Source organism: Opisthocomus hoazin, chromosome 2 (assembly GCF_030867145.1).
Source record: "Opisthocomus hoazin isolate bOpiHoa1 chromosome 2, bOpiHoa1.hap1, whole genome shotgun sequence".
In the NCBI taxonomy this organism is placed as follows: Eukaryota; Metazoa; Chordata; class Aves; order Opisthocomiformes; family Opisthocomidae; genus Opisthocomus; species Opisthocomus hoazin.
Window position 1 is genome coordinate 94,388,923 of NC_134415.1, and position 72,089 is coordinate 94,461,011.

The following is a 72,089-nucleotide window of genomic DNA, read 5'->3' on the forward strand; positions in this document are numbered from 1 at the left end:
CAGAAAAGTGCTGCTGTAATGTGGGAAAGTATTCTTATATAATAATGCTTATCAAAGTTCATATGCCTGTGAGTGAAAATGAACATGTCAATCACCCTAGAAAGAAAATGGAGAATTGCTCATCCTTTCTAAAATCAGTAGTTTTAAAAAAGGTATGAGTGTGTTAGAGGCACCTGACTCTTGTGTGCTCTGAAGAAGTTCTGAAAACATATTGTCTTCCCTCACAGTATAGAGTAACAGGAGGGCTATAAAAGATGATGCTTGAATGTAGAGGGCAGCAGAACATAATAAAGGCTGTTCAACATCACTCAAACTGGTATGTGGCTGATAGTGCTAAGGTCAACATGTTTTTTATAACACCCTGAATTAAACATCCAAAATTTTTGGAACACTGTTTGAACCTAGAAAAAAATACACTGGAAGAGCTAAATAATCTCTTAAATTCTTGAGGTCAAGGTGTGTTTTCTGTAGTGTTTTGAAACCTGGATGTACTGAGAAGGCTTAGCAAAGAAAGCTCCACGTGTTTTGTGCATCTTAAGTATGAGTTTCTATAGGTATTGACTTCCTTCATGGTCTACAAGGATGATGGTGAGGGAATTTTGAGAGTGTAGTACTCTCCTCAGACACTGTGCACACTCACACCCTTGTCACTTCTCGGCACCAGCAGCCTGATAAGCTCAAACAGGCAGAAATGGTAAGGTATCTGACACCCTGCCCTACCTTATTACACAACAGCAGAGATGCAAGTGCATGGCTACTATGATAGCCATTTAAAATGTGTGTTACTAGAAGTACAGGGAAAATATTATGAACATTAATTAGAATTTTGAATGGCTGCTCACAGAAAATATTTCTTTACTAAGCGTTTCAGTGAAAATATGTTTGCAAAATGAAGTGTTTTCTATGTCTGAATACTTTTATTCATGTAAAAAAATGTGGTAGCTGCAGAGGAACAAGGATGCTGGCTGTTTTTAGGTGGTTACTGTTTGTCTACTGTTGTTATGCTTGAATCTCTAAAAAGATCTGTCTGGAGAGAAGCAGCAGTATCACATGAAACCTAACCAGTCACATGCCAAACAGATTAGCTGCCTGTTTATGGATTACCTGAAACAGACATTTCATTATGTATTCTTCTCTTATTCTCAGGAATAACTGAGACTTTCATACAAGACAAGATCATATGCAAAGAGGTTAATGGTTAAATTTATCAGATTTATTCACAGTGAATCATTCAAAACAACCTTACTGAGAAATTTTTTTCTCTTGGAATAAAGAGCTGCTAATAGATGAAAAGGAAGCATTGAATGTCAGCTGCCTGCCTTGCTATCCTGTGTATAGAAATAATATTATCTGTGAACCTCGATTGTGGCCTGTGTATTCTTAACAAAATAGGTACTTTTTCATAGCTTCAGTAAAATGTGGCAAGTATTCCACACCAGAAAGCGAGCTGATGACTTACTGGGTAGTGGCAAGCAAATCTTCTTTGGTGTTAATTCTTTTAAGTCCAAACATTAGGTAAAATCAGAAGCTAAGCTAGAAACAGAGTGCTGTCACTTACTGAGTCAGCTGGTAGCTGGTGACAGAATGATCTCTATATGGAATGAGCAAATTCTTTCTCCCAGGCTTCAGTCTGAATCGTTAGGTTGGATATCACAAACAGCACAGCATCCACAGGCTCACACTCATCCTGTCAATGACGGAAGAATAAGAGATTTGAGACTCACAGAGAACAGAAAACTTTCTGGCCGATTCTTCCTTCCCTTGAAGCTCACAAGGTAGTTGCTGAATGGGCTCCTGCAGTCGGGCACTCGACTTTAAATAAGTATGAACATCCCACCAGTTTTTCCACACCTATGACATATTCACAGCAAAACTCCCTGGTGAGAATCACTGGTAACTTCAGCTTGGCTTCCATTTTCCCCTGAGGAGTGTTTAAAAATTCCAAATTGCCTGGGGTTTTCTGGGAGCCCTATTTGCAGAAAGAGAGCAGAGTCACTATTAACCCTTTGACATCAATTCTCTCTTCCTTCTCTCCACCCCTGGCACTCTGCTCATTTAATTACTTTGCTCCTCAGCTAGGAATAGTGAGCATTTGGCACCAGAATGGCGAAGTGCTCCCAAAGTGCCGTCTGTCAGCTCTGAGGCTGATGGACAATGGAAGACTGAAGGCCTTGGGGAAAGAGGTCTTTCTGCTCTGTAGCTCTGATCTGAGGCTGGCTCAGTTCTGTAGAGACAGAAGCTGACACAGCAACGTGCAGACTGTTGTCTCTGGCAGTGTTGCCCCTGAAGTATTAAGTGCAATCAAACATAACTCAGCAGGGCTCTATAGCTGTGATATTCTACTCAATCACATGCTTAATTTTTTGACATGTATCAGAAGCATGGTAATAAAGACATATATCTGTATAACACCATCTTCCACTTCTTTGAATACAGCCCCTCTAAGCAAATTCAGCAGCATATGTCCAAAATAAAACATAAAGCAAAAGCAAACACCTCAAAACCAGAAAGATAAATCATTTAAACACTAAGTGAGGCATAATTCTGAGTTTGGGCTGATAAATCCACATACTTTGCCCATTAGTTACTTCAATATGTGATCCAAAGATGAAGAAGGCCATGACCTGAGGCTGTTTAAAAATAGTGAATTAGTTTCACAAGCATGCTATTAACTGCTTGGGCTTTCATATAATCAATGATTAATTAAAAATATATATGTAGTTGTCCTAGTTTCAGCTGGGATAGAGTTAATTTTCCTCCCAGTAGCTGCTGTGTTTTGGATTTAGTATGAGAAGAATGCTGATGACACCAATGTTTTTAGTTGTTGCTAAGGAATCAAGGACTTTTTTTCCAGTCTCCTGTGTTCAGCTAATGAGCAGGTGTGCAGGAGCTGGGAGGGAGCACAGCCAGGTAGCTAGCCCAAGCTGGGCCGTGGAAATATTCCATACCACACGTTTTATACTGAGTTTATAAATGGGAGTTCAGCACGGGGCAGAAATATAATTTTTTTATCTTCTGTTTTCTATGAGTTCAAATCCTCTCTTGTCCAGGAGTTCAAACTTTTCCAGGAGGTCAGTCTTTTTTTGGAATTTCATGAAATTAACAAAATCTGTGAGATCTGGTTCTGTGAATGCTGCTTGGGGAGTGGCTGTGAATTGGGCATTGGGTGATAAGAAAATTGTATTGTATGTAGCTAGTTTTGCATATTAATTATTATTATTACTGTTAGTATTAGTATTTATTTTGTTGTCTTATTAAACTGTCTTTATCTCAACCCATGAGTTTTACCTTTTGTCCATTTCTCCTCCTCATCCCACTGGGGAGGAAAGCCAGGAGTGAGTGAGTGGTGGTCTGGTGCTTAGTTGCCAGCTGCTGGGTTAAACCACAACAATAGTAAAAAATCAATGATTTAAAACTATATTTTCTTAATGACTGATCTGTATTTTTTTCATCTTCTAAGATTGTTTATTGGCCTGACTTGATTTTTGTTTGCTGAGGTTTGAAAATGTCCTCTTTATATTGGCTCTGGTAAGAATTTTCTGTGTGGTGAAATCTAAAATTTCCCCCATTAAATATAGTGCTGAAACTCGTAGGTATTTCAGTAATCAGGGCTTTGGGGTAACAGTCAATGTGGTGACAATAGTCTCAAGTGCCTGGTGCTAATGTGCATCTGTGTCCGTAGATTCAGGCCCTGGAGGAACACAAATGGCTATACCATAGAGTTATCAAAACAAGAACAACATGCATTATTTATCTACTAGAGTGGAACTGGAAGGAGTTACAGTAAGGCTGGATATGCCTGAAAAACGTGCTTAGTACCTAAGCTTAATCTAAATTGTACTTGCATCTGTCCCATCTGAGGAGCCAGATTTGAACCACAATTCAACAGCAGAAACATGTTCCTAAATAAGCGTGTTTTTCTTTCCTGTAGACTGCATATCAAGGACTCTTGCCGTAGTGATTTTACAAACATACTGGCTTAACACAAACATTGTGGGGATGTCCCGTATCTTTGCTGTGACTCCTTCCATGCAAAAAATCTTGGTCAAAATTTTGGGCCTTATTTTTAAAATGTCCCTCAGAAGTTTGGACTTGAGCTGATTGGAAAGATGGTGTGAACAAGAAAGATGAAATGTGGTTGGGAACACAGGTCCTTTAGCATATTGGTATCTGTGGAGCGGGCAGCTCCTTTGCTGGGTTTTTCCATGTCTTAATGTAAGGTCCATTATGTGCCTTGAGTGCACAGCTAATTGTTGTCTTAGGCACACAGTTTTGTCTTCTGCCTGGAGTGAGGTTGAACAAACACCAACTGGTGTGTTGCTTAATGCAGTAGCAGAAGGGACTTTGACATTCTGGGAATGAGAAATCTGCAAGGATTTCTGTGGAAGAGAATGAGTGGCTGAGCACTGCTCCCAAATCCCTCCGAGCTTTGTGCATCCAGCTGCTGAGGTTATGATGATGAGGCTGGTCCATTAAGAAAGGTTTTCAGAAATGTCAGTCAGCTTTGTTTAACAAACAGAGCCTACTGGCAAGTCTCGTGGCATAATAGAATGGGAGGAGGCTGAATATGACCCACGTGAAAGGCTTTTGGTCTGAAATCTGGGATAAACAACAGCAAGACAGAGAGCATTTGTGTGATTGGGAACTCGCTCCACTCCAAACCATACAACCAACTTACTTGGCACTACTCTCTCGACAGCAAATGGCCAGGCTAGCAGTGACAGCCCAGCTGGTGCTTGGAGTTCAGATGCCCCTTAAGACTGATCCCAGAAGCAACAGCCAAGAGGTCTGACCTAGCTGAAAGCGCTAGCAAGCACTTGGGCTTGGCTGGCTTCACCCAGAGTTTGTTTCAGCTGGAGACAGGCAGGACTTATGATTTTACTCTGCAGATTTTATGCACTAATGTTGCCATTTAGTGTCCTGGGATTTTGGATGCAGACCCACAGCTGAACTGAGCTTTTTCTGCAACTTTTCAAGCAATAGCTGTTTCACATTTGTGACTCTTCTTTCACCAAAAAGGGAGTGAGATCTGCCATCTGTTACTTTAGCACCAGCAGCACAGAGACCTGTTCTCATCGCTTGTCACTCTGTGTTGCAAGCTCTCTGGTGAGAGCTGCCTGGCTGGTGTTTGTCTAGCTGACTAGAGATGTGATAAAAGATTAGTCTTCACCCCTGCTGAAGGGTAAATACAGGACCCTGGTGGAAATCAGAAAGAGAAAGCAAGCCCCTCTTTGTTCTCCTTTCTGCTTGGATGCAATAAGGAGAAAAAGTGATAGGTAAAAGCACATATCATGGAGATGAGGAGCAGCTTGTGTCATTACTGACCTTCTGCTCTGGTGCAGTGCAAGTTTCCTTCCTGTTACTCAGTGCTAGGGTGGAGAAATAAAATGCCAATTTATAATGGCTAGGGAGAGGTCAGGCCAAAACTCGTAACCTCATTGCGAGGTCTGGGCTGAGACTGCATGGGGGTCCCCAAGCCTGCTCAGTTAGTGCTTATACACACTTCATACATCACTTTATAGACAGTAGTACAGAGGAGGGTTGAGTGTTACCGGTGTTTTTTAAGACCCTCTCTGGGAGGTGGCAGAGCTGTACCCCAGTATTTGCTATGAACTAGGCGGAGCAGATGGTGGAAGCTCTATTTCCCACAACTGGAATGCTTTTGCTATCCGGCTGCTGATGTTGACAGGGAGGCAAACGCCCACTGCTGTTTGAGTGGTCCCCATGTATGCTGCTGCAGCCATCTGCAGCCTGGTGTGGACTTAGCCTGCATAGCTTGTCCTAAGGGACCTAAATACTTAAAGCAGGTATGTGGTGGCAGGGCATGTGTCACTGTGGTCACCTTCTTCTGGGGAGAGTGAACCGACTACTCCAGAGCTCCGCGTTGTTGAAACCAGGCTGGTTCAAGCCTGAGGCTCTCTCTGTAGTCTCTGCACTACCTGGCAGCTTGCATGAAAGTGCTCCTTTTTAGTTTACTGTGATTACTTCAGAGAAATTAATTCCTAATTAGATAACTGACTAGTTCCCAAACTTGGCTTATGCCCACACACAGGTGCATACCTTTGGGGTTGGATTTTCTTTTTATAAACACTGCTAAAAACACGCTGAAATACTTTTCCCTCTTATTCATGCTAGCAATATGGTATTGCTATTTTCTCTTTTATTCCCTGGCCGTCCATTACCGCTCTGTTGTTTGACACTCCCAATATACACAGTAAGCAAAAACAGTGGGACCAGTTTAAGCACAGGCAGAGAGGCAGCTGTCTGTGTTAACAGGCTGTAAGTGGTGCTAAAACAGTGGTGGTAAAACCATGGTGGCAAAGGAATGCCAGCATCCTGCTGCTGACTTTGCCAGAGCTGGAGCCTGGGAGAACCTGGCTTGCTCTTGAACGAGACAGGAGGGCTATGGAGGCAAAGGCATCTGCTAGGAAAAAGGAGTCTATACCCTAGACAAGACTTTTCAGTTGGTGAGAGGAGAGACATCCCTGCCCTCTAACCATCTTACTTACCCCAAAATGCACTAAGCCCTGTCACAAAATCATAGATTGGGTTGTCCTCCAGCCTGGCCCTGCTCTGCCGCTCTGTTGTTCTGTCCCAATTAATTTTGTCCTGAGAAGCCAAGGGCCAGCTTTGAGAAATAACAAGATCATCTAACTATATTCCTTGTTATGTTCTTTGATCTTCAATAAAAATACCTCAACATTAAAAGCTCAGTCCTGTTCTTCCTGAGTCTGTGGTGAGAGGAGCCTGGCACTGCTCTCAGGACGTGGTCTGCATCTCAGATGACTGAGAGCATATCTATTAAGAGCAGGAGAAAGAAAATACAACTCATCACTGCACTGTACTAACAAGCTATTAAAGACTGTATTTTCCTTGATTTTCATCGGTAACATTAATGTGATGCAAGTATGAGCTAACGGAAAGAAGATCAAAAGTATGGATTCTCAAAGTCATTGTGGATGCTGGCTTTGCTAGTGAAGAGTTACTTCTGTCTCTGGCTTCATAGTAATTTTTCTGGCTCCTGCAGTACAGGATGCTTTTTAAATATCTACCACAAATCCATACAGAAAAATATTTATAGCGCTTGTGGTAGGTAATAATTTCAGATATTTATTAAAAAACAAAAGCCCGTGCAATTCTTCTTCTTCTAAAAAAATAAATTTCAGCCCTATATTTTTAAAGACTAAGCAGCATCACAGGGAATTTTGGTGTTTAATATTCTGTGTTCATAGTACTCTAAAATCATCTAACATTTAAAAAAGTGGCACTGCACAATGAGGCACCAATGCACATTTTTAAGGCTTGTCAGGTTTTTGAGGAAATACATCAGTCTGATTTTGAGAGCTTTTTATAGTGATAGGGCAGTTTTCACAGAGTTTACAGAGTTTGTTCCACCTTGGAGTTTAGCTGGAACTTAATCTCGAAACATAATTTTACAAATTTTTTCCTGGGTCTGGAGGTTTTCAGAAAGTTTTTAAAGAAGAATGGGGACATCCACAAGTTTATCTGAGAAAAACACAGCCAATTTGAAAATCAGAAGAAATATGTACAGTTGTACTCTCTGGATAGTTTTAAGAGATCTGAAACATTATATTTTCTGTGGGTTATTTTTGCACCTCTGATTACCAACATGGGAACATTTCCTGAAGTTTACCCATCGTGGCACAAGCTTATGTGGAATGACAGAACGTAAAGACATTGTTGAATTAGCGTTATAATTGCTATACAGATTTTTATAGGCTTGGTACATCTGTAGTCTGAAGGAAATGGATTTAAAAGACAATTTTTGTTGCTTAATGCATAACTCCACTTTGAAAGAATGTAGATAACAAGTTCTGGTTCAGATTAATTTTACCTAGTCCAAAACTGGAGTTAGAAGACCTAAAACTACGTAAAATGGCTGGACTGGCCTATAGTAGAGTGTGTGTGCCCCAGTCCCTGTGCAGAAGATGGGTACTTGCCTGGAGATGCTATGAATAAGCAGTGTTTTCCTTTGTGGCAGCAGAATTGCCATTTTTTAATCCTGCTGTTCTCTCTGAGAGGACCAAGTGTGAGTGCTGGACTGATCACGGACCTGCTGCGCCTTGCATTGTCATTAACATTGCCACCCTCAGGTGGTGCCAGTTTGGTGTTACAACCTCCAGACCTTGCTCTCACAGTTGGTCCATCACTACAGGGTTATCACAGCAGAAATGTAATCCCTAAAATTTTTTGGGACTGTATAGCTCACTGCATTTGGACCTTAGCATGTAACTGAGATGCCATTGCTAATTACTTATTTTGATCTTGATGGGAAAAATGTTGCCACATGGTCAATCAAACTCTGACTCTTAAGGGGAAAAAAGCAAAACTTTGGCTTCTACAGGTAAGTGGGCTTTCATTTCAAGAAAGAGAGCATTTATAAATTCTCATTTCATTACCGATTTCTTCCCTTTGCAAATACCTGCTAACAGATTAAAAAAAAAAATCTACCAAAAGCCACTGGCAGAAAGTACACATAAGAAATTCTGACCTTTGTTATGACTGTGGCAACTCCATCTGGGTAGTTGAATTAATCAGAAAATACACCCTTCTCAAACCCCCACACTTACCTGTCTTGCCACTGAGCATTTTTGAGTTCATATGCTTAACCTTGGATGATGGTGACTCCTTGAGCAGAAGATGGTGCAGGAATGCCTCAGGGTACTGAAGTGGCTAGGGAAGGACACGGGACGTGGGTGGAAGAGCCCAAACACCTGCTCAGCCGTACCTACATTTTTTCTGATAAAAAAGTATCACAAAGGGGTTTGCTGAGATATGAAATGTTTTGGGGAAGCAGAGGCAGTGTGAGATCCTTCACATCTGGAAATCGTCGCATAAACAGTATCTTCTACATAGGTATTTCACTCTTAACAAACAAGTAATATTCATGTAGATGAATAATAAAAACTACCTTTCTAGTTCTTTAATATTTCCTTTCTGCTTTGCGATTTTTCATCAAAGCAAGTGAATCTGTGAAGATGCTGCTGGTGTTGTGGGGTGACTAGGTTGACAACAACAGCTACCAACGTACTTTATTTTTCTCTGAGACCTTCTGAGGCTCAGCTGGGCAACAAGAATGGGATTTGGTACAAGCTGTACCTGCTTATGTTATTTTGTCAGTTTTTATAGTTATTTTTGAAAGTGTGACCTGCAAAAGAATATGATGCGCCAAGGCAACTCTGGAACATACATAGATCTGAGTATCTCCCTCTCCATATGCCTGTCTGGACCCACATTGTACCTCTGACTTAGTTTTAATGAAAAGGGAGTTTAAGTTCTACAGAATTTAAATTATTTTTGTAATTAAATTTAATTTCTTCTATACAAATTTGATTTGTATACAAATGTGTGGTCTGTGATACTGAGACTTGTGGCCAAATAAGTAATGCTGAAGAATGAATCCATTTTCTGTGCCTGCACAAAGCAGGGATGTGCACAAAGCAGCAGAAGAGAAGGAAGGCGATGAGGTGTGGACAGTGGCCATAAGGTCTATGAGAGCCGTCACAACCCCTCCTCAGACCCTCAGAAGTTTTGTTGAGATGAGCTCCAAGAGCACGGAAACAGAGTTTGCATGATACACAGGACACCCTTTCTTTCAAAAGCTGCTGCAAAACCAAGCCCTGATACTTCAGCATATTTTGAATGTCAGATATGATTTATGAAATGAGACTTCAAGCCTTATTTCCTTTTATTACCGAATAAAAGTTTTTGAAATGCTTATTAAGATAACCTGAGAATCAAGGAGGAAAACAATGAATCACTCGCAAAGAAGAAATGAATTTTCAAGAGAATACTAAAAAAGAAGCATTTATCATTCATGCTTCTTCATTTATCTCCCCAGGCTGAGTTACAGTCCCATCTGTGTGACTGATGCTGCCTCTGGACAACCTTCTTCCCCACCTCCTGCCTTGCCTTTCCCAGGTTAGTCGCGCCACCTGCCCAGAGAAGTCGAGGAGCTGGAGCTCCTTTGAGGTGATGTGACAGAATTTCTCTCTCTTCCCCCTTTGCCATCATATTGCAGCCCGTTCAAAGAGTGAACGCAAATCAGTACGCTCATCTGCTGAAATCAAGCAAATCTTACAGGCTGTTCTGCACTGTCGTTCATGATGAAGTCATTTTCTGACTGTGGATTCTTAGACTGCCGTTACAACATGAAAAAGAGCAATTTCTCCAAGTGAGGAGCTGGAAGACTAAAGCCAGAGATGTTCAGTGTGATCCTGGTCTTCACCCAGAAACACTTGACTGTAGCAGCTGCAAGCTAAAAAATATTCAGCCCTTCTTAGGCAGTGTTGTTTGCATGCTAGGCCAGGGGACATGTAGGGTACCTATTCCCGTCACCCAGGTACCGCCTGGTCAATGATCATCATCTGCTCAATCTGTTTAATCTCCTCTCTAGTTTAGAACTATTTTGTTCCTGTGAATCTTCTGTCTGTCATTACAAAAGCACTATAGAAAAATAAATTGCTTGCTGTGCTCATCTGTATGTTAGCTCAGAGATTGATTTTTCCAGCTCACAGCATCAGTAACAAACTGAAAAGTTTGGAAGTGGTTCTGCAATGCACTAACAGATAAGCTTCTGCTCTTCATCCCACTCAGTGCAGGACTGGACTAGCTGGTAATTAATATAGGGCTGTGTTCGAAAAAGTCAAAAAGAGAAGTGAGGCTCTAAAAAGTTGGCTCCTCACCTTCAAAAGTGTTACCTTCAGTTTCTGTAAGTAATAGCGGCTCCAGCACTGGACTCCCTCCATTCAGTAAGGCACTTGGAAAAGAGCTATCAAAGGCAACTGGAGCTCCTCCTCTGCACTAAAAGTCCAAGGCATTTGTGAGACTCCATGTTTATTCCCAGTCTTCATTAATAATGGAAACCTGCAGAAAAGAGGAAGGACACCTATAACCTGTCACAGGTGTGACGCAGGCTGGCTGTTTATTTACTGCTGATGTTGGACACAGGGATGTGTACGGTCAGGGAGGCATTGGGACCCTGGGGTTGCTGTGAATGCTCTTTGGAGAGGAGAGGCCTCCCAAGTATTCTGCTCAGTTTGGAAAATATAATCAGCAATTAAATTGCATTAAATCTGAAAATAAGGATTAAACTCCAAGTTCAGGAGGTCTTAGTTCGGGGAAGAGCAGTTCAGCACTTGTCTGAGTGTCCGTGTAAGAGTTAGAGCTTAGATGTCTAAACATGGCCTGGTGGAGTTTTTGGGATTAATCATCTACCAGACTGCACTGGTTACTCTTTTTTCTTCAAGAGCTTTGATATCGCACATTGGCATCTACTTCCTGTACAGTGCACGTGCACAAACACACACAGAGGCACATCTCTTTTGTCTCCATAATATAATGAAGATGTCTCCCTGTTTTTGACAAAGGTTGCTCTGAACTTCTTGTTCGACCTGTTGAGCCGTCTATCTTGAATACCTCCCGTATCGTGGCCTGGCTTCTGCTGTCAATATGTGATTACCCATTGAAAAGTGTTTCTTTTTAGAGTTGTCAGAGAGAACAACAGGGCCAACATCCACATCTTTGCCCAAGACCGTAGGTGAAATACTGATGAGAAGCAAAATTTACCATGAGAATTCATGAAAACTGAAGAAATATTCCTTTGAAAAAGCCCAACAACTGACTTTATTGCTGAGATCAAAACTAATTCTTTACTATCTATACTCCTTATTTAAACCTTAGTCTTGAAGTAAGCGTATGCCAAACTTACCACTGAAACTAGTGGTGACTTAGACATGTAAAACTGCAACGCTGTAGCAGCTAGCAAGACTCCAGTGCAGCAGCATACATTCTTCCTCTTGTGATTTTAGATATTATTGACAGTGCTGCTGTGAATTAAAATCTCCTGAGGCTGGTTCCGGGCTATGGACCTATTCTATGGCCCATTTCACAATGACTTTAGAGATCCCACGTACAGAGACAGAGGGACAGAAACTCCTGTGAAGTATGCAAATTATCTAGAGATATGTTCTATTGTCATTAAGTTAGCAATAACACTACTGGTGATTTACTGGTACAGGAGTGAGACCTTAGGAATTCCTGGTTTTAAGGTTATATACAAATAAGAGATATTTTTATTATATCACTATAAATTCGGTTGAAAAGGCAGACTAAATGGCATGTGACCACAATTATTAATAAAAGACCCCGAACAGTAAGTAAATAGCCAAATAGTAAATAATATTTAAAAGCATATCGATTATATTGATTGGACAGAAATGGAGAGGACGGCAGAAACTCCATGTCTTCAAATAGAAGAAAACCAAATTATGACAGTTTTCACTGCATACTCTGCAAAGGACCAGCTGTACTTCAATTTAATTAGTTTTTGCCATATTTTTATCGTACTGAGACACGTATAAAGACCTGGGGAGATGATCTAAGTTCAGATTATGTCCATATAGATTTTATACCTATACTGTTGCCATCATACAGTACAATATGATACAATACAACACAATACAATGATAGTACAATATTGTTCCCCAGACTATCACAGATTAGATCCTCTTCCTTATAGCACCATTTTTCCCCCTAAAATGAAAGGACAGAAAAAAGCAGTTGATTTCTTCGAATCAATGAAGCTGTCTCATCTACTTGCCGAGCACTACCATGTGCATTTGTATCTATGTGCGTTTATGTGACGTATTACTGGAAAGGGACTGTCAGAAGGCAATGTTTGCAGGGGCGAAGAAGAGAGGTTTTAGGGGTATGAAATCACAGCAGACATTCCAGTTATCCCATTAAAACTAGTTGTGACCTTTAAATAGAAGAGTGATACTTTGGAGGTTGACGTTTGATTTCCCAGTGTGCTCCCAGCGTGTTTTAATTTGCTACAAAACGATGAGTAGCATTCGTCTGAGGCTAAAAGTTTCTTCTGGAAGAGCACAATATGCTGTGAAAACTGCAATTGCATTTTATGACTTGCCAGGAAGTCTTTCAACGTGCTAGTCAAATTATCAGAAAAGGAATGGGAATGGGTTTATAAATATTGCATGAGAGGAGCTGTATAAACAAACAAAAAAAACCCCTATGGTCACGGACATATTACTCCTTTTATTAAAACAGTATTTATTCATACATTAAAAAATCAGATTGAAATATTAAAGAGTTTGGTCTAAGCTCAGAAAACTGAAACAATAGCTGTTTCGGTCTCTGTTTTCAGTGTCCTTTCCCTCATCATCATACAGTTCATACACTGCTGTGAGCATAACTCTCCCTCTGGACATGGCTTTTCGTGTTGTGGGAAATCTTTATAAACACTCTGCCTTGCCTCAGCTCAGGCAAGGAGCTGTTACTTGCAGGATACGTCAATTCCTACAAATGATGGATGCTCAAAGCTCAAGAGAAAGGTGGGAAAAGCCCCAGGGCCAAGAGCTTGGTTGCTCTTGGAGGTGAGCAAACGTGAGGTTTTTGCCTTGCAGAGCCGTTTCCCACTCAGCGGACTTTGTTCTTACGCTTCCACTGCCTCTTCTGTTGTGCTTTTGGGGAAGAAAATGGAATTTCCCTGCAGCGATGCTGCTGTGGTTGGATGCGTGCATCGCCATTGCATTTTGGTTTTTTCACCTGATTTCAGCGAGGCTCTGTGGGCAGATGACCACCATATTCTACCTGCAGCCTCACCAGGGAGCAGCCCATCCCCAGCAAGTCCCGCAGTGCCAGCACCCTACGAGCATGGCAGCCCTCTCCCTGGGTTCACAGCCTCCAGGGTCACACCTTCACAAGCTTCTCCTTCACCATTCTGAGACAATGGTGCTGCTATGAGGTATTCTTGATTCCACCACCAGTAGCTCGTTTTCAGAAATTTGAAACAGAGGATTGAAGGTTTTACCCCATTTACTATTTGTTTTTTTTATGGAGCAAGCTCTGGAAGAGTCAGGTCGTCTGACCTGTGAGAAACAGAACAGGCTGTGTTTTAACCCCACGTTCCTGTGATTGTCACTGCGGACTGCAAGGCGATGCTCCTCTGCTTGGAGTTTGTTTCCTGAGCTTCTCTCCCAAAATTAGCCATTTGCACTAGCTCTCCTCCCCAGAAGGTGCAGCTGATGTTCTGCCCAGTAATTCCTTTACCTGGTATCTGAGTTACTAGGAACTGGCAAAATGCTCAGTGATGAACAGAAGGTGTTTGGTAGAGGCTATCTCATTTGGGGTTCAGCACTGTTTGTGCCCCCCCAGAGCAGCTGCAGAGCCCGCAGGCTCTGGGGTGTCCCCTGGCCTTGAACAGGAGCTAGGGGAACAAAAGTAACAGCATATGGCTGCTGAGGGCAGGTAAATGGAAAGAGAGCAGGATGGAGGTGCTCTGTGCACACTCCATGCTGGAAGTGCTGCAGGTGGACCCAGGGAGAAATGTAGGTTACTGGGACCACAGCTAAATCCACACTGGGGCTGTAAAGGAGCTGGTGACTATTTGTGTTGGTGACAGCTGTAGGGACCACAGGAAAATAGAAAGGGTTTCACTGAATTCTACACCGAGTTTCGGTTTTTGTATCTTTTCCTTTTTTTGGGCTTGTTTCAGGAACTTTTGGGGAAGTCAGAAAACTGTCAGATTTCAGCTATGACATGTAAGTGTTCATCACTAGTGTTTTACATCTTTGTCTTGCAGGGTGCTAAACGGGCGGTGAAAGTGTCAGCTCCAGAACAGTGGGTTTGTTGTTTGCAGTTGCTGGCTTGGGCAGGTTTTTCCAGCTTTATCCACTGAGACCTTGAAAATATAGCAGGTCTACGGATATGAAGTGAACTAGCATGTCGTACCTTCTCAGGCCATTAGTACCTCTGGGCTTTCGACAGCCAGGATTGTTGTGTAATTGTTTTCCTTCTCTATGTGGTTGTTAAATGCTGTTATTCAATACAAAATGTTTCTGGACTGTTTCATTAGTAATAATAGATTATTTTCCCAAACAAGCAAAGCAGAAGTGAGCTTCAGTGTCTCTGAAATTATTACAAAGGTAATTATATTAGTTCCACTACTGCCAAATAGCATTTATAGTTATTTTTTTGTGTTCAATCCAGTTATTCATTTTCTTTAATAATTTACAATTTGACTGTCGCCATGGCACCGCTTTGCTTTGTACCTAGCAATAATGGTACTGTAGGCAGGAAGCCGGCCAGGGAGTGAACAATAACACCTAATATCTGAAGTCATGACTGAGAAGAGAATTTTGAATGAAGAAAAACAAACTTTGCCAGGCCAGACTGCCAGGAGGTTGAGACCAAATGCTGGAGGCAGGGCTTCCCTTCACTGCACTGTTTTGCTGGCTCCAAAACCACTGTATTTAGGGGATGCAAAAATGACTAGATCATCTAAGCCTTAAACATGCTAAGTAGAAAAAAGTAGTGTTGTCCTTTGTAATATTGTTTAGTCTTTAACAACACATTTTAGATAGAAGATTGACAACTCATAGTGAATCTCCTCTATTCTGTTTGTACTACTGAGACTAGGAAAGAAGTTGAAGTTACTTTCAAACCCCTACCCTCACATGTTTTTTAAGTGAATTGTTCAGTTATCTTCTCAGTAGACAGTGTTGAATGATCTGTTATTAACTACTTGCTCTTCTCTTCATTATTATTATATCCTGTCTTAAATCTTTGGCGTCAGTATATTTTTTTTCTTTGGTTTTAATAATTAAAAGGAGAATGATTACAGACTCAATCTGTTAAAGTGTCTTCTCTGTAGAAGTGAAACACTGTGCATTATTTGCACTACAATGAAAAAAAGGATCAGAGAAAAAGAAAAAAGGAAAAGGAATAGAAAAAGAAAGTTTTGAATTTTCAATCTAGACAAACTTACATGGTGCCCAAACCATTTCCTGATTATGATTTTACTGATGGGAAGGGAAAACTCTTTAAGCTTTCTTTAAATTGTTTATCAATGCCGACTGCACATCTTATACAATGTCAGTAGAGAATGAGTAAGCTACCCGTGGGAAAGACGTGATGCAGGACACAGATTTTTTTTCCAGTAGAGGGCACTGAAGAAATATAACCAGATCACTGCTTATTACCATGGTGCTCTGAATTGGAAGCACGAAGGGCTGGTTATTTCAGAGCAATGCCTATTCTCTGAGGCTTTATAATCTGAATGCATATCAAAGAAGTCTGTACGGGCTGTTAATAAACATCTGAACGTTGTTATCTAGATGCTTTGTTAAATTTCTCTTTTGAAAGGGTTTAACTAAACTCTGTAGGCTTGCTACTGTTGAGCACCCTTTCTGTATTCTGAGTGCTAAACTACCTCTTTCTTATTGTTTCTCAGTCCCAGCTTTAATGAATACGCTTATTATGGAGGGATGCTGCACAGGAAGGCACTAGTTCTGATGTGCCTGGTTCACAGGGGACTTTAGCTTGTCTCTGTTAAAAGGGCCAATTTACATTGCTTTTCTGTACATACAATGGCAATAAAATTTTATATGAAATTATTAGGGGGAAATGTTGTGTTACCTAAAATAATCTAAATATTAATTTTACTTTGGGACTGATTAAAACATATGCATTACACAAAGTTTAGCAGTTTTCTTTGAAACAAAAGAACAGTCAGAGAGAAAGGGAGATAGAAAAGTGCAGTGAAAATTATCCAGCCTATCACTTATAAGAAGCCCGAATTTTATTTACTAGGTGTGTGACTGTCTTGCTTACCTTCTGCCTTTTGGCAGCTGTATCGAGGATAGTTTTTGACACCAAATTTCAAGTTCTGGTCAGATTTGAATGATATTTCAGTTTAATCCCCAATCATTTATTTTCTGGTGGCATATGTGTATTAATTTGTTATTAGACAGCACCAAAACCAAGGGTTTTTTTTAATTTTGAATGCTTCTTTTCTTAATTGTTGGTGATGTGTCCCTTACATTGTTAACTTTGAACGCAACTTTTGGTGAACTCCTTCCTATTTGTGAGACATGTTTTGCAAGTTGATTTTAGGCTAGACCTTCATTCCCCATCCCCTACTCCATGGAGGGTTGAGTCTAACCTTGTACCTGGAGTCTAATGTGAGATGTTGCTTAGCCCACATGGCTACAGGGCAAGAGAATAACAGCTACTGAGATGTATGTTTGAACTCATTTTACAAACTGAATATTGATCTGGTTAAGCACAAACAAGTCCCTCTTGCTGAGCTAACACAGAAGGTGATCATTCAAGGTAAGCACTATTTCTCCTCTATCCATTTCCTTTTGCAGGAGATAGGTAACAAACATAATTAATTAGGCATTTCTTTCCTTGCTTTGCAAAAGCAGCCAATGCTGCAGGCACAAACAAACAGCTTCTCTTTCGAAAGAGCTGACTAGTTTGGAAACATTATCTATAGTTAGTGTGAAGAATGTCACACGGACCAGTAATGTGGGTTGCTTTTAATGGAGACCAGTGTTTATATTTAACGGATTAATTCATAACTTAATAAAAGAGGGGTTTGGGTTTCAAATGAAAATGGATCTAAAGGAATACCGTAATGCATCTTCCTCCTACCTTCCCTCCGCCTGTGGAAATACCCTCAGTTCTCCATGTTCCCTCTCAGGGTACTCTTTGCCCCTCAGTGTTTTTTGACCTCCATACTCTTGTTCCTTCCATGTAGCCTATTGCCACCACTATAATTTCAGCGCTGCCATGTCCTAAGCAGCCTTCACCATCATGCCTCTAGATCTGTCAGTGAGGGTCCTTCTCATAGTTGATCCAATCCCGCTTATAACTTCTTCCAGTAAAATTGCCAAATTGCTGTAGTTTCCCCTGCCATCTCAGCCTACCCCGTGGTCCTTCCCATTCCCCACCGCCAGCCCCTGGCTTTTCCATGTTCTCACTACAGGGTGACAAATTTCCCTGTTCCTCATTGACCGCTGTTGGCTGCTGGTCAAGAAGAGCTAGCTCTTTGTAATTAGTGACTCTCCGGAGAACCTACATACGTTCTTTGACCTGCCAGCCAGCTGGCTGCCAATACAGAAGCGATGCACATTTTTATCAGCCCACTGGCCAGGAAACCCTGCCTTCTGGCTGGGAATTACCGGTGCTCTGCCTGACACCCCAGCAGAGCAGATGCACACGCAAGCTTTTCCTCAGGGCTTGCTTGGCAGCAACAAGGACGAATTCAGGTTGAAGGGGTTCACCACAGAAGTATCATCTAAATGCTCACCGAAAGTGTGGGAAGATTACACGAATACTCTGATGATGAGTGAACTAATTTTATTCACTTGCAAATGCAAGTCAAATGCATTAACAAGCAATATTTTTATTACTGGATGGAAAACTTTAATCTAATTCACAGATAAGCAGGGTGACAGTGAGTATTACGGTGTTAGATTAACAGCCATTTACACTCTTTCCTCCATGGGGCAGGCCAGCAGGCGGTCTTCCCCCATCTGCAGCAACTTTTTTACAATTTCAAGTCTTGCTGCGTAGGAAGACTTGATATTAAGGAGAGCTAATATGGCAGTGTTCCTGCTCGCTGCTCCTCCTCCTGTGGGCTGCCCGGGTGTGACCCCCTTTGCTCTCTTTTGGCCTGTGAACTTTGCTGCCTTTCTCTATCCCCTAGTTTCTCCCAGTAGCCATGTTCATTCCATGCCATGCTCTCCTCTGATGCCCTCTCCCATAGCTTTAATATCCATCCTTTACATCCCATGCAAGAAACACTTACAGTGAACTTTCCCACCGTCCTCCTGTTTCTCAGGTTATAACCTATGTGTCCCAGTTTTGGGAGCTATTGCTTTAGGTTAGCAGGGCTACAAAAATCAGGGCTGTTCAGACACCAGCAATAGGCCTGGGGGGTCAATATGTTATTACACCTGACATTTTCTGTGCTCTCGTTTGGGAGGAAAACCAGCTCCTCAGTAAAAAAGGGGAGAGAAATAAAGATGTGCCTGGTCTGAGCTCAATATGCTCAAAAAACTTGCCAGTACTGAGGACTGCAAAGCAGATCGGTGTATGGAAGGCAGCTTATTTAGGGCTAAAATCTTCTCCCTCTGTATCTTTTGGGAAGGCAGCTGGGACAGTTTGGTATTTTTGGCCATTCAGACCCAACAAGGTCATGTAACCTTTGGTCTGGTTTTCCTATGTGATCTGCCTTTGCATCAGGATGTTTTGTTACAGCTGGCTAGCATGCTCTGGCTGGTGTCGGTCATGTAGGACCTTACTGTTGCACACTTGCATTAATACAGTAAAACAAGCCCCAAACAGCAAAAAAATCATGCGCATTCACTAATAAGACTTTAAGGGAGAAAACAGGCCCTTTATTCCTTTTGGGGTTTTTTTGTTTTTTTTTTTTTCTTAATTGAGGCTGCACTGTCGCAGAAAAAAATTGTTTAAACTGAGACATAACTAAAGTTGCAAAAGGACAAGCATTTTGAATTAACTCTGTTGATCAGCCTCATTTCAATGAAACACTAACCTGCATTATTCTTCTCTCTCCAGTCCTATAAGCTCTCCCTGGCATTTAAATAACAGATCAATCACTTCAGCTCCAGGCTAAGAAATCCTTCCTGCAATATTACGGGGCAGGTAGGCTTTCAGCTCGGCATACTTTTCAGCACAATGATCGCAACTTGCAATTAGAAATTTCATCTTGCCTTATGAAACTGTAAGAGCCTGTTCTGATGTGAAGACTACATGCTACAGATTTGCACTTTCTTGTGAAATACCTGAATTCCTAAGCAATGCAGCTCTTTACTGATAAGCAAAACTGTCCTGGTGAGACGTGATTAATTTCATAGCTGGAATAGGGTGACTTCTCTGTAAAAAAGAACATGCGACATGTCTTCCCTTTATGTTCATGGAATACAATTTTGAGCATATCCTAATTTCTTTGCCTTGACTCGTTATTCCAAAAAGTTCAACCTTAGATTTAGTTCTGTTGATCTGCCTGGGATCTATGCCTAGATCTGGGAGGTCTAGGAGCGATGCTGCTGCTGGGGATACGCTAATGACTTACGACTGCTCAGTGAACTGAAAGGAGCTTTCTTTGCTTCTTGTGAGATCCATACCAGTACTTCCAGCAGTAGGACTCACAATTGCCAGTCTCTACCCTTGTTTGCTTGACTGGTCGTGAAATTCTTTGCTTTGGATTGCGCTGCTAGGAACATTTGTGGTTTTAAGTTCTGTTACACTGGTTCTCCCTGTGACTCTTGCAGGTAGCCAGTGTCTCGGGCTTGTGGGCAGCTACCACTGGAAGGAGGAAAGGCTTAGACCTCTTTCTTGAGAAAGAGGATTCAAAAAACCTCACCTGAACAGGGAAGAAATAAAAGTGAAATAAAAAAAATTTTTTTGAAAGCCTTTCTGTTGCTGTTTCTGTTTGCAGATGCACACAGCGCTCTCTAACAGGGCCCAGCTCATGCAGCTCAGTTTCTGAGCAGCTGTGTGCAGGTTTGTTTTGGATTGCTGTCCCCTGCTGCGAGCGAAATCGTAGCTTCTACCTAAACCTGCATTAAGGAGAGGTGTCCAGCAGTTATCTCTCGCTCCCCAAGGGAATAAAGCAAACAAATATTTTTGACAAACTAAAAGAAAATGGTTCAGACCATGACCAAAACAAATTAATTCAGTCTTTGCCAGCAAATTCATTCAGTATTCAGATGGTGCTATTAATTGCTACTGTAGGAGAACATAATTTTCGTGTTATTTGTGTGATGCTGAATAGAAGAATAAAAATGAAAAACAAATCAGAACAGTAAAAAGAAAATATTCAGAAAATGTAATGGTACTGAATAAAAAAATTAAAAAGCAAATAAAAACAATGAAAAGCAAATATTCAGAAAATGTAAAGCATGTTCATCTGCTTAGGAATCCTACAGTCCAGCCCAATCCAGTGCAATCCAAACTATTCACATAGTGAGGCTGTGCTCTGTAGCAGGTAGTTCTGCACTCCTTGTAGACCAATGTTTCCATGTTGATTACAGACAACAGTGAATTGCTTAGGAAACTCAGAAAGTCCTGCTTAGAGCATTTTATCTTAACATATCCAATTTAGGAGAAAATTTGTATTTTTACAGGAGGGAATTAAAGAAAAAAGTAAAAGAAAAATGCAAGGAGTCAAGTTAAATTGATTGTTTTTCTTCAGCTATCATCAATCAGCTCCAGTAGGAATCAAAAGAGACATTTTGGTGTTAAATTAAACACTTCTATAAGTTTACTTTTGTACATATTTATGAACCTGCTTTTAATAATGAAATCTTACAGATTTTTTTTGAATAATACACAGAGTAGCACCTATATCCTCAAAGTCGCAGTATTTTACAGACTAAAGCTGACAGGAATTCCACAGACTGACTGTGGAGCAATACGGCTGAATTTTCTTTTGCATGGATAGACCAGTGTTTGTTTATGCAAACTTCACATGGGCTACTCTGGCATCATGGCAGAGTGTCTTGTCTTAGATTTGAGAAAGGCTATTCAAGAAGAAATATAATCCCAACTACCCCAGGTGTGTGTGCAGGTACCTCCCATCAAGGGATCCTTCTACAGTCAATGCCAATAAAAATAATTTGCCCTATACAATAGAGAGGCTTGAGCTGTAAAAAATGAAATCACGGATTTTATAAGAAAAATGACTAAATACTAAAGTCCCAGTTCAACATTAGGTTTCATGTCTGAAGTGATTTTTCAAGGCAATTTCCAAGGTTGACTTAAGCAGGTATTCAAGCAGATAAGGGGAGAGGATGGAACTGTGGTTTGGGTTGTAGTCCAAAGGTCCTAATGTGATATACTTTCCATGTAAGATTTGCAAGCCACTTGCTTTCTTTGTGTCTCAATTACCATTTGAGTAACTTGCTGCCCTGTCTAGTGTGGTGATAAAGATTTGATACATAGAAAGACACTGTAAGCATCTGCTCCATGATAAATGTTACATAGATGGAATTACATAATAACTCTCCCAGCTAGCAGCTGGTCTACTATAAAAATCGAGACTTTTTCTGAGGATGGACAGCAAACTGCTGTGAAGGTAGAGCTCTTCCAACTTTTTTTTTTCTTTTGTCAGAATAAAGCATTGGCTTCCCATCCACTTACAAAGACAGGGAGGAGTTTCTATGGGATCTATCTTTTTTGTCTTTAATTATTGTTACTGGAGGTCTTAGGCTGGGAATTTAAATTTGAAGCTGAATTCTCACAGCAATGGCTTTGTCTCTGTTTTTTTACTTGCATTTCTTGTTTTGTTGTTTTTTGTCTGTGAAGATTTTTAGCGACGAAGACATCAGATCCTTAGCTATAAGAGAGGGCTTAAACTAGTCCATATAGAATGGGACATCAGTAATGCCAGGATGTAATCTATACTAATTAAAGATTACTGCAGATGATGCATTCATGAAGCAGCACAGACTTAATTTAAGGAGCAGCAGGGCTAAGTGGTATGTCCACACGGATGGTCCCAGCAGCAGGTAATGAGATGGAATCCCCAGCAAGTACACATGCACATCCGTGTGAGAAGGAAAAGGTCAGGAAAGTCTTAAGAGGACACTGTAATTTTTTTAAGTCAGAAGCCTTTAATCTGAACATTTAAATTTTAGAGGCTGATAATGCTGGGACAAAACAGGCTTATGGTACAGTTTCCCCTAGAGACCTCTTCCTCTCTCCTCATGCAAGCTGAGTATTGTCCTACTTAGAAGAAAAGACTGCTGTGCGGTAAAAGGCAGATTGCAATTGATGGTTCCTGCAACTTTACCGGTGGCTTGATGCTGGTTAAGGACCACCAGAAACTTATTTTAGCAAAGTCCCGAACAATTTTGAATTGGCTGAGCCCACAACTGGCTGTGGCCATATGACGGACAAGGAGTCAAGAGACAAGGATGGCACACCGGGGTTTCTCAGGGGCCACAATAATTTTGAAGTTAAGCATGCTGCACATGTGAGAGAGAACCAGTGGGAATTACATAAGCAGCATTGCTTGAGGGCCGTTTCAGGACTAGTTGCATCTACAGTAGAAGTGGTTGGAAAGGAAAGACAGCAGCATGGCCATTCCGCGTTTGTGACCCAAGGTGTTTGTCGGGCTGCATTAGCAAGTTACCCTTCATATCTCCTGTAAATCTGCCATTAATTTTCACTGTCCTTATCTTTTAAAACAAAGTTCCTTATAGCTGGTATGAACCTAACTATAGGGTTTTGAAAGTAAACCATAAAAATCTCTAGGAGTAACCTCAAGTAACTCTTCTGGACGTAAAATTTTTCACTTTTTAGTCTGATATCTCAAGGGATTTTAAGTCCAACATTCTCGCCATGAAATAAAATTTCTGCTTGTGGGACCAGCTTTGATGGGATGTAAAGCAAAGTCTGAAGTTTTATTTATGTTACTGAGATTTACAACAAACCCGAAAAACATGGGTCAGGGCTAGAAGGAGGTGAGGAATCTGGGTGATAATTACACTGGTTATTACAAGGTACTGCAGTTCAGTCCGGCAGGGATGGAAAGTTATTAGCAGATGTCTCTGGAAAGGCCAATGTGTTTGTTGCCCTTTTTTCCCCAGGCTTCACTGAAAATGGCAGCTGAGGTCAGGCAGCTAACACAATTACCACTAAAAGCACAGCGTAAATTTTCAGGTTAGGAAAAGACAGAAAGTGTGTGGACAAATTTGAAGTTTGCTGTTCACCTTGGCCTGATGATCTGTACACTGTAGCTTTCTGAGGCTGGATGAGATGCATCTGACCAACCCCAAGTGTCGGTTACAATCAAACTGGCATTGTTTATGCCCATATGTGCATGTACACTTACACACGTGTTTGGTGCTGATGAAGGACCAGAATAAGCTATATAGATGAAGGAAAACTGCTGAAAACTAGGAAACAGTGGCAGATTGAATAGGGTATGGTGGTGGTGGTAGTTAAAAACCAATGTGGAAGAAAAACATATATTCTGGGTGTTCAAAATCAAACATCCCATATTAATATTGACTTGATTGCTCTTTACAGAAATGGAACATTTGAAGCGATTCTAGTTTTGATCATTATTTCTGTCTTCTGAGGGCAGTAATATGGTGCAACTACCTTTACCAAAGGATTACTGGACAAAGACAGACCACAACACAAAGTATTTTTAAAAAATTTATAAACTAATGAGAAGATAGTTAAGTCAAGAAGTTGCCACTGAAAAGCCAACATTTGCCAACATCTTCTGTTCCCCATATTTTGGATGCTGCAGGAAGAGAACTGTCAGTAAGTACAGACTTATAAAAATAATGACCACTGTAAAATGATTTTCTGTTTCACTTGATTCTATAAGGCCAGTAATGTGTTGCTAATGAAGCAACCAGGGTGCATAGTGTTGCCTTTTCTGGGACTGTGAGAAACAACCAGCCATATGTACAGCAAATGTCTTTGGCAACACTGTGTGGCCTTAAATGGAATTTCTGTGCTGTTGTAGTTTTATGACTCAATCCTAATGTTATTTAAACATCATTTTTCTGTGTTTAATTTATTTATTGTCTCTAGTGGTAGACACAGAGACTGGTGAGCTAGATTATATTAACATTTCAGGGTAATAATAGAAGAAAGCAATTATCTTTGGGCATAAAAATCATTTTAATTAGGCAGTCAGTAAAGTGGGAATGGACAGACAATGATGAATCATTATACTGTGGTTTAATCAGACAGTCAGAGAGCTGGTTTGCAAGAGGAGCTCGAGAAAGTGTTTTGGCTGATTGAATGAAACGTGGACAGTAAGTAGAAATGGTCTACTTCCTTGAGCATCTTTGCATCACCAATGAAATAAATATGTTATCCCATCATGTCTTTGAAGTCACTGGAAGACTTGGAGTTTCCTAAAAGCTAATGGAAATATTTTCTTTACTCTGTCTTAAGATCCTATCAAACCAACAGTAATGTAATACCTGTGGACCATTCCTCTGAGCCTTCACTGTCATTTCCATCTTCCTCAAGCCACCGTATATCGGCCTTTCTCTGTCACATGAGAAAATTTGAATGAAAGTCACCCAGTAAGGAGGTGTCATATGACATTTCTTCCAGATAAACCTGTGCATGATGTTAGATGGTGGCAGTGGCCTTCTTGGTACTTCCTGTTTTCCAGACCTGAAGATGGGAAAAGAGATTTATGTCTGAGACCCAGTTGTCTCACGTGAACGAGCAGAGCTTTTCACCACTGCGAACTGCATCCATGGCCCTGCTTTATTCCTGTGCCAATTTTCAGGTCAAATATAACAAAATGATCCCCTAACGTAATGAAAAATGAAACCAGATGGTATTGTTAACTCAGTGTAATTTAGGTGCTGCGTTATACAGTATTTATCATATGATAAACAAGACCCATTTGCGTACTGAGACTCTTGATAGCTCTGCACAGAGCCAAAATGGACTGGATAATCCATCATGATTTTTTATCAGCATGCAGAGAGGTGCAGGCTAATGCAGTTCCAGTGTATACGTGCTGCTCAGTCCAACAAAGGCAAAACCACAGCTCAAAGGCAGCTCTTGGATGCCGGCACTTTGAGGCTGTATGCCAGGGTGCAGCGAGGCTGGGGGCTCCCCAGGGGCTGGGAGAGGCAGGGGGGTCCCCGGGGCTGGCAGGACAGGGCAATTCCTGATTTTTAGATGTGCTGACACCTACTGGGATGCTTTTTCTCCCCTGCATGAGGTGCCTGGGCACCTTGCCATAACACATGATGAAGCCAGGTACCTGAAAATGGGATTCAGAAAAATGCGCATGCTGAGTTGAAGCTCTCCTTGGTTAGTCAATAAGAAGACCTGACCGGAGTAGTTGGGGAATATCTGCATCTCACTGTGGTTTGCAATGTGAAACTCCTGCCAAAGCTGGTCACCTGAAAGACACCTTTCCAAAAATTGGTGGTTCTTTCTCCAAGTTCCTTTCCAGAGAAAATCTAGACATCTGTCCTGAAAGCCGGGCTTAGGATTTGCTAGTTGATGCTGGTAGCCACCAGACCAGTAAGTATTTTTGGACTCGTATTCTCCATCTCTGCTGGATGATGCCATTTCATTTTCCAGTCAATTTTCAGTGGGCTAAAGAGATCGCAAGAGCAGCTGGAGTGGAGATGTCAGCCCTATCTGAGGGGAATGGTGGCTTCCTTACAGTGTGACATGCAGGGTGAAAGTGTTAGGAGTCAAAGGGGGATAAAAATGACCATCAGGAGATGCCCACTGGTCTCTGTACTTGATGGCACCACTAGTCATTTGGATGGAGTAGAGCAATCCTGTGAGAAAAATGTAATTAAATCCCAGTCAAAAAACACATGGTTTTTGGCTTTCCATACCTGGTGTTTGAAGATCCATGTTAAGTACATGGGTACCCTCTCTGGAGCTTATCCGCAGGTACCAAAGTCCTGTAGAGATCAAGACTCTCCTACCAGTACCATGGTGGCAGTTTTCCCCTCTCCTTATGTTTTGCAAATTAAATCCCCAGGAGAAACTCTCAGAGGCAGAGAAGGGCAGGGTGGCAGCTGACAGAGCAGGCGTCTGAAGGCATATGGTGAGTTCCACAAAGGGCTGATCTGAGAGATAAAAATTGTCTCCCAAAGCAGAGGAGACATGAAGCATGGAAAAGAGTGTAATTATGCAGCTTTGAAAGAGAGCAATTGGCATATTAGTCATTAACTCCTAGGGGAGGTACTGGAGTTTGGAGGAAAACTGAACTCCCTTTTCAGTGGCATAAAGTGGTATAGATATAATCAATATTATTAAGGACACCAAAACAGGTTAAGCAATGGCTGACTTTGAGACAAAGTGGATAGCTTCATTCAATGTTGAGACTATTCTGGCCAAATACAGTTCTTCTCATGTGACTCCAAGCAGGGCAGTTAGTAGCCCCCAAAGTCTAACTCACCTGGGTATACGAAGCAGATCACGCCAGCCAAGTCTCCAGCTGATCTAAGAAGAACAAATGAATTCCAGCTGTGTTTCTCAATGAGTTTGTGAGAAATCTACAAATCAATAGCTTACATCCTGTGGCTGATGACCATGTGGTGGCCCTGGGGTTTGGGCTAACTCTGTTGCCACTCCAGTCTGGCCCTGATAGTCTCCTGGGGCTTCTGGGGATGGGTCTTGCTGGTGAAGCCCTGTGGGTCCCACTGTTGTCACCATTCTCTACAGGGCAGCTGGCTTGCATTGCCTGTCCACAGTGACTATTGGGGTCTGATGGCTGTTGAAGAGCTCCTCAGGGACACAACAGTAGCTGTGACAAGGTCTCTGGAGACGGTGGGAGACTCAGTTACTGTATTTGAAACAGACACCAACTCTTCTGAGGTCACAACTGCTAGGGATAGCTGATGGCTAATGAGTCATTGGATTCTGTTTTCTCTTTGTTAATTATCTAATTTCTTTTAATTTATTCCTTATGCATTGAATAATTTCTACACGTTCTTAGTCTATATCTTGCCTGAGCATTTGCTGTTTCAGCAAATGCTCCTGCATAAACTGCTGCCTGGACAGACACAGAAAATGAAGGCAAAATGAGTGTGAAAATACCAGCAGAGGAGAAAAATTATTTTCTCAGATGGCATTTGTGTTTGTTACACCCTCCCAGGCCAATCTGTCAGGAAGCAAGACAAGGGCTGGGACAGTGGGAGTGCAGCACTGAGCTGCTGCAGGGCTGCCATGTAGACTTTGCTGCTGCTAGAGTTTCCTAGAACACCAAAAAAACTGCCTTGCTCATGGACCTGGACAAATGGCTGCTGAGTACTGGCAAATACTGGCCCCTCAATTACTTCCGGTCCCACTTTATTCTGGATTCCTCTCCAATATGGTCAAGTTTGAGCGACCTGTTAGTTCTGGCAGCACCTGAAATTCCTCACTAGCGTTCAGTGCCGGTGAGGGTCTCTCATTCCGAGCAGCTCAAGCTGGGCATGCCAACCTCCCCCTGCTCTGCAGGACTCAGCATGGAGGCTGCACAAACTTGGCTGTATCGCCAGTCACTATTTTCTTTCTCTCTCTGCCGTTGCTCTCCCTGTTACCGAGCTTCACTGACCAGGCACTAAACAAACACAGAGTATTCAGCACCAGCCTTTGGTTTCTGCACTAGCAGCACATAACTGCCTGTGGGATCAAGCCCTAATTGAAAGAGTAATCAGGCATGTCTTCTTGGTGATTGCTTTTAATGACCTCATCCTAAGCCCCTCCAGAAGACAAAGGCAGCTGAGGGCATTAAGCGTCAAGGATGATGCTTGGTGTCTCACAGATTTGGATCTTACGTGACTAGGCTTTCTGACAGTAGGTGTTTAAACCAAGTGACAAAAGCAGCCTGGAAGTTGAACAGTGATTAACTCTCTGCTCCCATATCTGAGGAGGCTAAAGAACTCTATTAATAAGTACTTTGAAATTAATTTTAACTTTCGCTTCTACACACAGGGGGAGACGAGAAGCAGGGAATGCATTTTGGAGAGGTTATTTACTGTACTTTCACACTTATAGCTACTAGGATAGCTGGGAGAAAAAATACCTTTTTATTAATCCATTCAAGTTATAAATGAGTGTGGGCAATACAAAGAGAATGACTGAAGCATCCTCTCTTCTCCCTTAGCCCCTCAGGGCTGCTCTCTACCATGCTGCCCTTCTTCCCTCTTATTTGCCTCTGTCTCTTATTCTGATCTTTGTTAGTCCCTGCCTTATTCCCTTCTACCCCCAATTTTGTGTGCATGTCATCTAAGCTCTAACTTGTATGTATAACTATCAATTTACAGTTCTCAGATGTTGTAAGTTACGTGCAAGGCAAAGCGGTAAGGAAGGTGGACAGTGCTGGGTACTTAATGTACGGGACCAGACTGGTGCATGCAGATTGGAGGTTAATATTACTTGTCACAGCTGACTATAAACTACTGGTATTTATTATAGCTACAGGATTTAGAAAACATAAATAAAGAATAATAAACCTTAACGAGATCTCTGCCTGACAGAGCTTTGTTAACAGAAATGAAAAATTCTGCGTGGGCATGTAGCTTAGACAACCCTACCGCAGTTAAGAAAACTGAAATGTTTGACGTACTAAGGACTGTGGCACATCACTGACTTTACTGCCAGAAGTTAGTCAGCGCCGTACCTGCTGTTTGTGCTTCTCAGATCACTTAGGTGTAAATAGTTTTGGACAGAACCGAATGGTAATATTTATTGTGTCACGTCTACTTGCTTCTAAGAACAGTTTAACTGGACGTATGCAATGATGTATGCACACTCCAAAGCCAAAACAATAATAACTGGTGCTTTGCCCGGTCAGACTCAGCTAATGAATCTCATGAAGATGCTTTTCTCCCAGCCCCTAACTACTCCTCAACAGCATATCTGTAGGAATCACAGCAGAGATGGAAACAGATTTCAGTGATAGTCACAGAAAATATGTTAAAAGTGAAATTCTGTTATAGGCAGGTGATAACATATTGTTGAGAACAGCCAAAAGAACCCATGCTTCATTTTATGCTTCATTTAATGCATGTTATCAAACCATTCTGCACAACTTTATGAGCTAACTTTACAAATCAACAGAAGTTTGTGATTGAATTTTATGCTAGGCTTTGAGGATTCATTTTCCTGAAGTGTGCAGATACCTCTGTCTCTAAAAACATACCTTTTCCATAATGTCTAGTGGTGAAAGTATGTGCTTGAGGAGTGGGAGCCAGGGATTTTCTTCTTCAGCGGAGGCTTTTTTGACCAATTCCCATACATTTTGTGAGACTGACTCTTTTGAAGAGCACCTTGACTCCCTCACTCCCAAACTGACAGCTGTGTAAGGTAGCAAGAAGGAGGAAGCAGAGAGATAAGCAAAAGAAGGGAAAAGAGGAGACCTGTGTTCTCCTGAAGCATATGAACTAAATGGGCTCGTTTTCTCCTTTTCCTGACCAGTGAAAAATCTTATCAATTCTACCCACTGTCCCCCTCTTCCCTGCTGTCTTAAGAAGAAAGTGGCTCTGATTGGCAATTCTTTCCCCATGATTTGCCATGGGATGAATCTGACAGTTTTTAAACAATCGGAATACGCCTGGATTTCTTTTCACTGTAGTTGTCTTATCGTCTTATCATGACTCTTCAGCTTTTTCTGTCCCAATTTTCTCTTCCTATAGTGGTGAAGTGTATGGAAAAGTCAGATTTATTGCTCATTAAATAGAATCCCCCTGTTTCTGTTGGATACTTGGCAGGGAGAAGTCCTGGTGAAACAGATTTGGGGAGCATATGGGGCTGTCTGTAATTCTGGACATAATTAGCTGCTGTACAACTGACCCGTATAATCAGAATTAGTGGCCAGTGCTGTCTTGGAAGGTAAAATCCCCAGAAACATCATTTTATAGAGGCCTTCAGCGGCCTTCAGAGGCCTACTTTCAGCAGCAATGAGTCTGGCAGTTGTCCCTCATTATAAATACGCTATCCAGAGGGTGTCATTGTTTCACCAAGGGCGAGGGAAGAGCTGCCATCTACAGCTGATCTGAAATGCTGGAGTTAAGCTAGGTCCTAGGAGAAGAGCTGTGGGCATCCAGCTGGTATCCTTTATTAACCAACTGATAAAATATAAGGTATTATTTCTATTACCACCACACCTGGGATGTCCAGTCTAGCATGCTTAACTCAGAGCATGTACAGTGGTTGCGCTGAAGTGCAGGGCTAATAAGGGGAGTAGGAGTGCTCGCTGTGAATGGCTGCTGAAGACCTTGCAGTCAGCAAGGCAGGCTTTACTCTGCTATGGTGTCAGCCTAAATGTTGCTCAAGATGCCCTTGGCGTTGTGGCAGAGGAGGACTTGCTGGAGGGGATCTGTGCAGCGATAAGAGATGGCTGACTTGGGCACCTCTGCTGAGTGGATCAAGCTCTGGGAGTTCGTGTCCCATTCCCTCTTCCTCCCATCCCAGTGCTGGGGCACTGCCAGGCTGTGGGCTCTGGTGCACCAACACTGCCTTCCCACCCACTGTGGTAGTCCCAGCCTTGGGGGAAAAAATATCAGTTTGCAGTTGCTGATGGGAGGGTGCTGCTGTTTATATTCTTTGCCTTTCACTCTTCCTGCCCCGGCTAGAATATAATTTTCCATCTTTTGCCTTCCATGCACATGAAAACCATTTTCTTTTCACTCATTCAGAGCAGAACAGAGATAACAATTTAGCTTTACCTGAGATATGTGCTCCTCAAGTGTGCGTATCCTGAAATGTGTCCTTTGGGTATCATGATTTTAAATGATGGCCAAACAATGGCACTTTTCATTTTATACTATAGCCATCGTGCATAGAACATCTGTGCTCTCCCATTAAAAAGCCGTTCCTCATAGCTGCACTTCATTATGCCAATCTGTGGGGTTTTTTTTTCACAGCCTGAGCATTTCAAAGGGGCATTTGCAACTTAAACAGCTGGCTGGTACTGAAAGTAAAGGAGCAAGGCCAGCTTTCTAGGTATGTCCAGATGCTGATACACAGACTGAATTTGCCAGGCTGGCACAGTCTGGAGCTCTTTGTCAGAAGGACATATACCTCCTACACAATTCATGTGTAACTGGATCACATCTTTTCATTTATAGATTACAATGTTTTCCTGATTTTTCTACTTGTCTTAGAAAATTTCGGTATCCTCATTCATTCTAACTCTACTCTCAGCTCAACTCAGTGTTGTCAGCTTGTAGATAGTTTTTTGAGAGAGTATATCTGGTCTTTGACCCACTTCTTAGGTAAAATTAATTGCCTCCAATACTATTTACAGCTTCCCCTCTTGTGAGTTATGTCATCCTTAGGTTTAGGTTGGAGACTTTTCAATAGCTGTTCCTGAAAGAAGAACATTGTACGGGTGAAAATGTCTAAGCAGCAAAGAGTGGGATGTTCCTGGGTCAAATTTTGATGGTTCTTTTTTCACACTGGAATCCACCCCTCTTTTTGGCTTTATTAAAATGACAATAATCCCAAAAGAATACAGATTCAGTTTCTTAGGGTGTTCTTGCAGCAGCTTGTCTTCACCCAGACTTGTAAAGCTAGAAGGATTGGAAAGCTCTGAGGAGGCAAAGGAAAGAGGGAGTTTGTTTCTGCTGTAGTAGGTCTGATTGTTTGATCTTTGTCTTTTAGAACTGCTAAAAGAAAAAAATTTGTGTCTACCAAATCTCTGTGTAGAATGAAATCCCCATGCATAAAATATCTGCTACCAAAGGGTGCCATTACTCTGCACCTAGACCTCATATGTAGTCAGTGTGTATTTGAAGGTCTGTACAGTTCTTGGGTTTATTGGTGAATGATCTTGACAAGGAATCTCACTGCTCAGAGCTCCCTATTTTTCCCTCGGTGGTTTCAACTGCAACATGCTGAAGAGCAACCTTGCAAAGCTTTGTTAAATGGATTCAGTTTGCAGAAAGAAATGGTGAAAAGAATACTTTCCCAGAAAGCCCAAAGATAAAATTCAGTAAGAGTTTCTAGCGTTACAGGACAAAACTTTTTAAAAGGACTTAATTCAGTGCATTAGACTGAAAAATATTGAATAATGCAGTGAAGTTCTGCATGAATAACTGAAGAAGAATTGAAATGATTAACATAATACATTTTTCTCATTCAAAAAGCCTGTGTTCTTGATGAGGTTGTACCAACTGGAGGACCAAACACAGTCTGTGATGCTCTGCAGTTACTTGTTTGTGTAGGTAACAGACACCCTCACACGTCCTTCTTCCCACCTTTTCTCTCCCAGAACAAAAGCAGGTTGCTTCTACCTAGTGAAGCATGAGTGTGCTTATGAAGGCTCTTCTGCCAGAAGGGAGGAGGCTATCATGAATCCAAGTGCTGAATGTGGCAGAAATCGGGGTGGAGTGACTAACACTTCCCTCTTCAGTATTGTCTGAACTCTGGGTTTTGCTTGAATGATAAATGAAGAATCATTGATTGAATGAAGGTCTTCGGGAAAGGTCCCAGAAAAGAGAGTAAGCTGCTCTTAGCTGTTCTTTTAATGTGGGATTTCAAAAGATGACTTCAAACCTATTAAAATTTTGATCTCTAATAAGCTTAATATGAAATACTGGAGCTTAATCTTCTCAGCTTCTGTGCTGGATAAAGTACGAAAGAAATGCATCCTACAGATGGGATGCAACATTTTTTACTCTGAAGGAATGTTAACGTTATTGGAACTGTTATGAGCATGCCAAATCAAGAAGAAAGGACCACTACCACCAATACAATTGCTTCTTTTAAAGGATATTTTTGCAAATAGATTAGTGTCTTCTAGGTAACACAGAAGAACAGTTAAAGGAAACACCTCAGCCATCGAATATCTACAAATATTGACACAGAACTTCCTACTAGTGATTTTTATTTAGCCTTTCCCTGACAATTAACCATATGTTCTACGGGATTTTTATCAGCTGATTGTGTGTTGCAGAAGTGTCCCTAGATGCAGGATGTACAGGAACTCTTGGGTAAAATTCACTAGTGGTAGAATTTAGTCTTTAAGATCTCTGTGCATTTTGTAGTAATTAATCATGATTTTAAATCTCTACAGGCAATTCACAGTAATTAATCATGGTGAGACAAACATCTCATCGACAGCAAGCAGCCCCTCTGCTTCTGAGAAGCCAGTTATCCACAGTCAGTATACGATCTGTCTCATGCGTAGGTGGTGTAAAATGGATCTATGGCTGTGAAATAGACTTGGGCAGCAGGGAGCAGTAGTGTGACGTGTAGCAAAGAAGAGTGTACTGCAGTGTTTGGAGACTAAAACAAGTAAATGTCAGAGACCTTACATACTGCTGGAAATATATGGTACCTAGAACGTGTCTGAAGTGAGACAAGATGGAGTGCTAATTCCTTGGCTGACTCTGAAGACACTCCAAGTTTTGTAGCTGAGACTGCTGCAGCTGATCTCTTGGGCTACAGTAGCTCAAGTCTTTGTCTTTGCGTACCATCTAATATTCCTAATAAGAAGAAAAAGCTGAATGGAATGAAGAGGAGCACAGCAAAATGACAAGCATGTCTTGATGCCAAAATTAAGCTGTGCAAATCATCATCCTGAGAGGAAGCATATGCAGAGGACATGCCTGCAGCACTGGGCCATGTGAAAGAGGATGGGCAGTACAAGAGGCTGTGGCATGCTGTGAAGTGTGCCATCCTGTAAGTTCTTTTTGACTGCAGTGCTTTGGTTAGTGGCCCATCTTTCAGTGCCTCGGGCACTTTGCTGCTCTCTTGGTCCTGGCACCAGCCCCTCCAGGCCACCAAACAAGTGTATGTGGCATAGAGAACATGGACCCAAACGAAGAATGTGGTGAGCATCTGGAGTGGAAAGAGAGCTCTGTGATTATCAGTCTCAGTGTGAATTGACAGCTCTGCAGTCTACACACTACTTTCTGTTACAGACAGGAGATGAGAGGGAGGCAGTGCTTGAGGAAGCCTTACTCGCATAGGAAAAAAACCCTGAATACTGTCACCTGGGAGATATCTGGGCTGCCTTTTACATTATTTTTAAGGAGGGGGATATTACTACCTGCAGGTGAGTGTACAAAATGTTTTTCTCCTGCTACTTCTCAGGGCAATCACAAAATTCTCAGTTATTTGAAGAGAAGCAAGACCACTGGAAAGGGTGACAACACTTCTTCTTTCCTTCCTCCCTCTCTTGTCTCCTTCTTTCCTCCCTTCCTTCCTTCATCCCATCCTGCTTCCCCTTTCCTTCATATCACTGATGCCGTGCGTGAACTTCTATCATTTCTAAAACACCCTAAAAAGCTTTCTGGCTGTTGCATCTCTTGTCTCCTTCCTTATGATCTCCAAATCACTAAGTATTCCTGAAGGGCAAATACTTGTACAACAACGCGCAGCGCTCAGTCTTCCAGCCAAAATTACATATATACATTAACAATACTGTCATTACCCTTTGTAATTTCTTACAACATGCAGGTTATTCAACGAGGCCCCATACTTGGGCACCTAGAGATCAGACGCCCAGGGTGAGTGACAAAAGCAGCTCAGCAGGATATCAGTGGCACTTCTCAGTGCTTAACCTGATATGATAATCTGCAAAATTCTCAAGGTTTTCAGAGGCAGCACTGAGAGCATGATCAAGTACAGAATCCCTCTTATTATCTTAAAAGCCAGGAGATATATATTTAACAAACACTAGAAACACTATGGAAAGAAATTAGTAATCAGTCTAAAGGGACGAAAGTCATTCAGTATTGAGGGAGTGGTGCTACCTGCTGGGATTGGATGTGGGCTGGCTGGAGCAAAACTGGCTTCAAATAATCTGAAAGTGAACTGAAGCAGAAAGACCAAGGGAAAGTAACTGTACTGCTGCTGTTTCAAGAGAAACTACTCTGAAGATACACTGCCAAACCCCGCAGGGTCTCCTACGAGCACAGTAGCTTGACTGGACCACTTGTCTACTGGCTGTTGTGCACCACTAGCCCCCACCATGCCTGAGACAGATGGTCAGCAGTCTGAACCATCCCAGTGACGTCAAAGCAGATTGGCTTGACGTATGATGCAGAGTAAATCTTTGCCCTTTTTGAGCTCATCTCCTGCTTGGACTCCAGGATTGTCTTAATTTGTTTGGATGCCCTACAGTTGTCATCTCTGAAAAATGGTTGCCTTTCTGGTTTTGAATGTTTCAGCTACTTCCTCCTAGGTAAGGAGGCTTTTTGTGCAGAGAAGTTCATTATTACAAACGTGTTAGAATTACCACACATATTTCTAAAAGTCAGCTATTATGAAGCTGTATATTGTTACTTGGAATGTGGATGACACAAGAAGAGTTTTAAAATGATAATGCACTGGAAGAGGATACAATAAAGTAAGGCTCTTGGCTACTGTAGTTTACAAGTCAAGGTATCTTCACTGGGTTGACTTTACCGATATGTGTCAGAACTTACAAATCAGTTTGGAGAGAAGTTTGCAGGTGTAGGGGAAAGAGACAAGGTCGGTGTGGAAATGCCCCTGTGTCATCCTGCTAACCAGTGAAATCCCAGTCCCAGTCAGGGTAATTGGTAGCCTCCTGTTCCAAGGAGAGTGGTGTCTTGGAAAGTGAATCTCAATTGTCATGCTGCCCGGCTGAAGTTACTCAGAAGGAAAAGCTAAGGTGGAGGTGTAGCATAGGCTCTGTCCGTCAGAAGAAAACATCTAATTACTCTTTAGCTTCACAGCCACAGATATCCTGGAGCTGTGTCTCAGCCAGACCAGTTCTTATGCATATCAAATGCAGCAAAGAGGAGGAAAGGCATCTAGCACACAGCTCATAGGAGCTGATCCAAGCAACAGAAATCCAGTCTGTCCCCTTACAGAAAAATTTTTTAAAATATTTATGAAAGACAGGAAAATTGATTTAATCTAATAAATCAAAGGCTTTTGGATATGTCACAAGTGTGACAATGCTGAGATTGTGCTTGTAAATAGGAGATGTAAGAGCACAGAAAGCGATGGCCACCTTTGCCCAAAATTGATCCACTTAAAATTAGAGTCAATTAGTGGACAAAATAAAGAGCAGGTGGCTATTCTGAATGATCACAATTTGATCTGGATACTGGTAAGAGATGAAGCTAAGACAGGTGAGTTTCACTGTTGTGCCCAGGACTCCAGAGCCCACCATATTAATGCCACCGTGCCGTTGCCATCCTGATGCTGAGAGATGCCGTGGCCAGACAGTCCCAGAGGGGGGGAGCAGGTGATACCATGATCACTGTCAGCTCTGTCTGGCTGCAAGAGGCCTTTCAAAAGGTACGAGTTCTATAGCTGTCCTCATCCACTGCTTTTTTAAATGGCTTTTCCTACCCTGTTTCTTCTCATTCCTGTCTTTCCTTTTGCCCTCTGTTTAGGGAGCCTTTGGTTTAGCTAGCTGAGACTGAGTCTTTTGAACACCTCCAAAATGGCAGCTAAAAGCAGTATATGACAAAAATTTGCACTGGTGTCTGGTGGGCAGTTTTTGAGCTGGCTGACAGAGGCAAATGTTGTACCTAAATTTCTCGAAGAAGAAGACAACAACTAAAATTCAGAAACCAAAGTTATGCTTTCTGGTTTTGCCATGGTTGCTTTTCCTCTGTTGTAGATGCTTCACTTGTTTGTCTTCAAGAAAGCAGGATCAGGTTGCAGTAATATCTCCAAGCCAGCTTAATAAGCTTTCCTCTTTTTCAAAATCTTGCCAGCACGTTCTGAAAATGTCACACAATTTACAGAGATTTTAATATATATGTTCATAGGATTCCTCAGTAATGATGAATTTGTGTAGGGTAAGGTTTAATAAAACACTTTATTTACTTCTCCAAGCTGCATAATAACATCAGAGATGACAGGTTTTACCTCTGCATTTTAAGAACCAGTTAAAAAAAACAAATGAAAAAATAAAAATTTCAGTCACTTGTCATTTCAAAACAGCAATGACTGGTTTGCAGTAGCTGGCAATTGCTATTGCTGTCACAGTAAGCAAGGGGAGTTTTCTTTATATTACTTTAAACTTGGATGTTCAGGTGCTGAACAAATATAATGATTAATATAAATACAATTTTGTATGGAAAAGACATGCAATTCAGTTTAAATCTTCCAAACCAAAGAATCTGTTTTACACTTTGTCGAAAATTGCTCTTTTGGTAAGAGCCAGCCAACCCATTTCTTGCTGAACCATTCTACACTAAATACACATTCATCAAACTGAGATGTTCACGGAATAACTTTGTACAAGGCAGGGCAGACAGAACGGTACCTCAATAAATGCTGACACAGATTTCCCAAATGTCAAAGGATGTCACATGCAAGATATTATTAAAACAAAAATCCAGGGAAAAAACATGTCGTAGGAGATTCTCTGTGTGAACTAGGAAGAAAAATTAAAATCCAGTCACACCAAGTTCTCTAGGCAGATTCTTTGCTTCTTGGTTTACCTCCCACACATTGTTAACACCTAAATAACAAAAGAACAATAAAGAGGGATGATAAATACTATAAAGTACTGCAGTGTTGCTATAACAGGAACTGAAAGTTGGTTAGTGAAACTGCCAGTGTCTGGCATACCAATAACTTGTGTACGTTCATCAAAGAACTTACAGAGACTGAATGACCTTTCTTCAGACATTGTCCTTTGGTGCTGTGAGCTGATTTACTTCAAAACTCTGGTGCTTTGGAGTTAAAGATGTGTAGGAGCCAGCTGCCATGATGCAAGAACAATTTAGATATAAGAAAGAAATTCTTTAGTATGGAGTGGTGAGGCACAGGAGCAGGTTGACCAGGGAAATTGTGAATGACCCATCCCTAGCAGTGTTCAAGGCAGGTTGGATGGGGCTTTGAGCAACCTGATCTGGTGGGAGGTGTCCCTGCCCATGGCAAGGGGATTGGAACTGGGTAATCTGTAAGGTCCCTTCCAACCCAAACCATTCTATGAGTCTACAATTCTATCTCAGAACACTATTCCCAACAAGTATTTAAGGATACCATTATCAGCTAGTGGAAAAGTGTAACAAGCCACTCCTACGAGGAGAGGCTGAGGGAGCTGGGCTTGTTCAGCCTGAAGAAGAGAAGGCTGAGAGGGGACCTAATATATACTTACAAATATCTTCAGGGTGGGTGTCAGGAGGATGGGGCCAAGCTCTTTTCAGTGGTGCCCAGTGACAGGACAAGGGGCAATGGGCACAAACTGAAGCACAGGAAGTTCCATCTGAACATGAGAAGAACTTCTTCCCTCTGAGGGTGACGGAGCACTGGAACAGGCTGCCCAGGGAGGTTGTGGAGTCTCCTTCTCTGGAGATATTCAAGACCCGCCTGGACAAGTTCCTCTACAGCCTACTGTAGGTGACCCTGCTTCGGCAGGAGGGTTGGACTAGATGACCCACAGAGGTCCCTTCCAGCCCCTACCATTCTGTGATCCTGTGATTCAAGGCTTTTCTGTGATGTGATACAATACCTCTGTTTAGCCCTTAGGAAGAAATCCAATCCAATTCCATAAATTCTACGTAAACAGGATCCTTGCAGATGGATGCAGAGGGTCCATTGAAATGAAAACAGCCCTGACCAGAGAACTGGAACATCTTCAGTCCTTCTGTGCTAACTGTAAGAGATGCTCAGATCTTTGAACAAATGAAATTGAGATCCTTGGTTACTCTCATTGCTTTTCATGCCAACCTATGATAGGCTAAAGCCTGCAGCCCTTCAGTATCTATGTGTCACTACATTGAAGGCGTTAACATCTAGCACACTGACCAGATTTGACGCTAAAATCTGGGTGGGTCATATGTTGGCCCTTGTCAGAGTGGCAAATTTAGTTCTTAGTGACTTTTGGGTATTACTAGCAGTTATTTCTAAATACCTTTGGCTTTTTAAAATTAATTTCCATATACACTACAGCAGTTGAGGAAGAATATCGAAACTTGAGAGAAAAATATCTGTTCAGTACATACCGACTAAGATGTATACACCCCATACATAACAGGGATATGTGTCATCAATGACTTTAACTGCACAATATAGAAAATTCACCCTTCAGGCAGATTAAGTACAGCTCCAATGGAAGAGAAGTCATTTAAGTCTTTGATCTTTCAAACCTAGCCTTAGCTTTACCTTCATTCTCCAGACTACAAGCTGGCAATATTTTAAAGTACTTTCATACTACTTTTTCGGCTTTGGACAATGAAATTTTCTGCATGTTTGTACCATTACAGGGAAAATGGTCTTAGCTGGCTTTCTGAATTGAAGCTTCCTTGTTTTCTGTCAGCTCTGTAAAATCACCTTCCTTAGCTCTCTGTTCCTCATATCACTTATCTGAGCCCTCTGCTCTTCATATCAATCTGGACTGCATACCTGTTTCAAAGTTAATAAAATCCCAAAAAGGAAAGGGTACATCCAGATCTACTGCATGCTCAGCATCTGGGAGGATTGCCCTTATGCCAAAATGAGAGTTTAAACCATTCCAGGATGAAAAGAGAACTGTGAGAAATTCTAAGATGGATGTGCTAAATTCTGTTACTGTTTCTCTTTTCTGGGGCAAGTCAACGTTTGGAACATGTCATTGATTTATTGTTTTCATTGACATTATGGAACACAACAAGTAGAGTGCTGCTTTTGAGTTTACTGCTCCTGTCCTGTAATGCAATACCCAGCCATTACCAGATGTAATTAGCATGTTTGAGGCAATATATTAGTCCACCACAAATGCTTTTTAAAAGGAAGAGGGCAGTTATATTGAGTGCTTTTTGACTTTCCTGAAGAGTCTAAAAGCTTTTTAAAGGAGTAAAAAAAATGTTCACACTAGAAGAGCTGAATCAGGGCTCTTCAGGAAAACATTGTTATGGATGGAGAATTGCTGTTAGCAAAGCAGTGACAGGGGAAACCAAATGACATAAATTTTAAAACGTTGATACAAACGGTATAAGAAAAAACTCTGTTAGCATCATTCATCCACAGAGCCTCTACACATTACAGCTTGTACAGGAAGATCAATAGCATGGCAAAAGTTGATGGAGGGCTGAGCCCTGAACGATCTGGCATTTTGAATCTAATGTATCTTTGAGAAGTGAAAAAAAGAGACAGTCAGGATGGGTGGAGGACAAACAAATATGATTTTTTCTCTTTTATGCATACAACAAAGGAAAAGGGAAAGGTTTCTCTTATTTATCAAAGGTATTGTGGCACAAACCAATGACTGAGGAAAGCTGTGAGACTTGCTCACAATGGTATGCAGCTCAAGAACTTGCAATTGTAAAAAGTAGATCTAGGCGCAAATTTGAAAGAAGCCCAAGATGATCTGCCACCTGCAATCCTGGGCCTGATGCAGTTCAAGTGATTTAGTGCATGACCTCAGCAGAAAGTTTACCTACTCAGAATAGCTTGCTGTACTCAAACCGTAGGATTAGCAAACACCAAGCATGTCTTTTCTGTATCATCTCTTACCTATGATGCTCTCGGATCCTCTTGTACTTATCTTCTGTGGAAAATACAGTTGCTTTTTTCAACCAGTGATGAGACAGGACTTCCTGATGTTTCAAGTACTTTTGTTTCCCCTTCAGTGCTAAGAGAAGACACTGTATATGAGCACACTGTACAACACACGAGTGATAAACAATGAAGGGAGCGAGTCCTTGTTAGTTTCCCCAGTCCTCAGCCACTATCCTCTCCCTGTCCAGCTCAGAGATCTTGTCAGGGTGCTCAGGAACTTCTGCCTGCTCTGCAGTTCTGTTTTGGGCTTCTCCCCCCCCCCCCCCCCCCCCCCCCCACTTAAACAAGGGAGAATGGAGGAATTAAAAGGCAGAAGGGGTCTCCAAGTTTACTTCAGTCCCACCTTGATATGGAGTTGAGTAGATGGCCAGGGTGTGTGCACTCCGGCCAGGTGCTCTGAAGTGCTCTGGGGGAATGCTGCGAGTTTTAGACATTGGATCACCTGAGGCACATGCAGATCTTGGGGCATGAAAGCAATAGAGACAAGTCACTCCATTACAGTGACATATTGTGTGTCTCGGAAGAATGATGGGACACTGTAATGAAAGCATGGGCTAGTCTGCCCTGGGAAACTGTGGCCCTGAAGGAGATAGGAGGCTCACTGCTGATCCTCACCTGGACCTGAGTTTCCCAGACAGCACTGTGGTCAAACTGCTAGTGGGATCTTTGGGCATCTGCTAAAGGGCATGTAGAATAACAAAAAAGTGAGTCTATCACCTATTTGATATTAATGTGAATGCAATGGAAGACAGTTTTTGTGCCAATGGTTCAAGAAAGTTGTTAAAAACCTGGAGTGTTCAGGGAAACATTAAAACACTGAATCAGAGAAAAAGGCCTAAGAATCAATGGTGTGAGGAGGTGAGTCTGCTGAGCATACCAAAGGAATGGTTGAAGAACTGTTTGTCCATGGACACCTATGTGAGGAACATCTATTGTAACAGAGGGCTCTTCACACCAGCAGGACAGTGGAATACTAATATTTAGTAGCTGACTTTTGACAAAATTAAAAGTCAGGACAACGAGCAGGGCTTTTTTTCCACAGTCAGATCAAATATCTGCTTGACCAATTTTTGAGGGTTTGCAATAGATTCCTTTTCCCTTGAAATATTTTTGAAACAATGCAATTATCTGAAGACATGCTCCACAGCTGCTGGTTTTGAACCAGCACCCAATGGCCTTTGCTTCCCAGTCAGAAGAGAGGAGCATGGTGGTGCCTTGGAATCTGCTAAAGTTTCACAGCATTTCAGATTTTAAGAATGCAAGGGATGTAATACAAATATACTAATATTTAAATATCAAGCTGATCTGGCCACTGACACAGGTACCTGAATGTTGATGGCCAGCACTGACTAGGTGCTGACACTGTACCCTGCCCAGAGCAAAGGAGCCTGTGCTTGCTGCTTGGATCTCTTTTGTCCACACACATACTGTCAGGGAAATTTCTCTTCCTGTGCTGTCTGTTGCCTCACAGTGTTTAGCTGCAATATTGTACTGAGGAGAAATCTTCTGCAGAATATTACTTTTTTTTTTTTTTAATGATACGTTGTCAGTGCAGGTATAGAGAATTCATCTGAAGACAAAAACCAAAAGGTGTTTGTGTGTGTGTGTGAAGTACTCCAGTAGTAGAGTGACAAACATGGCAAGAAGGCCAGTACTGAAGACAATCCACATGAACTGATTTTATTATGGAAAACAACTGGCAAAGCTGCAACCACGCTTGGCTGTGCTGTTTAGGCAAAACTGTAATAGTTGCCATTTATATACTCTGACTTGAAAACAGGCTGTTGTGCCATTTCTGTGTAGGCTGATATTGTGTGTTTTCCATACAATGATTACTTTTTCCCTCCACATGCCGCCTCCCCACAATCAATCAAAGAGATTATTCCAAAGTGACCTTGTCGTAATAGTATGTATATTAAATTTATACATAACCTCAAATAAGGCACCGGTTTGCATTATTGAATGTATGAGTAGAGCAAGCAGTAGCAGTATTAATTTTATTTAATGTTATGCCTGCTATACTGAGTTAAAAGATAGGAAGATTTACTATCTATTTGAATGGAAGTTATTGCAGTTTGATATTAACATGCCCAGCAGTTTATTTTGTTCTTAATCTGTGGTATAATGATGGAGAAAGAACATAACAAAGCAAATTTCACAGGCGATAGTAACACAGCTGCCGCTGGGCTGCTGCCCTGCGGGGCTGAGGGTGGCAGTGGGGATGGATGGAGGCGGTAATGGGGTTGGCCCAGACCCTGTGGCCCCCAGGCTGATCCTGCTGTGGTGGGGCCAGCAGAACACATCCATGGGCGTGGATCGGAAGCAGTGGGCCGGTGGTGGGAGTGGCAGCCACAGGCTCACCGCAGGCTGCCGAGGAGCTCCCCCATGTCTCCCGAGGGATGGGGCTGCCCTGGCTGCGCTGGTGGGGAGCCAGCCCTGAGCCCTGACGGCAGAACCCCAGGCAGAACAGTGAGGAGAAACAGGCAAAACACAAAAGTGTCTATGGAGAGGTAACGTAGTGAGCTGTGGCATGCATTGCCTGGAGCTTATATAAGGCTCCGATTTGCATTATTGAATATATGAGTAGAGCAAGGAGTAGCAGAGTTAATCGTATTTAACGTGGCCCATTCCTTACAGTCCATTGCTCTATGAAGCTACATAAATGCCTACTGGGTAGCTCCTCCATTGTACTGCGCTTCTCCTGATCATTTTAGCACAAAAATTGAGATAACAATTTTCTCTACCACTACAGATGTCCATCTTTTTCTCGTATAGTCTGAGAGAAACTTTGAGTAATGAGTCTAAGCAGAGCATTTCATTTCTGCACATGTCTCTCTGGAGCTGAGGGTGATGAGAAAAGATGCCTCTTTTCCCAGGCATATTCTCAGAGAACAGGCTGCTCCCCAAACCAGGCTGTCCGCTTCCCCAGCTGGTTTGCAGTTGCAAGGTACTGGCCAGTGAAACCCACACAAATGGCAAGTGGGGGATGGAGCAGCGGCTAAACCAGATGCCCACTGGCAGCAAGGTGGGGACTAAGCCACATGAAATGCTTGTCCCAATGCCGCTGGGTTTGAGTCCTGCTCGCTAGAGAGCTCCGCTCCCTCTCCTGCTGCCTGGGGACACACTTCTCCTTCTCTCCTCATGGCTCCCTCATGTTCAAGGTTCTCCTCAGCCCTCTGTCTGGGGTGGATGAGTGCCAGGGACACGTGGCTTTGAGAAAGGACACGGCCATGTCTTTTTGAAATCCCCCATCAGGAGCTACAGAGGATAATGCACTCAGTATGTTTGGGTACAGGGCATTTCAATCCCTAAGCTTTGATTGCCTATGCGAAACAGAATCCTATTTTTTTCAGATTTAAACTTGTGACTCCAGTGAAAAAGCAATTACATGGCAAAACACATAAAAAAATGACGACAGTCATCTATCTTTCTGAAGCTTTTTGCAGTTTTATTCAGATTTATTGAAGGATTTTCCCTCAAACGACATCTTTCTGTAAATCCACTTCATATGCAAGAATATCGATTCATCAGAATGTCCTCAATGATAAATCATTAGAACATCATTAAAACATGGTCCTTGGTATCAGTTGTGGTCACAGGGACGCAATAATCTGTGCCACAGCAGCACACTTACAGCCATCTAAATGTTTTTTGAAAGCTAATACACTTTTCACTTAATTACATTTTCAAATTATACAGCCATTTTGCAGTGATTCATTGTAATTATCATCTGTATCTAATTTAAAGTAAAAAAATGTACATAATCATCTTTGGCATAAACACACTTTAGTCAGTGGGTTTGTGGCAGGGTGGAATTAACCCCTCAAAAAGACCTTTTCATGATTGAGCTTTCCCGTACAAAATATTTGTTAAAATACTCCTAATACCAGTACAAATATGTGACTAATTGTAGCTGTGCATAGCTGTGTACAAAATCCCTTCAAATTTGCCAGAAAAAATGCCCAGATGTAATGATTTTGGCTCAGAAGAAACAATGTCACTTAAACTTTTAGCTTATAGGTATCTGTGTTCTCAAAAACATTTTTGACAGCTTCTCCAGCAGCAGTCTGTATCTTTACATCGGGTCACCACCTGCAAAGTAAAGCGCACACGCTAAGTGCTCCTCAGCCTGGACTGTTGTGCAGATGGTTAGTAAGGACAACCCGCATTGAGTGTCTGAGCGTACAGGAAAGTAAGCAGAAGCCAAAGGCAACACTGACAAAATCGTGTGCCAAATTAAACTTAAGTGTAAGATGAAATGCCATGTGGTGAGGCTGAGCGTGCAATATCCTTTTGGATAAATTCCACTGATTTTAATAAAACTGGATAGACTGTATCCAAAGACTGAATTTGATTAGATCTGAAACAAGAATTATCTCTTTGTCCTTGCTGTTTACTACACCAGTTTCTAAAGCCCGAATAAAAAACGCCCGCACCTTACATGAACATGCCTTAGGTGAAGATCAGTGACTTTTCTCAGGTATGTCCTCTGTTTACTTTTCCTGGAGGAGTTCTACTGAGCATCTTCTGTTTGGGTTATCTAAAAAAGTACCACATTATCCAAAACCTATGGCTGGTTTCCAAACAACAGATAGCCTAAAGTTGATTCAAAGTGGATCGTTCTGTCTGCGCTGACATCAATAAGAATAGTTTCAATCCTGCATATTCAGATAGTGAATCTGCTGCTGTTGTGGCAGCTTTTTGTCTAGTGGTTTTATCTGCTAACACTTGAAGGGCATTATTATCCCAGATGATCTGCAGCTGAACACTTTTAAATCAATGGAGTTACAGAAGCAGTAAATTTGGCGTGTTATTATTATAGTTTTTTCTACTATCGCAGCACCTGAGAAAGGACTGGAACTACATTACAATGGGTAATACCTGAACTTAGAGGAAGAAATTCCCTTGTAAGGCTTTTACAGTTATATGTAAAAAGAGATATAAAAACTTGTTAAAAGCAATAGGAAAAACAGAAGATATTCTAAGAAGCTGATACGATTCTAAGGTTAGTTGAATATGTAACCTAATGGTCCTGAATGAATTGACTTTATGAAAAATGAGATAAATAAATAAGTACTGTCAGTCCCCTACTGACCCTCATTTTTTTATTGCAGTAAATGGACCATTTACAAGGAACTGAATGGCTCATAGCTCTCTGCATTTAGCATCCTGCTATTGCCAGGACATTTGCAATTGAATCAGACTGACTGAGCAGTGCTCTGTGACTGAAGTTGCTTTGATTGCGTCAAAATTCAATGCTTTGCTGAACACTCGCTATTCTCCGCTGTTCTCTGCGCACAATATTGTCCTCAGTCACAAGCTGACAAAATTTTCTCGTGCTTTACCTTCTCAAGGCTGAAGAGCGTAACCTCCTGAATCCCAGCTTTTTAAAAGCCATTTTGGAAATGGGTTAAGCTAGACCACTTCACAACATTCTGAGCATGAAGTAGAACTTCCACGTGAGAGGCCAGTGTGGAGCAGCTGCTGCAGTTTGGACTCCTGCTGTCACTCCTTTCCCTACTGCTCACTTGTGAAGACCCTTCCACAGGCACTTCTGTAGATGCTGCCCACCATCCTTAACATGCCTGATGCACTTCACCTTTATCTGGAGAGTTGCTTCATACTATCAGGTCCCCCAGGTTCGTGACTTGGGTGATAAACTCTCTGTTCAGGCATTTCTACCACAGTACCTGTCCTCCCAGAAAATCAGGAGCCTGGGCCAATGCAACATTCCTTTCAGGAGCACAACCCAAGACATCAAATGATCAAAAACCTCTCCACTCCTGAAACACAGATACTGCTTACAGGCATGATAGTTGTCAAGGCAAAGCATAGACAGAATACAACATTTAGCTTAAAAGATGAGCAGCTATGAAATACAACAGTGATTAGCTAGGAAGGGGGTGTCAGGCAGGAGGTCAGTTTTGGGAAGGACCACCTCCGTCCGCGTTTGTGCAGTCTCCCCAGCACTGCTGGATGGTGCACATGAAGTGCAGCGTCAGGGCCCCTCGTGCATCCCTGTTCCTGGAGGTCTGGGTGCCTGCTCCAAGGCCAGCGGCCGAGGACAGCCCCTTCCTTTGGTGACCTTGGACCCAGGCTCCCAGGCGACGCTGCAGGGACACCCCAGCTGGGGCTGACCCCCTTCACAAGGGAGATGCTTTTAAACTGAGCAACTACCTGCTGGTCTGTGCTGTGCCCTGACACATATAATTGGAAAGAAAAATGACAAGGCTTGTATCTAGGAACCTGTTTCTGTCTGTTATACCATCTGAAGGATTTTTTTTTTTTTTTAAAGAAAAAGGCCAATTACCTTTTCCATAAACTGCAAAAGAAAGACTGCACTCAGCCTGCTTTCTCAGAAGAGCTCATACCATGCTGGTATGCTTCACCTTGCAGAAATGGTGAGCGGTTGGACAGTACTATTTATAATATCACCTCCAGTTTTCTACCAGCTAGTTTTGCACAAAGAAGGAAAGCTTTTCAGAAGAATCTCGGGAGTTAAGGTGCTTTGCACTTTTTTCGACTCCTTACTCAGTGCAGATTCACATAAAACTGCAATGCTCTTTGCCTTTCTTTTCAGCTGCTGCTGACACAGAAAGTCGGGAGCAGAGTTTGCCAGAGATGCCAGAGGAGCTTCTCACAACTTGCATTTCTGTAGTCTCTCAATACATGAAATGACCACAGTTGCTCAGAAAGCAGAGTGTTTGGCTTTTCTAGACTGAGGAGAGGCCAAGCTTAGATCCAGGAGCCTTGATTTTGCTTCATGGCATGCATATCCTTGTCAGGGCTGACAAACTGGCAAGGAACTAGTTTTGTGGAGTTAACGGGTTTGAGTAGCAACTAGCTGCATACAAAATGACTGCTATTCACTGTGTGTTTAGGCAGTTCAGACGCCAGCATCTCGTTCAAGTCTGTGAAGGGCAAGTAGGCTCCAAAAATTGTGCTTTGCTGCGTTTGTTGAACAGAGAAACTAGATAGGTCACAGCTAATGCACAACTCCTGTTTCTGGAAAGAAACGGGGAAGTGACAGAAAAGAAGCATAGGTCTCAGATCAGCTAAAATCACTGAAGAAACGAAGTTGAACTATAAAATTTCTATTTTCTGAGTGATTAAAGACCCTTAAACCAGAAAAGTCTGGTCATACCTCTGAAGCCCTGGAATGTCCTTTCTGAGAACAAAAGAGGTACATTTATACCAGCCCATATTTCAGTAATAACCAAAGACCGCAGGTAGGCTTCTAAAGCTGCGCCAAGGCTTTTTTTTTTTTTTCTGTGGGAAAAGTTGACTGTTTTTGAGACAAGTTTTCTTCCTGAGTAGTGTTGACCAGTGTGGAAAAGAAGATTTACCCCATGCCTGCATTTAAATAGAGCTTTGTGGCATTTTACGTTGTGTTCTTAGGATATAGTTTAAAGACACTGGTGCTGTGTGTGCTTGGGGCATTTTTTTATTTCATTTGATAGCCTTTGCACAACTTGAGCCAAGTCAATTCCTAGAGAAAAAACAACCTTACTTCTACCTAGGATTAGCTGGTCATTTTGGGGAATTTCCAAGTGCTGTGCTGCAGCACGAAGGTACAGATAACAATGGACTTGTCCCAAGGATGCTGTCTGCTCTCATTCTCTATAAATTTGAAGGAAAAAGCCTAAAGTAGAAGTAAGGCATTTATATAAATACTGGATTACAACAACAACAACAACAACAAAAGAATTAAGGAAATATTAAGTTCCTGGTTTGGAGTAGCCAGTTGTTTTATTTGAGGGACTATGTATACAATTTTTCAGTAGTCATATGCTTTAGCCATGGGTGAAATTGTAGTCATTTTTGAATAGGGAATTCAAGGGAATAGTTTGGATATGTGTATTGGGTCTGGCTGGGGTGGAGTTAACTTTCCCAAAGCAGCCATCATTGTGCAGTGCTTTGTAGCAAGAAGGGTGCTGATAAGACACGAATGTTTTGACCTCTGTGAAGCAGTGTTCACACAGCATCAAGGCTGTGTCTCCAACCACCCCCCACCCTGGCAACTGGCAGTAGGCTGTGGGTGGGCAAGAGATTGGGAGGGGACATAGCCAGGACAGCTGACCCCAAATGACCAAAGGGATATCTCTTAAAGTGTGATGTCATGGTCAGCAAGGACAGCTATGAGAAAGGAGGAGGGGGACATCAGTTACTAAGGCTTTTGTCTTCTGATGCAACCCCTGTGCATGCCCAGGCCCTACTTCCCAGGAAGTGTCTGGACATCTCTTGCTCATAGGAAGTAGAGAATAAATCTGTATGTTTTCCTTTGCTTCTGCACACTGTCTTTGTTTTTCGTTTATTAAACTGCCTTTATCTCGATCCGTGAGTTTTTCATCTTGTTTTCCCCCTCCGTCCTGCTGAGAACGGGGAGTGATAGAGCAGCTTGGGAGGCACCTGGTGGCCAGTCAAGGTCAACCCAGGAAAACCTGTTGCAAAATATTTTCAGCTCCAGCTTAAAGCGCTGCAAAGCGTGGTAGGTGAGATGCCTTCAAGTAGTTCCAAATAGGGTAATCCAAACTCCTTGTTGTTGTATAGAATCACTAAAAACCTGTATTTAGGAAAACACTTTTCCTTCTTTTCATGCCTGAAATGTCTTTCTAAATTGTTGGAACATTTGGCAGAGCAAGAGATTCAGTCTAGAAACTTAAACACTTATTATAAGAAAAGGTATTTCATGAAGTTATTTTGAAATTCGCAAGGGTTCTCATTCCAAAGCTGTTCACCTGCATCTACAAAAGGAATTTATAAAAATATGTGATCAAAGTAGTATAAGGTGAATGGTTATTTTCCTAAGATTAAAGTGCATTTTTGGTTACTCAACTAGAAATGAAAATTGTCTCTATTAAACATTTGCATTAGCACATTAATCTTCATAAAGTAAGTTTATATAGATCACAAATTTCCAGATTCTGTGTTGTGTTATGTTATGATATTATGTTATGTTAATGTTATATTACATTTAGAATGATCTAAGTTTACTATCAATTTTTAATTTGCAAATGTGCCTCTCAAAGTTAGAACACATTTACACTTCTCCAGAGTTTACTGATATAAGTAGAGAGAATAAAATACATTATTCTTAATTTATTTAAGTGTGGGAAACAGATGCTCCAGGCCCTAAGAATATAGACAAAATTTGCAAAGACAGTCGAAGATCCAGGCTGATGATTAGTGAGATTCAGAAGAACACCTAAACTATCGTTTTGTAATATATAAAATTCACTGCCTATATGGTATTTTTAAAAACTGTATTTCTAGACACATGTATCTCCATGCATTACCAAGTTAGCTAACACATGGTAACTAAAATAAGTTATAAACTGATGTGGAAATTTTTTTCTAACTTTAGGAAAATTGTACGTACCTCCATCTTGAAGTTTGCTTATGAAAAGAAGTAGACTGTCAGTGTTTCACCTCTTGTTATTGTGATTTAATAACACTAGAATAACCAGAGGTGCCATTTTTAGATTAATAGATAACATAAATAAGGAAGACTAATTATAAATAATTTAAAAAAGGAAAGCAATCATTTAGTGCATCAGTAGCTGGCATGGAAAATTGATTTTTACTTCTTTTCATAATTCATTAAGTATAGGTTAGTTTTGGGTGGGGAGGAGAGAGTTATTTCAGATTCCAACTGCTAAATCTGTCTGAACATTTGTCAAGCCTGCTTGATGGACAGCAGAGGCCTTCAGAGTGGTTTACAGGCAAGGCATATCTTCACTTGCACCTCTCCTTCTACACCTCAGTGGACCATGTGAACTGTCCCAGCACCACTGGGAGGACAAGGATGCTGGCACTAATCTACTGCATCAGTTTTCACCCTGGAACAGGGCCAAGCTGAACCTTGCCAACCCAGTAAGTCTCCCCAGTTGTCCTCCAGCAATTCCCAGACAGAAATACTGTGTCTGAACCAGTTCTGACAGAAATTTGCCCAAACGCTTCTCAAAAACCATCAGTAAAAAAGAGCTCGTCATCTCCTCACACAAGCTATTCTAGTGCTGGGCCGCTTGTGCTGTTAGGAAATTATTCTTGCCCCATCAGCTTAATTTCCAGTATAAACCTGTTATGTTTAATCCTCTCACCAATTGTCCTGGAGAATAATTTATTCTCTTCCTTTTAGTAGGAACCTTTGAAGTGTTTTAAGACTGTTACTGTGTTTCCCTTTGTTTTTCTCTAATTAAGACTAAAGCATTCCATTTATTTCAGGGCAGCAGATAATTCAGACTTGGCACATCACAATGTGCACTGACAGATGTCTTCATAGTTGTGTTGTGTATCCCTCATGCTTAGAAGTCTCAGCACTATGTATTAGTATCTAACTATCCCCACACACAAAGCAAACAAAGGTCTTTTCCATTGTCTGTTTATGAAATTTATTTATGCTAAATTATTTATTTGTAAAATACAGCTCCAGAATCTCTTATACTAACTTCTGATCACATCTAAAATATTCTTTTTGCTAGATGTGAATACAAATTAAAAGGACAAGACAAAACACCTGACCCCATTGCTAACCACAGATGTTATTACTTTAGAATGACCTTTTGCTTTGTTAAGCCACAGAAAGTGCTTTAGAAAGTGTTGATGAACATAGAATCATAGAATCATAGAACACTTTGGGTTGGAAGGGACCTTTAGAGGTCATCTAGCCCAACCCCCCTGCACTGAGAAGGGACATCTTCAACAAGACCAGGTTGCTCAGAGGCCCATCCAACCTGGCCTTCAGTGTTTTTAGGCATGGGGCATCTACCACCTCTCTGGGCAACCTGTTCCAATGTTTCACCATTCTCTTGGTAAAAAATTTCTTCCTTATATGTAGTCTAAATCTACCCTCCCTTAGTTTAAAGCCATTGCTCCTTGTCCTATCTCAGTAAGTCCTGCTGAAAAGACTTTCCCTATCTTCCCTACAGACCCCCTTCAGGTACTGAAAGGCTGCTACAAGGTCTCCCTGCAGCCTTCTCTTCTGGAGGCTGAACAGCCCCAACTCTCTCAGCCTTTCCTCACAGGAGAGGTGGTAAGATATTTAAATATATGAGTGTCCCTCTTCACATACAGATCGTGCGATCCAATAAGACAAGCCAATAAGACAAGCTCAAAGTGACTGAATCCCCAGGCACCCTCCTCTCTCCCTAAATACAAGAACTTTCTGATCAGAGCAAATGTATTTTCAGAAAACAGTGTCTTGGGCTTACCCTACACATCTGCTTTCTGTGATTTATGTAGTTCTAGCTTTAACTGGATGTTTTTGACTGCAGGAGCAGCAGACAAAGTAGCTGATGACAACCAAACAAGATGGAGCAAAGACAATTAATTACCCTGAATTAGTATTTCAAAGGTAACTCTTCACTTCCCCCACCCCCCAAATATCCTATGTGTCTAATACAATATTGCTCTTGGAAAGAGATCAGTTAGAACAGATCCAAATCTGATTGTCTTTGTAAGTCACTTAGTCATTTGCCTCAAACAATGGGAGACACAAGATCATAATTAACGCTTCCAGCTCATGGCAAGATAAAATGCACAGCATGATAGCAAAGCAAGTTGTTGAAGGGGTGCAGCATGTTGTTATGTTATTGTCTCGTAGGGAGTCTATTGTTCCCTTCTGAGCCTGTGAGCTGCTCTCTAATTGACAAGGAAATTAGGAACAGATGATGATTTTGGAGGCAAATCTGCTCTTCTTCTGTAACTGTCAAATTTATCTCATGCAACAGCATCAGCTTAGAAGAGGAAAGCATGTGTGAACATGAACACGGGGCTGCAACTTGAGTTGTGATCACATCACCCATCAGTGACCCCCCGGGTTCCACCAAGGCCAAGCGAACCCAAAAGCTAGGACACTCGTGGCTCCAAACCATTTAGTTCTTGTTGTAGGCACTTCTTGATGTGAAGTCTGGGCAAGCAGGCTTGGGGTTACCGGGTGAGTGGGAAGGAAAGGTGTAGTATATATATATTTCATTCCATTAATACTGCCTGGAGGTATTCTCTGGATTGAGAAAGAAGGGCTTGGCCGTGTGGCTGGGAAATTAGGTGACCAGCAGCCTGGTCCCAGCAGCTGTCACTGTGCATGCAGAGACCAGTGATACAGCCTGGGTACAGCATGTCCTGGACAGAGACAGGAGAGACCTTGCGTAGGACAAGGTGCCCCTCCGTCACCTCTCACCACCACATCTGCACCAGAACTGAATTGGCCTCTAGCAAGGCACGCAGCCAGGCCGACACACTGCGAGGTGTGGGCTTGCCCAGTCTGGCCTTTCGCCAGGATTTTAAAATCACTCCATGTACCCAAGTTGTGTGTGTTTTGGCTTTTTATCTCCTACAGAGAAGCAAGGCTATTGATTGCCTTAGCAGAGGAGCTGGGTAACTCCGGCAATCCTTGAGATGCCTCAGAGCCAGAAATCTCTGCAAACGCAGTACATTTCCCACCTAATTTCACTCCATTAAAGGGTTTATCTGAGAGGGCAGAACCTTTTCTGATTGAAATCGCAGAGTGGAGTTCAGTGAGAGTATCTTAGCTGTCACGTACATGTACCAACCACCAGGCTACAGCCTATTTAGAAATGATGTTACTTCAGACTGTGGTTTCGAATGACAAAGCCAGGTGTTGCAATACTCTTGAAATATTCTTGCCCTATTCCTCCACCTCTCATACTCCCTCCAGACCCTCTCCCTGTCCTCATCCTTCGCACCCTCTTTCCAGCTCTGCTTCCGTGGCTACACTGCGAAGCAGATCTGTTGATTTGTATTTAAAATAACCCCTCTTTTCTTTAATGACTGTCTTTAATGACTGGCTTATTTTTGAGCTGGGTAGTTCTCTGAGTCAATTCACAGTGCAGCTGAACAAGCAGCTATTCTGGCCCTGCAGAAGAGCAATGACAGAGAGCGCAAGATAAGAGTGAGCTGGAGGGCAAGAATATCTTAAAATGCCTGGATGCCTCATCTTGAGAAACCTCAGCTCAAATCTTTCCTATTAAAGTTACTCTTCTGGGCATAAACTCCTTATGAATTCACAAACAGCATAATAGCACATTAAAATTACACTCTTGTCTACCATTTTGGACATTCCCTGGAAGATGATGGGTTTCCAGGCTTGATTTACAGCTGCTGGAACTGCTGGTTGAAAAGAGGGAGAATACTTCCCATGGCATCACATCTGCAAATGGGAAACACGAAATTCCAGTTTTCAAAAGCAGCAAAAGAAAGCAAATCTGTAATGCCCTAAGCCAAAAAACAGTGTAAAAAAGACAATCTTTTTTTTCTGGCGTTGGTGGGAATACAGCCTTTCCTGTTTCCTAGACTTTCTTGGAATTAAATGTTTTGTTTCAGAACAAAGCGAAGCTTGTGGGTGGGATTGAGTTAACAAAGAAGATATCCAAATTAAAGTTTTTAAAAGCAGGCATTTGCCAGGAGTTTAAACTCCTGTCACAGTCAATGCAGTCACTCATGCTTGGAGAGCAGTTCATTTCACCCCAGAGCAGTCACTTGGGGTGGGACTCAGTTGCCTGAACACAGGCTGCTTGTGATGCTGGAGATGCCCAGGAGATCTGCACAGGGCAGGCAGATATGACAGGCACAGCAGACCTCCACCCTTTTGTGGCAGCAGCTGAAGACAGGAAAGATCATTCACAGCATCTAAAATTACACTAGACACCTATGTTTGGGCTACTGAATCTTACCACAGCAGCTAGCCACTTAAATAACTTTACAATCTCAACACATGGTTGATGGCACTGAGTTGGTGTTCACAGACTTCAGCAGGAGCTCAGATGTGCATATTTGGATCCCTATATGTAGACATATGCATTTAGATGTCTCACTCTCAGTTTGAATCACATACTTTTTGTCAAATCAAACAAACAGCTAGTTGCTTTTTTTTTAAGAAAAATCGAATGTGGTTTTTATTATCCTTTTCATATATGTATGGAAGCTCTGCTGATAAACAAAGAAATCAGCCCATTGCAGCAGTTCTGGGAATGCACAGATTTAGCAGTACCTCTGTGTGTCTGTGGTCTTAAATATTGACATCTCAGACTTTGGCACTTACACAGATCTTATTTTGTTCATCTAGCTGAAATGAGTGATAAATGATAAATGGTCAAAACCAGCAAATATTCATGTTCTTGTGAATCCCTGCAGTCTTACAATGATATTCCTCTAAAGAGCTTTCTGAACAAAACCTCTTTGCCTGTATGAATAGTGATGAGGAGAAAAGTTTAAGGGAAAAGCTCCTCTAGTCCATTCAGACAGCACGTAGCAACTGCGGAATGTTGTATTTAACTGTGTATTTTTCACCTTTCATGTTTCAGACATAGCAAAATTATCCAAAGTTTGAATATCCAATTTTTGGTATGAAAAGCATTTTCCTGTGCTTTGTAAGAGTAGCTAAAAACCTCCTGTGTTGCTAACACGGGGCAGATTCCCTGTCTGAGAGCTAACCAGGTGAAAAATTAAACAATAATGAGTGTTCTGAGGAAATTTTCTCAATTCAGTAAAAATAATATTCTACTAACATTTATTTTGCTTTCTTTGTTTGTCACTACTTACCTTCAGAATATTTCAGGAACTTTTTTTACAGACATAGCCTCAGGAAAGTATTTATGTCAAAGCAATGCGACTTATTCCTGTAAATGATTGAGACTGATGAGAGGAAATGTGTTTAAAACATGATGAAACACCAGAGGTCTCTAGTCATAAATAGAATAAACGATGGTGACATTTTTATGCTGGGCATTAGCAAACTAGTGTAGAATTCTTTCTGTTTAAATTTGGTAATTATTTAAGCACCTAAGTATGCTATTTGGCTGCCTGGACACTTTTTTTTTTTTACTAGAAATTAATTATACTGTTACTTATATATCAGTAAGTAGGGATATGGGAAGTGACAGATTTTGGTATCTTAAGTGAATGTTTTTCTTGAGTTTTGGATTTACATGTGATATATTACCTTGTCAATAAGAAAAGAGCTACTGGGCTGCTTGTGAAAAACAATTGACAAAGAATACTGATTTCTTTTCCCTTCTTATATTGATCAAGGTTGCCAATGAAGAGATGCTTTGTTTTATTGCTCTTAGAATTTTAAATTGTCCCCATGATCCTCTGCTTCTCAGATTTCCTTTAATCTATCTGTAGCCACAGAGAATGTTTCTGGTTTGGAGAAGAAAAACCCTTTTAGTGTTGCACTGCAAATAGGTTTTGGGGGAACTCAAGTCCTCAGACACCCTAATCAGACTGATTTTTCAGGGCAGGCTAGAAGTGAAAAAAGAGGAAAGAAATAAACCACTCCAGAGCAGAGGAAATTACCAGTGCAGTACAGAACCACTTCAAGCAAGAGGAATACGTGTTCTTTTGATCTGTTATTGTTAGTATGCAGGCCTGAATAAAAGGGATAGATTAATTGAAAAATAGCCCATAGCCTATTCATAGATAATGAACTACTTACAAAATCTTTAAACAAGATGTCCTTGTAGATCAGATGACTACAGTGCTTACTGAAACACTGCCACTTCTGATTTGGAGAGAAATAAATCTTGTTTTCAGCAAACTGACAGACCTCTCAAGCTGGCTCTCACATGGCTTTCGAGTAGACAGCAGATTTTAAAGCAAGTTAAATGTCTGCTATGAAAAAGAAATTAATTCTCTAGCACTGCTTGCTGTGGCTTTAGCAGAAATGGAAATGAGAAGAAGATGTGTTTGTGTAGCCAACTACCGTGCAGAGCCAGCATGCTTCTGCCATCTCTGAAGGAGGTGGGAGGAACCCATTCACAATTATCATTCCTTCTCATAAGTCCCAATTCACAGTCAGTCTACAAAGCATCTTTTACAAGCAGCTTTGGAGAGAAGTGGAGTACCACCACGCTGGCCACCGTGCCATTGGGCATACAGAGGGCTCGGTACCAGTCAGCACTGAGTCTTCTGATCCAGCTGAGCGTGCTGTTCACAGGGGACTGGCAGAAAAAGGAATAAACTCTGCTGCAGGCAGTGACAGAGTGATAGCAGCATTTGTGAGGCCAGAACAGGCCATTAGCTTAGCATAGGTTACTGAATTTTAGGCAGTTATTCTTATAATGAGAGTGGTGACTTGCACCTGACTAAAATACAGCTACAATGCTTCCTTAATTTCTTCATACTAACAGGAGTGCTCCAATTCCCTATTAAATTCGTAGAGCTCTTAAAATCTGATTTCTGATGTAAACGTTTTATGGAAAGTGAATTTTTATGTCAGACTCCAATGCTCATTTAAAAATTGCTGATTCTTTAGCTCTGCCAGCTGTGAAGCCCATGTGTTGGACTATTGCTGGACACAGATGAAGGGAGTTCATTAAAAAGTGGTGAACCAATAATTCACTGACATTTCTTGCTGTATTTGCCTATCTCTATTATTTCCTAAATCTCCAAGACCTTTTTAAACATGTGGAGCGAGACAAAGAAAATAAAATAAATCTGTTCTAATGGAGACATTTGTCACTGAGGCAGATCAGCAAGCCCAAAGTTAAAGAACAGACGCTGGGAAATTGAGGACCTTGATGAAATAAAGTTGAAACCTGTGATCACGAGAATTCATAAGCTGAACCAGTCAAGAGCAGCTGATGCCCCAGACCTCATCCAACTCCGTTTGTCTGATGAGCAAACTGGAGCAATGATGATAGCTGAAGTGCTGACAGTCTGAAATACAGAAATGCTGAACATCAGGAGTAATTCTTTCCTGAATAAATGCCATGGGAAAGGTTTTAGAACTGTGTGGCTACTTAAAATACTCATCAGCTACCTAAAGGTCAGAAGAAAGTATACTGACATAACTACATTAGTCAAGCATTCTCTGACCTTCAAACTTCAATAGGTACTTGGAAAAATAGAAAAGAAATGGCATAACCAGAAGTGGTGATCTTGAACAATGAGTGACAAATTTTCTGTTGCTGTAAATGAGCCAGTGTTGCTGGTTGTTTTATGTGATACATGCATTTGAGGTTTTTGTTCATTACTGGATGAGTTGCATCTAGAGAAGTAGTCTCTTACTCTGAAGTCAACCATACCATCTCTCATTGTAAGAATATGGAATATATGTTAAATGCAAATCAATACTGAATACTTATGCATACTTGTATATATGGATGGAATAAATTCCTCCTCTGCTTCATCTCTCTATTTCTAGTTATTACTTTTGGTCTTTTCAAGTGTATATGAAATTAGATTCAGGTGGAGGTTGAGGAATCCATACTAACACCTGCTTTTCAGGCAAAGTGTCTCCCATTTAATAGTTTGCCGGCTTCTTTATCATGAAATACTTTTTTTTTCCCTAAGAAATATAGATAATAATTTCTAGTAATGTACAAATTGTTCTTTGTCAACTTCAGAGCTGTAACAAAGTGATGTGTTTTCATTCAAAGGAAAAAAGCTAGATATGCAAATCACAGTAGTGCTACTGGGTGTAGAGTGGAGCACTGTTCGGGAAATATTCATTCCACAGAGCCCAGTGCTCCTGCTTTCGCTAACAGAGGACAGCAGCAATATATATTCATAACTGTACTCAGAATTGCTGGCATTGGGCTGCTGCCATCCACATTGGCAGATAAGCATTTTTTCTGTAAGTTCATAATTTTTACATTTGAAGGAGCAGAAGCAACAGACATCAAGAAAGAAAACCAAAAATACGGCTGCCAGCAGTGTGCAAACACTGACAACTTGCTCTAGAGATATCAGGATAAAATGAATGTGCACATTTGAGTTTTAAATTACAGAAAATAGGCAACGGGGTAAAGTTATCATGAGGTCAGGTAGAGGGTGGTAAGAAATTTGAGCCTAAGGTAAAACAGGTGAAAAAAAACCCAACAGTAGTTTGAAATAAAAAATGTACAGGGATATTGAGATTAGAAATGGCAAGAGGAAGGATCCATGAGGATCTTGAGGAAGAGTCAAGTCCAGTTTGATAAGTAGGAAATGAGAAATAATGGTAGCAAGATAATAGGCTACAAGGAATCATATATTTTAATTGTGGATTTTGCAAGAAGTTGTGGGGTTTACTGGTTAAGGCTAATAGCATTTTTAAAAGTAGCATGAATTTGCATGCGATTGCACCCATAAAATGGTGCTTCTCCAGAATTGTAGATTGTCTTGTCCCTTTTCTTTATGGCGTTATGACTGAAAATGATGACACTGAAGATCCACTTGAATATAGTGACAGAGGCACAGGACCCCGATGACAATCCCTATTTCGGGAACTGCATCCATGGGCTTTCTTCACCTGACTCAAGGAGAGATGTGTTTCACTGTAGTGGCCTAAAGGGTAACAGACAGGTCTACACAGAGGGGACTAGACCCAGGGCAGCCCCTGCCTCTCTTGCTTCTCCGTACCCTTTCCAGGAGTATCTTGCTAGCCCAGTCCTTGAAGCATTTTACTGTTTAGAAAAGGGCCCCAGATTTTCTTCTACCTGTTAAAATCTTCACCATGCTCTTAAATGTACAATGGAGCAAAAAAATTATACAGATACTGCTTTCTCTTCAGAGCCAATGGAAAAGTAATCTATCCCAGCTCTGTCAAATGAACATAAAAAATATAGGAAAAAGAAATGGCAATGGTGAGAACAGAAAATGTGACAGTTTGGGTGACAGGACACAGCAGCCACCCTGGCTCTCTGCTACTCCTGGGCACTTGCTGCTGCAGCTGGCTGGACAGCTGGGTAAGCAGGAGATTTGGAAAATATCACGTAAGATTTTTCCTGGATGAGAATAAATGGTGTCTTTATCTTTCTCTCAAAGGTTACATCTGATGAGCTGAAACACCCTTCAAACATAGAACAGTAGCTATTTCTCAGCCCTTATTTCTTTCATATCTCTTTTGAGGGTAAAATATTATATTTTTGCAAGAATATAAGAAACTTTGCAACTGAGAAATGCCATTTAGACATTTGTATCTTTATGTCCAGAATGCAGTCTTTGTCCTTTCTTTTAACTATCTATTAATTCATTCAGGAGCTCATCCCACTGTCTTTTCAAAAAAGTAAATCCTTCTATTTCAGTGAGTCACTATCAGTTTATTCCATGTTTACTCTGATGTGTATGAAAATTTGATTAGGTTACTTTAGACTGTGGGTTAGATGAATAGCTGCAAATCCTTACTTGGAATTTGATGTTTTAAAGCTAAATTTTCTCTGTATAATACACTCCACTGCAACATGTTTGATCAGCTTCTAGGATAGAGTTCGGAGACTGTGTACGTTCATGTGGAGCTACTTAGCCTTCACAGTGGTGAGAAGAAAAGGACACACAGAGGCCATGTTGCAGCTTACCTATTTTATACAAATGTTTTAGCCTCAGAAAGAGATTGTTCTCTAGAAGGTCCTATTTTTCTTCATTGGCTATGAATGTATAACAATGTCTATGTGGAGATGCCTATGTGATGAACAACTTGTGGCCTTTCAGTATGTAGAGGGGGCTTATAAGAAAGATTGAGAGACTTTTTACCAAGGCCTGTAGTGACAAGACAAGGGGCAATGGTTTTAAACTGAAAAAGACAGATTTAGATTGGATATAGGAAGAAATTTTTTACGATGAAGATGATGAGACACTGGAACAGGTTGCCCAGAGAAGTTGTGGATGCTCCATCATTGAAAGTGTTCAAGAACATGTTGGACAAGCCTTTCAGCAATCTGACTTATTGGAAGGTGTCCCTGCCCATGGCAGGAGGGTTGGAGTAGATGATCTTTAAAGCTCCCTTCGAATCCAAACCATTCTGTGTTTCTATGATCAAGTAGATGTTCCACTTTGTCCTGTAGGTTTCACCAGATCCCCAGGAAGAGGTGTCAGTGCCTGCAGAGAGGTGCCACGTGGGGACCTGAGCTCTGCTGTGATGCTGGAAGGAGTAAGAGGACCCTTGGTGACACAGTAGCTGCAGAAATAGACATACCCCTTCCTCCATCTGCACATCTTGAAGGGTCCCCCCTTCGACACCATCCTCTGCTAGGGAAAACCTTCCAGGATGAGGTGACTCTGCTGCTTCTGCTGGATCCAGGCCACATACATGATTCACAAGGTTTGTCAGAGGGAGGCCAGAACCAAATCAGAGCCTGCCTACAGCCTGGCAGGGAGCCCAAACATGTTTTTGGGAAGGGTACCTGACCCCAAGACTGCATGCTTCCAGCTGAGCAGACTAACTGATCTCCATAAGCCATAGCTCCACTGACGAGAGAGCCAGTGATCCCAGATGTGTTAATGTGACATATCCCAGGCAGCTCCATCACCTCAGCCTGGCCAGGGTGTCCAGCTGTGTGGGTACCAAAGTGGTCTCTGGAGGTCTGATGGGTGGTCACACTGGAATCCATATGCCTACGTTACCTGTAGGTGCCTATGGGCTCTTCTGGCCTCAAGCGCATTACAGTCCCTGGAGACAGCAAAACCAAGGCAGATAAACATCACTGTTCAAGAAAGAAAGGCTGAATGTTTCAGGAGGTAGTAGTATTGGCTTCAGAGATCTTCCTGGGATCTGAGAAAAGAAACAACCAGAAAAGGAAAATATACAGATAGTCCCCATATAGGACATGAGTGCAATTAGAAAACATCTTGAAACACAGTATGTGGTTAAATAAATCAGATATACTGTCATTGTGGGAACCTTTCTATGTTTGAAGTAGTCGGTAGTACAATTTGTGTATGAGGAACAGGAATGCTGATACCACCTATCCATCTATGCCCTTTTCAGTTTGTGGCAGGTTATTTTAGCTATAAATACAATATATTAATATATCTATTTAAGAAGCTAAATTTTTCACATACGTTCATCTATGGGCTTTTAATGGTTCAGCTTTTATATAATTGCCAAATACTGAATAAAGCTGTAAAATGATTTATTGCCATGACAGGGAGTTATATGGTAGATCTTATGTGGAAAATAAAATAATAAAATGTTAACAAATTAGGCCTTTAAAACCGGAGTTGTAGTGTCTAATTTATTCCATTATTAAAGTATTAAATTACTTTTGTGCAATAAGCCAGGATAAATGTAAAGCCAATGATTACAAGGATCACAAGCAGGGAAAGCAAATTCTTATGCATTGCCATGGTGTACAATCAAATGGAGTACTGAGAAACATCTGCAATTGCAGCCTTTCCTATTGGTTCAGCTTACCAACCTGCTGCATTAGGCTGTTCTCTCTTAACAAAAAGGCAGAGGTGAGAAAATAGAACCAAGTCGTTGGCGTGAAACTTCTGTTACCCATCAACAATAATTATTTTCCGTTCAAAATGCTAAATTGGTAAGATTTGGGAAATGCAGTATTTTATGGGAGTTAGGCAATGAAGCAGTAAGTAATTCTTTGCCTGCACCATAGAAAATTGATTATATCAGTTTTGGGACCAGAGAGGGGCTTGAGAAGGAAGGTGATGCTGGGGCAGTGACGGTGGTGTGTAACTTCAGTCTTCCAAAGCCTGGGCAAGAGTCCCTTGACCACGACTTCGTCATTCACACGGATCCTTCTGAGTGAGGTCAAGTGAATGGAGTTTTGAGACTTCCTAAACTAGCTTCCAGCCAGGAGGCATCCCATCCCAGAGGATTTCAGAGCCAAACCCCTGAGACCAAGGTCCAAGTCTCCAGTATAGCTGAGGCAGAAACACCACTTTTGAGGCAAAAAAGGGAAAAAAAACCAAAAAAGCCTGAAAAGAGAGAGAGAGTTAAAAAACACAGTGGGAAAGAAGAATAGATAGCTAATAATAATAAAAGTAAAGACTTATTCAGGAAAAGAAATGGGTAGGAGAAATGATTATAACCAGAACCATTAGCAAGAGTGTGATAAAGAGGAGGCAGACAAGAAGTGGGAGTGACTGGATGTGAAAGAAAACAAAATAAGTTAGAACCCAATTATGCAAAGTTTTTAGTCGTGTCTTAAATCCTTTTGGATACAAAAAAGCACTTGAATGTTGGAAAAAACAAAAGTAGCTCCTAAACTGCCTTTGCTTTCTTAGAACTGAAGGTTTTTCTGCAAGAAACAGAGAAAAAGAATTAAGAAAAGTAGAAGATGACAGAAGAGAAAGGAACTGAAATAAGGAAGGAAAACCGAAGGAAGAAAAAGTAAAATGCACACAGCTTTAGGAAAGAAGCATTCAGTGAAATTTATTCATATTAATTTCAGCCAGTGATTTAGGGGTTGTCAGGAGGTGACATTACAAGTAAGGCCTTTCACAGCCAGAGGATTTGCTGTCAAATTCACCTCCTCAAGCAAAACCGTGCTCTCAAATCTATATTTTCGTTTTCAAATAAATTACATTACACTCCTTTCACAGTGCATTACAGAAGTAACTCAAGAGATGGCCAAAGTAGAGATGCCTTTTTATGTTTGCAGAATAGCCTGATACAATTGCTGTAACTTAACATTGGCATGGAAATAAATTCCAAAATTCAGTCCTCTAGCTGTCCATATTTGTAACTGTATTACTATGCAATATATTTATTGATTTTCAGGTTCAAACATCTAATCTATTGCTGGATAAAACTGTCTTCTGACACAATATTTCTGAAGCAACCTGAAACTGAAATAAGTAAACCTAAAGCATATATAATTTCACAGGAAAATAGGTGGCACAGGAAAATCTGTGTCAACATATTTTATTGACATATTTAATTCAATTTAAGATGCCCACAATACAAAATCAAGCAACATGTTAATCAACTTTCTTAAATTATCTGACCCAGACACAACATTTCTGCTGTTCTTTCATATTATGCTGCAGAAGGCAGGGGCCTTTCTACACATTTTAACAGTCAGAGGTGTGGGAATATTTTCACAGACATCTAATTTTGACATTAGACATCCCACTCAGAACTCCCTTAATGGTCAAGAGAGAGAAATAGACTCTTTAGCAGACTTTTTCAGTTCCACGGCTATCCACTGGGATTTTTCTGTGTGCACTGGTGAGACATACCGAGGGTATTAGACTGGGCATCACCTGGAAAAGAGCCACAAGTGTAATCCATACCTTGAAGCAGAGCTTTTCCTCCTTCTTTTTTTGTTATTGAAAAAGTGATTAAGGAGCAACATCACTGCAGAAGAACAGCTGGAGGTTAATGGCCTCTAGCTGACTGGTGAAAGGTGTAGGGGCAACCAACTGGAAGTGGAAGTCAGACAGATTTGAATTAGAAATAAGGAACAGCTGTAACAAGAGCTGACACTCAGAGCAAACTCCCCAAAAGAGAAACATCAAGTTGTTCAGGTACCTCCAAGGGGTCAAAGAAATTGGAGGACAGGGTTTAAATGGGCAAATAGTCCTGGGGTTTGGTTTGCGGACATCTGGGTGAAAATAATGTCTTTTGAGATATCTTATGATCCAATAATCTCTGATCTTAATCTTCAGAAATGCAGAAATTATTTAAAATGCCTAATTATCATGGTATACAGAAAAAAACCCTGCTCCCTAGCTTTTTGAAAAATAGTAATTTCTTAAAGTGTTTATATTGCTTTGAAATGTGCGTGTGAACATTTAGAACACTGTACAGATGGAAAATCTGAGATTTCAAGAAATCTGTTATATTTCTGCAGTTAAGAGTCGAAGCACATTAGTCAGTTTAAATTTCCTTAGGAAAATTCTCAGATATTGGAGAATTTTCTCGGTGTGAGCACTGTTTGCAAGACTTGATAGCATGACACAGGGAGCTTCAAACTCCTGTGCATACTTTATACCTAGCAGGTTTTAAATATGAAAACTTTACTGAAAGAAGATTCTGTGAGAAAGTTAAGATGGCTGAAAAAACGTGTCTGAAAATGATCTCAAAACACATGATGTGAAAGTGAGGCTTTCCTTTTTTACTTCCTCTGTTAGTGTCTGACATATCTCAGTAAAATAGTTGCCTTATGAGTGATCATTGTCTGCTATTTTTGAAAGAGCAAACTACATTATAATAATGCAATTACCCTGGAGAATGCTATTATTTGGAAGTCTAACTCACATTTCCTGAAATGAAATGTATTTTCATTTTATAAAGTCCGTATTCGAGATCTGTGCAATTTGAGCCTTACTAGTTTCTTCCCAAAGGCACCACCTTCCTTTCTTCATGTTGATGAGAACACTTTTAACAACAATATGATATACTGTGCTTCTAAAACTGTTCAAATTTGTATAGTCATCTCTGCATCCTTTAAAAAAGAAAGAAAAACACCCATTACTTCGTACTTTAAATTAAAATACAAAACTTAAAAGTCTGAACTGCAATGCGCATTTTTATTAAATTCAGGTGGAAGGTTTCCCTAGTGGGCAGGCAGGTTCCTAATGAGCTTGTTTATCAAGGTTTGTTGGTGTGCTTAAAATTAGAATCGGACTAAAGTGAACCCTTTCGTCTGTGCTTGGCAGATGCTTTATCATAAGAACGATAAGTTCAGGTGACTGACCAAGCAGATGACCGTAACAGCGCTCAACTGGGATTTAATGGTGATAATAAACGACAAATAAAAAGGTAACACTGAAGTCTGGTGCAATTCACCGATAAGAACTTTATAAAGCAAGCTGAACTTCATTCAGCTTCTTAGTGCAAGACGGGTGACAGCTTTGATTATTGACATATCCTTCGCAACACCAGTTGTCTGCATGAAAGCAAAGCCAAGTAATCTTCATGGACTACACAGCACCATGCACAGCCTTCGCTTATGCCGATCATTGGTTTGATTTTATTATAATTTCCCTCCTTCTGCTGCTTCTCTTTCTCTTGTTCCTTTTTAGATTTGCTTAGAGATCTCCTTTTCACTTGCAAACTTTTAAGGGCAGAACCTGTGGGGTTTTTTACTTCTTAGCATCTGCAACTTATTTCTGGGAGGTTATGGGGGAAACTGCTTCTCTCTTCATCTTCAGCCACCATTCCATTTTTACTATAGAGTATTCCCTTAGGAAACCCAATCATGATACCCATGGTCTTTACCTGGAAGGAAATTAGACACAAACAACCCCCATTAGACAGCAGGCAAATTGCCTTTTGCTGGCCCATTGAGTGCTCTGGGACTTGCGGGACGATCTTTAGTGTAACGTATTAGTTGGAGGTAATCTATTCCTTGAAAATAGCTATTGAACTGCCTACAACATTAGGACAATAGTTTCAATGGGATGTTTTGCAATAATTCACCTTAGCAGCAACTATGCTATCTAACTGAGGGTCTGCCTGCTCTCCAGCGAACTCTGATGGTCTCTCCTCCAATGCATTGCATCTCTCTTTGAACGTACAAAGTATGGTGCCCTGTGGCAGCTACTCTTTCATAAAGGTTTCAGAGAGGAATTATTCTGTAATGTACATTTGAACTTCTTGTGGGTTAGAGAAGGGTTAATGTAACCTCTTCTGAGCTTATTTTCACACAGTTTTGAGAAGGTCAGTGTCCTACCTCACCTAATGGCAAAGTCATCAGTATGCTTGTCAAAGCAAATCATGCAGTCACTACAATCTAAAATATATGTGAAATGGTGACTTCAGGTAAAAGGCCACAAATTGGTTTGAGTGGAATGTCAGCGGAGGGTAGATGGCGTGACTTAAAAAATTATGTCTGCCTGCTCTGAAAATCTGATTTGTTAAAAGAGGATTTCTAAGTCTACTGACCTTTGGGAGCAGAATTCATACAGAGCTTTGCAGCATGGTTAATGCTGACTTACCACACCATTATCCCTCATCAATTATTTGCTCAAAGGTCCATTTTTCACATGAGAAGCTTAGTTTGAAATGTGTGGCCACCTTTTCATTCGGTGAGATTTTATGGCTTATGAGGTAGCTGCTCAAAGGCAGTGGCTGAGGTCCAAGGACAAGTTTCCTTATAGTATAGAAGAGAAGCTGATTGTAAACCCTCAACCACCTATGTAGAAGATACAGGACAAGTAATCTCAATGCCACTTATGATCTGAGGTTTTGCAAGCGTCTGGTTAAAAGAACTGATGGGTTATATTTGGCCTTTGGACCACATACTGGCTTCTCTGAGCTTGAAGGTAAGGAGATGTTAAATCTTCAACTTTAGGCCACAGACAAATACCTAGAGAGTAAGATCTGTTGCTTTTCCTTAGCTTTCTGATGTTTCTTCCAGGGGACTTTTTATTTACCCATTATTTGCCACCTGCAACAAAAGATCAGTGGCTGAGACACAGGGTAGAGCCAGTTACAATTTTTTAAAAGAAATTGATTTTTGGAATATTTTTTTATTTTAAAGGATTTTTTTTGTCAGGAATGTAACATTTGGGAAGTACTTTTCTTTGAAAAGAGTTTGCATGTCCAGGGTAGGAATTTGAGCAAATGGAGATTCCGGGAGTCAGAAACCTGAGTTTCCCAAATTGTCCTTATAAAACAGTGAGTACCATGGGGCAGAATATCTCTGGCGTTTCAGTCTCTGAGAGCAATTAGTGTACTCCTGTGGCATAAGAGGATGCCATGTTCTTCCTACAGGAGGAAATCTGTTCCCTTCCAACTCAAAAGTAAGAAACACCCTTCCATGTTATTTTCTTATGCTGTTTGGTTTTACTGCATAATGAAGTATTTACGAATAATTTACTTGTCCAGACAATACACATTTCTCCCTTTAGTATTTAAGGCATTTCTTAAAAAAGTAATATCCGGTTTCCAATACTTACATATATATATATTTCTAATCTGATATTTGCTGCTGCAGATAAAAATTACAATACTTTCACCAACATGAGATTAAAAAGAAAAAAAAACTTGTGCATCATATCACCACTCTTTTCAATTTTTTCACTTTTCCTCATGCTCTATCCACATCCTTGCAACCATACTGTTGTTATAGGAGTTCTCTTCATTTGAAAGTATTCTCAAAATAATGTAAGGATTGGGACTTCTCGCTGCACAAACAATTGAAACTTGCTCTGCAAGATGACACAGCCAGCAAGCCTGTTAATTACCTTGGGACATGACATGTTTTCAAGGATGATTTTGAAAGATAGCTTTCTCAAGAGACATTAATGTAAAACTGCATCTGGAATTTAAAACAAGTTCCACACTTGATATGAGACAATGCTTGCAACTGTTTCCTCATGACTTTACAACCTATTTCTGTGTTTAACAAATTTCAAAGAACCCTTATGCATCCAAGCACTACCACTAATACAGCATCACAAAACTCGTGCCAAATGTATGTATACCAGCAGTTGCAGTAACACACACTTTGCGGTGTGTGTTTTAGCTCACACTCAGAAGTTGCCAATTTCTGTTCTTGTCTGAGGGATTGGATAAAACGTTTCCAGGGTAAAAAAATAAGTGCATTTAAGCTGCTAAGATAAATATTTAGAAAGTGAAAAAAGAATAAGGGTGTTTATTTATATTTTATCTAGCCACATATTACCATTGTCTATCTGAAAATCATTAGGTTCTCGATTCCTCAGAAATGAATATAGGCTTTTAAAATGTTATATTATAATGCAGCATACAGCTAGATATTCCTGTCTGTTTTAAATTTTCCTTTAATTTCATCCAGTTTAAGCCTCCTCTTTTAACAGAAGAGTTTAAAAATGAAATACAGATTACCTAACAGAAGTCTTATTTATGGCTTTTAGAGCAGAATATAAAAGTTTCTTCTTTTTAAAGATAGGAAGTTCTAGTGATAGGAATAGCTTATTTTCCCACAAGACAGTAGTCAAGGGTTTATATATAATGAAAACTAGATTAAAGTTCTGGATAAAATAAATATGAAGCCATGTTATAAGGACAGTTATTAATTTAGTTAACCCATGGAAATGGTGAATAAGCTACAGCACAGTCATTTTAAATGGTGAGGAATCTGTCTTTTTCAAGGACTGTTCCTTATGGAAATAATCATAAAAATTAATATTAAAAATGCTTTTTTTGTATCATTTGAAATTATACCTTCTAATGGTGATAGGTTGTAAATCTTATTATGAACACCAAGGGGTATATGAATAGAGCATTCTCTCCATTTAATGAGCCAGTGCTATTATTACTAGAGATACAAAAATGTAATTCAGAAATATATTTCAGAATATTTTTATGCGTAATGACCATTTGCTTCTATTAGTTGGTACTGCAGATTTTCACACAAAAAAATATTAGAATTAAAATTTATAATGGAATTTGCCCTGTGGTTATTTGCAAGCCTTTCTAAGGTCCTGGTATAAGAAGACAAAGAACTCAAGCAGCAGAAAGAAATGATGCTGGAAATACTGAAGATGATAGCAGAGAGGAAAGCTATTATGAGCAAGGTGACATGTTTTCTTATTTATATGAGCTGCCACATTGGCCTCAGCACCGACGAACTGGCACTGAAGTTATGGACCTCTCTGGCATGCTCTGAAGACCTGGGTAATGAAATCTGCAATCCCAGAAGACTCGGTGTGCAGAAAAATGTGCCAAAGATGCAGCCCAGTGTCCTTAATTTACACATGACGTCTTTTCCGATATGGTTTTGGAGGGGTCCATGTTATGCAGAAAACATAAACACAGCTTCGTTCACACAGCTACTTCAGCAGGAAGGCACCAGACAAGGTCTGGCTACAACTTTTGTAAGCAGGTTGATGCACAAGGGTGCCTCCACATAGCGTTAGTGTGACAGCAAAATACCAAGGGCAAGATCTGTTGAATGTCTGATAAACCTGGCTTCAGTCACATTCGTTACGTGGTTATGAAGAAAGCCAGCTGTTCTGAAATAAGAAAGACAGACCATTTGCACAGTGAAATTAAATTTAATATCTCATGTAAACCTGAAAAAAATATTGGAAGGTGAAAATTGCACTGAACACTTTTCCAGTTTCCTGTTCCTTAAAGGGGTGGGAAACATAATACTTTGGATGCAGGGTGGCCCATCACATATGTAGAGTCCTGTATGGCAAATAGTCTTATGGTATCTTACAAAGGCTAGAAATAGCTCATATCAATAATTCAGGGGAGGGAGAGGATAAATCATCTCACCCAACTTTGGCTACTTGAAAAGGAAACTGTCAGTCTAGGATTGCCATCTAGGCTGGTTGTAAAGATTGCTCAGACTACTAATATCAGCTAAAAATTTACTTTTGATGGTTACAGTAAGGTGCAATGAATTCTAACCTAAATTATTATGTATTGCATGGTTTTGCAGATATTTTGTCAACAGAAAAATAGAACCAGTAAGCCATTAGGAATAAGTTGATTGACTCTGGTTATTGCGTGACAGTAGGTATTAGGGACTGTTTTAATGATCTAAAAGTGCAGGCAACTGGGAGCCAAAATGCGTGGGTGTATACCTCGGTACTGCTTAATTTACTTTCAGGTTTAGCTCAGTACGGAAAATATCTCCTTAAACAAATATTGCTGCCTGACCAACCTGTGTCACAAATGGAAGAACAGCGCTGCTCTACCTCAAGATACACAGAAGACAGACACTGAAAAAGACAAGAAGTGCCTCACTCCAGTATACCAGTGAGGAGTATGTCAGCGTTGCCCAGAGCAGGCACTGGATTCTCAAAGAAGAGCCCTGATCTGTAGCTGCACACTCCTTGGCACACAAGTGAACCTGTGGATTGGCTGCACTCAGGTATGTGCCTTTCTTCCCTACAAGAACCTGTGGCCAGAGCCTCACACTGATCAAAAAGAGTACAGAAACATAGTGAGAGCATGCAGGGATGCGACGAGGAAGGCCAAGGCTCACCTGGAATTGAAGCTGGCAAGGGATGTCAAAAACAACAAGAAGGGCTTCTTCAACTACATCAGCAGCAAAAGGAAGGCTAGGGACAACGTGGGGCCGCTGCTGAATGAGGAGGGTGTCCTGGTGACGGAGGATGCGGAGAAGGCAGAGCTAATGAATGCCTTCTTTGCTTCAGTCTTCAGTGCTAAGACTGGCCCTCAGGAATCCCAGGCCCCGGAGGTAAGACAGGAAGCCTACAAAGAGAACGACTTTCCCTTGGTCTAGGAGGACTGTGTGAGGGATCGCTTAAGCGATCTGGACGTCCACAAATCCATGGGCCCCGATGGAATGCACCCACGAGTGCTGAGGGAGCTGGCGGATGTCATTGCTGAGCCACTCTCCATCATCTTTGAGAGGTCCTGGAGGACAGGAGAGGTGCCCGAGGACTGGAGAAAGGCCAATGTCACTCCAGTCTTCAAAAAGGGCAAGAAGGAGGACCCAGGGAACTACAGGCCGGTCAGCCTCACCTCCATCCCGGGAAAGGTGATGGAGCAGCTTATCCTGGAGGCCATCATGAAGCAAGTGGAAGAAAAGAAGGTTATCAGGAGTAGTCAGCATGGATTCACCAAGGGGAAATCATGCCTCACCAATCTGATAGCTTTCTACGATGACATGACTGGCTGGGTAGACGAAGGGAGAGCCGTGGATGTTATCTACCTTGACTTCAGCAAGGCTTTCGACACAGTCTCCCATGATATCCTCCTGGGGAAGCTGAGGAAGTGTGGGCTGGATGAGTGGTCGGTGAAGTGGACTGAGAACTGGCTGAATGGCAGAACTCAGAGGGTTGTCATCAGCGGCGCTGAGTCTAGTTGGAGGCTGGTGACAAGTGGTGTCCCCCAGGGGTCAGTACTGGGCCCAGTCTTGTTTAACTTCTTCATCAACGACCTGGATGAAGAGTTAGAATGTACCCTCAGCAAGTTTGCTGATGACACCAAGCTGGGAGGTGTGGTAGATACACCAGAAGGCTGTGCTGCCATTCAGCGTGACCTGGACAGGCTGGAAAGCTGGGCAGAGAGGAACCTGATGAGGTTCAACAAGGGCAAGTGCAGGGTCCTGCACCTGGGGAGGAACAACCTCATGCACCAGTACAGGCTTGGGGTGGACCTGCTGGAGAGCAGCTCTGCGGAGAGGGACCTGGGTGTCCTGGTGGACGACAGGTTAACCATGAGCCAGCAGTGTGCCCTGGCTGCCAAGAAAGCCAATGGGATCCTGGGGTGCATCAAGAAGAGTGTGGCCAGCAGGACAAGGGAGGTTCTCCTTCCCCTCTACACTGCCCTGGTGAGGCCTCATCTGGAGTACTGTGTCCAGTTCTGGGCTCCCCAGTTCAAGAAGGATGAAGAGCTACTGGAGAGAGTCCAGCGGAGGGCTACAAGGATGGTGAGGGGACTGGAGCATCTCCACTACGAGGAGAGGTTGAGGGAACTGGGCTTGTTCAGCCTGAAGAAGAGAAGGCTGCGAGGGGACCTTATAAATGCCTACAAATATCTGAAGGGTGGGTGTCAGGAGGATGGGGCCAAGCTCTTTTCAGTGGTGCCCAGTGACAGGACAAGGGGCAATGGGAACAAACTGAGGCACAGGAAGTTCCGTCTGAACATGAGGAGGAACTTCTTCGCTCTGAGGGTGACGGAGCACTGGAACAGGCTGCCCAGGGAGGTTGTGGAGTCT